General features: G+C 44.8%; 2 protein-coding genes, 2 non-coding genes and 2 pseudogenes across 15 annotated transcripts in view; 4 read left to right on the forward strand and 2 right to left on the reverse strand.

Annotated features, from left to right (window-relative positions):
- The first annotated feature begins 25,461 nt into the window (after positions 1-25,461).
- On the forward strand, positions 25,462-45,327 carry RABL2B (RAB, member of RAS oncogene family like 2B). 12 transcript variants are annotated; one of them, XM_031463590.2, is made up of 9 exons: positions 25,462-25,573; positions 28,536-28,698; positions 38,679-38,720; positions 39,856-39,935; positions 40,602-40,681; positions 41,919-42,030; positions 42,345-42,472; positions 42,867-42,950; positions 43,122-45,327. In XM_031463590.2, the coding sequence occupies exons 2-9, from the start codon at positions 28,592-28,594 to the stop codon at positions 43,200-43,202; spliced, it is 714 nt and encodes a 237-aa protein (XP_031319450.1). In that variant the 5' UTR covers positions 25,462-25,573; positions 28,536-28,591; the 3' UTR covers positions 43,203-45,327. The 12 variants fall into 12 exon arrangements, with proteins under 12 accessions (XP_031319450.1, XP_031319454.1, XP_031319456.1 ...); XM_031463594.2 differs by having other exon boundaries at positions 42,375-42,472; XM_031463596.2 differs by having other exon boundaries at positions 42,378-42,472.
- TRNAA-UGC (transfer RNA alanine (anticodon UGC)) lies at positions 36,541-36,613 on the forward strand. The gene has a single exon. It is a non-coding gene; the product is annotated as a tRNA-Ala (tRNA).
- Positions 45,328-46,823: 1,496 nt separating the features above from the next.
- Positions 46,824-46,898, forward strand: TRNAP-AGG (transfer RNA proline (anticodon AGG)). Its single transcript has one exon. It is a non-coding gene; the product is annotated as a tRNA-Pro (tRNA).
- Positions 46,899-51,637: 4,739 nt separating this feature from the next.
- On the reverse strand, positions 51,638-52,083 carry LOC116156274 (riboflavin kinase-like; annotated as a pseudogene).
- A 4,100-nt stretch (positions 52,084-56,183) lies between these two features.
- LOC105106162 (glucose 1,6-bisphosphate synthase-like) lies at positions 56,184-58,600 on the forward strand (annotated as a pseudogene).
- A 6,203-nt stretch (positions 58,601-64,803) lies between these two features.
- Positions 64,804-66,745, reverse strand: part of ACR (acrosin) — a 3,816-nt gene continuing 1,874 nt past the window's right edge. The window contains exons 3-5 of the mRNA XM_010999980.3: positions 66,528-66,745; positions 65,889-66,034; positions 64,804-65,371 (exon numbers count right to left, since the gene is read on the reverse strand). The exon at positions 66,528-66,745 is cut by the window's right edge and continues 66 nt beyond it. Coding sequence (XP_010998282.3) covers positions 64,856-65,371; positions 65,889-66,034; positions 66,528-66,745 — 880 coding nt within the window. The 3' untranslated portion in view covers positions 64,804-64,855. The remainder of the gene's footprint in view (positions 65,372-65,888; positions 66,035-66,527) is intronic.

Here is a 66,745-nt window from a genome sequence, read left to right on the forward strand (position 1 = left end):
TCAATCTACAAAAATAAATTTTATTTGTATACACCAGCAATATATAATCAGAAAAGGTTTTTAAGACAACAATTCCCTTTTAAATAATGTCAGCATTAATAAAACAATCTGTAACAACTTTAATGAGGATGCCAGACTCGTACACTAGGAATTATAAAGCATTACTGAAAGAAATGCTTAGTAAATATGGAGATGTCCCATGGTAAGAGAAAAACTTAATCTTGTTAAGATGGCAACAGTACATAATGCAACCTACAGAGCCAATGTGATTCCTGTGAAAAGTCCCAAGGCCTTTGGGAAGAAATACACAAGCCTATCCTAACATGCATATGAAATTACAAGGGACTTCAAACAGCCAAAACAACCTTGAAAAAGAAAATCAAAGCTGAAGGCTTACATTTCCCAATTTCAAATCTTAGTACAAAGCAACAGTAAATAAAACAATGTGATACTGGCATAAATATAAACTTATAAACCCATGGAAATGAATGATCAGAAATAAACCCATCCATCTAGGATCAAATGATTTTTTGACAAGAGTGAGTAATATTGAATTGGGGGGAAAGTGGTGTTTTCCACAAATGATGCCTGGCATTTGGCTACTCAAGTGCAGAGAAATGAAATTGGGTCCTTACTGCACACCAGACACAAAATTTTAGCTCAAGATAGATAAAAAGATTAAATTTAAAAAGAAATAAAACTACAGTTAGCCCTCTCTATCTGCAGGTTGCACATCCACAGAATCAACCAGCTTCAAAAAGGAAAAAAAAATTTTTTTTGAGAAAGTACCATACAGAAAAACTTGAATTTGCTGCATGCCAGCAACTATTTCACGTTACAATTTTCAGAACTATTTACGTATTATTTACATTGTATTAAATATTATAAGTGACCTAGAAGTGATTTAAAGTATACAGGAAGATGTGCTTAGATTGTTTGCAAATACTACACTACTTTATATAAAGGGCTTGAGCACCCACAGATTTCAATATCCACAGGGTGTGTCCTAGGACCAACACCTTACAGAGAGAGACAGCTGTATAAACTATCAAAAAAAGGGGGGTGGGGATAAGTCATCATGACCTTGGATTTAACCATTTTCTTAGCTCTGACACCAAAACACAAGCAATGAAAGAAAAAGGATAAATTACATTTCCTCAAAATTAAAAACCTTTGTGCATCAAAGATGCTATCCAGAAAGTAAAAAGACAGCCCACAAAATCAAAGAAAATACTTGCACATTCTATTCCTGAAAAGAATCTTTATCAAGACTATATGAAGAAATTTACAACTCGTAAACAAAAAGACAAATAAGCCAATTTTTAATACAGTAAAAGAACTTGAATAGACCCTTCTCCAGACAAGACAAATAGTCAACAAGCACAGGAAAATATCATTAGTCATGATGGAAATATAAATTAGTACCCCAATGCCGTACCCTTTCAAACACACTAGAATGCCCACAATCAAAAATAAAAATAACAATAACAAATATTGGCAAAACTGTAGAGAAACTGAAACCCTTAAACATTACTTGTGGAATTGGAAAATGGTAAAGATTGTATGTACAGCACTTTGTCATTTCCTCAAAAAGATTAAAATACAATTTATGGTCCAACAACCCCACTCCTAGATATATACCCCAAAACAACAACGACGGGTGTTCAAAAAAATGTACATGAATATACATAGCAGTAATATTCACAATGGCCAAAAAGGTAGAACAACTGAAATATTCATCACAGGCTGAATAGATAAACAGATGAGGTATGTCCATAAACGGCCATAGGATTCTACCAGATAAATGAATAAAGTAAAATGGTGCAGCCACTGTGGAGAACAACATGGCAGTTCCTCAAAATCTTACACATGGGGTTAACATGGGATCCATCAATTCCACTTGAGGATATATGTTCAAAATACTTCAAAGCAGGGGCAGGAACAAATATGGGTACACCCATGGTCATACTAGTTTTACTCGCAATAGCCAAAGATGGAAGTATCCCAAGTTTTCATCAACAGATGAATGGATAAACCAAATGTGGTGCACACACAATGGGACAGGCACAGCCTTAACAACTAAGGGATTATGGCACATGCTGCAACATGAATAAATCTTGAAGTCACTATGCTAAGTGAAATAAGCCAGACACAGAAGTCAAGTGGTATATGATTCCACTTACACAAGGCATCCACGGAAGTCAGACTCAGAGACAGAAACAATGTCACTGACAGGGGCTGAGGGGAGTTAGTGTTTAATGGATAGAGTTTCACTTGGGGAAAATGAGGAAGTTCTGGAAATGGATGGTGAGGATATGTGTACAACAATGTGAATATAGTTCATGCCATATAATTGTGTCTTTAAAATGGTTTAAATAGTAAATGTTATATTATGCATTTTTAATCACAGTGGGGAAAAGATGTTGAAGCACCTAATTATACATGTCACAACTTCGATGAACACTGAAAACATTCTGAGTGAAGGGAGTCAGAAGAGGCTGCCCAGATCGTACTCATCTTGTGTGCTTTAAATCCATTAAGATTTTGAAAATGAGAGAAATAATCATAATGGTTTCAGAAAAATAAAATGGGATCAGAATGGAAAAAGACATTTCCATAAGTTGGGGCAATGGTGAAGGCTGAAGGGGGCCTGTGGACGGGATTACAAGATGAAACTGTAAAATTCCCTCATTAGGGGTTTATGTGCTGGTTCCCTGGGGGAATATCCCAGTTTTAGTAAAACCCACTGGAGTGTTTTATGTGAGGTGGCAAATGTGAGTACTTTGTACTGCTATTTGAAGTTTTTTTAAACATTTGAATTTACTAGAAACTAAATTACTTTTGAAAACAACCATGTCAATACCACGCCAAAAAAGCAGAGAAGACATCAGATTTCCTTACAGAGGCCCACACTTAACCAGATCCAGTTCACCCAAAGTGCTGATGCTAATGCCCTTGCAGGAGTCCACATGCAACTTAGAGGCACTGTGGGAAGATTAGGAGCCACTGTGTCTTAGGTGCTGTGGATGACCTGGATGGAGTCCAAACAGGGCGATTTCTGATTTCTAGTTTTCCACATCAAACCATCAAAAAACACTTAGAACCAATGAATCATGGCAGTAAAGCTACAAGGTACAAAATCAATACACAAAAATCAGTTGTCTTTCTATACATTAATAATGCAACATCAGAAAAAGACGTTTTTGAAAAATCCCATTTACAATTGCATCCAAAAAAAAAAAAAACCTAGGAATAAATTTAATCAAGGATGTGAAAGACCTGCACACTGAAAATTCTAAGACACTAGGGAAAGAAACAGAACTGACATAAATAAATGGAAAGATAGCCTCTGCTCATGGACAGAAAGAATTAATATTGTTAAAATGTCCATTCTGCCCAAAGTAATGTTCAAATTCAAAGCAACCCTGGTCAAATCACTGTGCCCTACACCAGAAAGTAACTGATCATTGTAAATTGACTATGCTTCAATAAAATAAACCTCAGTGGCATTTTTCACAGAAACAGAACAAACATTCCTAACACATATGTGGAAACACAAAGGCCCCTGAACAGCCAAAGAGATTCTACAAAAGGAGAACAGGCTGGAGGCATCTCCTTCCCTGACTTCACACTGCAGTAGGAAACTACAGTCACCAAAAAAGTGTGGAATTAGCCAGAAAACCGGGACACGGACCAGAGGAACAGATAGAGCGCCCACAAATAAAACTAGGGGTATGAGGTCAGTTAATTCACAAGAAAGAAGCCAGGAACATACACCGGGGAAAGGACAGTCTCCTCAATGAATGGTGCTGGGAAAACAGGACGCCACGTGCCAAAGAAGGACATGGCACACTGTCTGCCCTACACGCAAAACCTGACTAAAACCCCCAGCTTCCCACACCCACCCCTTCCTCTCCCAGGGCCTCTGAGGACGGACTCACCTCAACAGTCAGCCCCTCACAGGAAGCTTCTCCCTACTTTTCCCCACTTTTCCTTTCTCCTCATCTTTCCTTCAGTGCAGCATCTCCTGTTGGGTCCTGAGGAGACTGGGCTCCTGTCAGCATGGACATAACCCCTGTTGTCCCCAAACCCTGGCAGGTCCAGAGGAGACCTGGCTGCAGGCAGAATATGCATTCCTACTGCAGGTGGGGGAGGAGGGCTCCGGGCCTGGCCAGCCAGTGGGAAAGCGAGGACCCAGCTGCTGCCAGTGGAGGGCCTGCCCCAGGAGGGTAGTTCTGTTGAATCCTTTAAACTGGGAATTCAGACTGAAATAGAGACAAATATCCATAAGTTCTCCAAATAGCTAAGAAACAATTAATTGGAAGCTGTATGGAATGAAGTGAATGGAGACACAAACTTTAACACTTATAACAAATTCACTCGTTTATTTATACACGTTTAAAATCCAAAAGTATGAGAAACAGAAGAAAATCGACATGACCTTCCTTGGGTTTGGTCACGTAAATTATGACCTTTGAGTTTTAACACACAACACAAAAAGCCAATCCACAAGAAAGTAATATTACAGACTTTATAAAAGATGTCTACTCTGAAAGACCTAATTCAGAAAGCCAAAAGATAAGCCACAAATGTGAGAAAAATACTTAGAAAACATGCATTTGATAAGTGATTTGGATTCATAATATACAAAGAACTCTAAAATAACCCCATAAAAAAGGGTAAAGATCTTGTGAATGAAGAATACTGCAAACTATATCAGTAAGCAAAGCATGCTGATGCCATCAAGTAATCAGCTGCAGCCACCACCCGCCAGTGAAGACCAGCCTCTGCAGCCATTCACAATGGTGCACTCTGAGGGGACTCAGAACAAGAAAGGACAGGAGACTGACCGTGGATGGCTAGGTGAATTCATTGAGCCCAAATGTTTTCTCCCTCCCATACATAGAAAAGCACTGAATTCTTTAACTTGAGATGCCTGTTTTTCTTTAGATAACAAGTAATCTTTTATTCTTCCAACTACCTGGTCTTTGTTGTAAAGCTCCTATATATCCTAGCTTCCTCCCCTACCTCTTCAGAGCAGTCCCTCAGAGCCATCTGAGAGGCTGTCATCCCAGCTCAAGTCCTCCCACCAGATAAAACATAACTCTCAACTTGTAGGCTGCACATTCATTTCAGTCAACAGTTTGAACAGACACCAGCCCAGGAAGACATACAGAGAGCAAATAAGCACACAAAAATATGCTCAACATCAGGGAATTACAACTTAAAATCACAAGGTTTCATGGCACACCTGTTAGAACTGCTAAACTCCAAAACTATGACAACCCCATTGCTGGTGGGGAGAAACAACAGGGCTCTCCCTCGCTGCTGCTGGAACGCATGCACAGCCACTTCGTAAGACAGGTTGGCAGGTTTTCCCAAAGCTAAGCAAGTCTCACCTTGGGATCCACAGTCCTGCTTCCACTGTTTAGGCTACTGCTTTGAAGAACTATATCCACACACAAACTGGGATGCAGCTACACACAGCAGCTCTGCTCACAATGCCTAACACCTTGACATCAGGATGTCCTTCAGCAGATGAAGCACAAGCAAACTGGGGTACGTCCATGTCGGGAGGAGCAGACTAAGCCGCCCTCTTTGGCATAAGGATTAGTCTGGTCTGACTAATTTGTTTTTTAATCATAGAAAATTGAGTAGAGGTTCCCCTTTGTGAGCGACATTTACATTTATTAGGGAAATCTACTCTTGTAAGGATGTGTCCCTCTTGGTACCAGAAACAGAAGCATGATTAAACCTCAAGTAACTCTATCAGTGGAGAAGGCCTGACTTCAATCTTCAATAAACAAACACACCCTCCTTTACTGAGATTTCATGATAAACTGCCATAAATGACTCCCTCCCTCCACAAGGCCTTGCTTATGTTTTTCGCTAAAGATCATATTTAAGGTGATGCCCCCACCTGGCCTTTTCCTCTTCCGCCCTGGACCCCTCTCCCAAGCCAGATGCATCTGCCCAACCACTGTGTCCCCATCTCACCTTGGGGCTGACAGGCTCCTCACAGGACTGTGACCCTGTGGCTCCCCACAACCCAGGAGGCAGCTTCACCTTCAATGGCTGCTGAGCCCAGATGCCTGGGGCCTCCCAGTCCCCCACTTTCCTTGTGCCCCAGTGACTGTCAGCTCCTCCTCCAGAGTGTATGGCCAGTCCCCACACTAATGCCACTCTACAGCCACAGGCTTGACTGTGGTCCAACCCAGTCTTGTGCCCAGCTCCCTCCATCAGGCCCTGACAAAGCTCCTGCCCCCACGGTGCATCTCACATCCTGCCCCAACTTGGACTTCACAAACCAGAAACAAGATGATGACTCTCTCCCACCCATAATCCCCCAGTATTTTCCCACTCTGGCTGGGCTGTCTGCTGGAAGGGACATTTCCTGAGTCCCCGAGGGCCCCCAGCACCCCGACTAGGCTGCTGGCTCCTGAGTTCCCTGACACTGAGCACCTCAGCAGGCCAGGTGACACAGCTGCTCTGGGCTTGTCCCCACAGCCCAGAGCTCACAGGTGTGCAGCACAAGTCCTCCTCCCTCCCCCAGGGAGCATCTGCTGGAGGAAGGAGAGCTGTTACACGGAGCCAGTGGTCAGCTCCTGAAGGAGATAAATCCAAAGGCGTGCATGTAAGAACAGGGCCCCTGAATGCTCAGAGCAGAGGCAAGGAGGAAGCAGAGAGAAATCACAGTCATGGTGGGAGCCTCAACATTGCACTGAATGTGCCCCTGGACCGCAGGTGATCAGGGGCAGGACAGCACTTGATCAGGGGCTTGGGGGCGTGGACACGTAATTAAGGGCCTGAGGACACATGATCAGCCGGGGGTGGGCACATGATCAGGGGACAGGATGCAAGTGATCAGCGGCTGGGACACATGTGAGCAGCAGCTGGGAGGCACGTGATCAGCTGCCTGGGGGCACATGATCTGAAGAGGGGGGCTCCTGATGTGGCTGTGGGCCCTGGAGGGCTTGACCATGCAGCCGCCTGCCTGTGAGCATGATGGGGAGGCTGGAGGAGGCCCAAGTCCAGATCATCCTGGAGCGGGAGTCGCTGTCAGGGGAACTGGGCCAGAGTCACTTCGCTCCCTTCCACCCCAGAGGGATTTGGAGGGTGAGGAACAAACAGAAAATATACCCCGTATTTCAGAGCGTTTTGTCGACCATTTGTTCTTAAGTCACTTTGCTTATATAGAAAACCACACTTCACTTTTTGTATTCCAAGAGCAAAATATTAAAAACAAATGTATCTGAAGCTATGAATCTAAGACTAACCACTTAGCTTATTGTGAAAATCCAACCAAGATTCCCCAGCAGTCTGCTCCGTGCTGACCTATCTACACAGCACCCCAGGTCTTCCCTCTGAGGACGAGTGGACGGAGCAGGACTTCCCAGCAGTTCCCCACCAGCAGGCTGGGAGCAGGTGGGTGGGAGCTTGGGGCCCGAGCTTGGCCTCAGCTGCCCCTGAGGAAAATAAGCCACTTTATATCAGAGCCTTAGAGCAAACAGTGAACCTAGAAACCATGGCCCAGGATTTTAAAATGAACAAGCTACCATTATCACAGAGGTTTTGTAAATGCGATGTGTTGCTATTATTACATTAATTTACGTGAAATGTTCATCTTCAAATATCAAGTGACAATTTTGTTTAATTCCATAAGTGTAGACTAATTTTTTTAAGGTGAAAAATCACCTGAAACTAGAATTTCTTGCATCCAAGGATATAGGACTTATGTACCCATGTTACCATATGGCCTTTTTAGCACTTTTTAGATTAGAATTCTACTTGTATAATTGTTTCTGTATAATTGAATGCTACTTATTTGAACAAGCTATGGATAAAATTTAAATGATCCTGAGGCTTAAAATAAAATTAAATCTGTTTTTTTAAAACAGGTGACAAATGACTGGTTTTCATAAAGTGCTTCAAACTTTAATATTCTAGTCTGTAAAATGAATAAAGCATCTTTAACAATTCTTTAATTTAATTTTTAAAAGTAAAACAAAACTGTTTATCTCATTTAGTTTTTATCTGAAGAGTTGTTGGGAAGTAATTCTTTAATGCTAACAAGTTGTAGCCACTGCAACCAGACTCTGGGAAACTTGCAGGCTGGTTACTTTCTGGAGAATTTGTAAGTTCTCCCTCATTAAGGGGATCCGAGGGCAGCCTGTGAGCCCTGCCTCAGACCAGGCTGCACAAGGCTACACCGTGCGGCAAACCCACTCACATCCCATTAGTCCCACTGCGACTTCTCAACCAGAGACGTGGGCAGAAGTGCTCCTCCTCCAAACAGCTTCTGAGAACATGAAATTGAAAGTTTACTTATTTTGGCTATAAAGCTTCATGTATTCAAAACATAAAGAATCTTTAAAGGTAAATTTTCTTGTTTTTAAGACGATAGCAGAAAGTAAGATTTTATTGAAAGACAGAAATCTTTGCAGAAAAGTATAAACCAAGATTTTGAAACACTGAATTGGAAACACTTGGTTTTTCCAGTATTCGTGTTAGGATTTCTTTTGAAGTCAGAGTCCACAAATATTTACTAAGCTGTGAGATGAATTATCGAGAGGTGGTCTACAAGCCCAGGTGTGGCTGAGAGATGTCAGACACAGCAAAATCCTCCTCAGACGCATGGGTGATCCTTCTGGAAGTTTCCACGAGTTCAGCACTTCCATGAGTGCTAATGACAAGGTGAGAGCCAAGTGTAAATGCTCCCAAATCCCAAGGAGGACAAAGATTTCTGCTAAGAAATTGAGACGACCCAGGAAAATGGTCACAGCTGAGAGTCAATGAGCTTCATGGAGTTTAGGAATTTCAGAGCTGGCCTTCTCTGATTTATGAAGAGGGATGGAGACATCTCCCCAACATCCTGGGGCCTAGTGGGGGGTCTCCTGTGTTGGCTTCAGCCCTGGGTTGTGAGCACCAGTCTCTCCTCCAACCTGGCCAGAGAAGGTTCCAGCGGGTCCCCTCCCCATCTATTTATAGGGGCAGCTTCATCTGACTTCCCTCAGGGACCCCGCCCCACCCCTTCTCACCTGTTAGTCCTGCTAGAGAAATGGAAAGAGGCCTCCAGCCGCTAATGTCCCTGGGACCCCTGTGGCCTGTCCTCCTCCCCTTTATCTAAAGTGAATCCCACCAGGAAACAGACTCCTGGGTCCTGGGAAAGCTGCATCTCTCTCCAGAAAGTGCCAGGAGAGAGGAACAGGAGAAGAGTGGATTTTGCTACCTGGCCACATGCATTCTCCTTCTTCTTTAGAAGTGGTTGTGATGTCTGGTGCCCTGGCAGCCATCTTTTCATCACAATGACCATACTCTGAGGGATAAAGTCCTGGCCCTCGGGATGCCTGGGAGGCCAGATACACTATCTGCAGACTTCTGGGTATCGCGGGCAGACATTCATCTGTTTTAATGGGAGCTGGCTGGGTTTGGGGCTGTTCATAGCTCAGAGAATGCCTGGCCCACTCGGTGCTCACTGACCCTCATGATTACGGTGTGATGCTGATGTGATGGCACAGGAAGACCAGCAGCAGCAGCCACTTTGCCAAACGCCTGTCGGTTCCTCAGAGGGTTAAACAGAGAGTCACCGAGGATCCAGGATTTCCAGTCCTAGGCCCACACCCAATACAAAGGAAGCCGTGTCTGCACAAGGGCTGGTGTCCAGTGTTCATAGCAGCCAATCCACAAGAGCCAGGAGGCAGAAACAACCCAAATGGCCATTGTTAAGGAAATGACAGGCCAACCAAGAAACAAGCACCACTCGGAGGGTTGGAGAGCTCAGATTTATGACACCGGCGGGCTCAGAGGGGCTTTTGCTCCGAAGCTCTGAGCACCTCCAAGATGTGTGCATGAGGTTTTATAGGGTTAATTACAAGCACGGGGCTATTAGCCAATAAGGCGTGAACAGCAAAAGTAGGGAATCAGTACAATGGAACTTATCTATTAGGAGCAGATCATGTTACTGACACTTGTTGAGCTTGGATTTGCAAGTTAGCTTATTAGCCCAGTAAACCGACACTTACTAAACTTCAGATTTACAAGTTAGCCCAGCAGAACTGAGATCATTAAACCGACACTTATTACGATTTACGAGTTATTTTGCTAGCCCAGCCTGTCTTTTCCTTCTCATTATCAGAGGGTGAGAGGGTGCAGGTGATGTCTGCCCCCACAGTGGAACATTGCTCAACCTCAAGAAGGGACCAGGCACTGAAGAAGCTTCTGGGTGGACGAACGCTGACACCCCGACACTCGGTGAGAGAAGCGGGCGCAGAAGGCCACGTGCGTGTGATTCACTCACACCAAGTCAGGGAATCTGAAGAGCTGGAAAGCTGGTTATTGCTTGCCTGGGGCTGAGGGGAAGGGAGGACATGAGGTCACAGCTAAAGGCCTTGGGGTTTCTTCTTGAGGTGGTGAAAATGTTCTAAAATTGACCTGTGGGGCCAGTGTACTAAAACCCATTGAATTAAATGGGCAGATTGTATGGTTTATAAATTATATCTCAATAAAGCTGTTAAGAACATGTAAAAAGACCCAACCTGGAAAAGTGGAGGTGGGTCCTGGGGAGTCAGTGAGAGTAGTTAAGTGCTCTGCAGAGGACTGGGGTGGGGGTGCTCATACTCAGTGCAGACTCACCGGGGCCAGAAAACCACTGAGCCTTTACCTGCATTAACCCTCTCATTCTGCAGGGGGGCCTCTGAGCAGAGGTGTCGGAGCACCTGCCCAGGGACGTGGGTTGAGTGGTGTCTACCAGTGCGTCATGTTCTGCAGTATAAGCCATTGATGTTATTTGATTTTTTAAAATTTACTTAAATATATTATTTTAACAACAAAAAAAAAAGTAGATCTCAATTTTGGCAGAGAAATTTGCCTCCCTGAAACTCATCTGGAGGAAAAGAAGTCTGCAACACAATATCACTCAATTATTTAGTTGAAACTTTTTATCACTAGAGACTTAGTACAAAGTATGATGTGAAGATAAACTTTTATTTAGGAAGCAGCACATCCTTCTGGAATGGCCAATCCAGGGGTTGTTCCTCTAAATAGCACTGCGGCAGAGCGCTGAGCACATCTGTACTTAAAACACTATTTGTCTAATCGCTCTTTTATTGAACGCTACATGTTCCAACATTCTGTGAATTGATTTTAAATTAAAGTAAGATCTGGTAAAACAAAGAACAATGCAAAATAGATTAACTGGCTCCACACTCTTCTCCCCACCAAACAGAAGAGCCGGTGTTATTTCCCTCTGAGGGAGTTTCGTGTTAATTTCTTCAAAGAAAATCAGGAAAACACACACTTAATGGAAAGCTTGATTTGTATTTTTTTTTTTTAGAAATGCTGACAAAGATGTATATTTATTCACTTGGAGGTGTCGAGTAAACAATATAATTATGAAATAAGTTAGAAAAGAAAATATATTCTAAAATATCACAAGGGATCACCTCTGGGCAGAGTATTGGTATTAATGAAGTGAATACTAATCTGAGTAGCTCGCTAGTTATAATTCCGGAGCCCCCACACTCAGAGATTCTCTTTCACTCTTCCCTGCAACCCCAAGCACACACATCTACCCAAGTTCATTGTTACACATAGCCTGGTTCCTACCATTCTGGGGGGTCTTGATTTGTATCTTGAGAGCCCAGACCTGTTGCTGACCCAGATCTTGGGGACCTGAGTCCCTGCAGCCCCGCACTGGGCATCACCTCGGGACGCAGCCCCCTGCCATCCGCTGCCCTGGGGAACCCTGAGGCTCCACTCTTCTCCACTTCCCAGGGCCTAAAAGGATTGTAATAAACTAAAAATGGGGTAAAAGGCATCCTCTGTTTTTTATACATTGGAGAAAGAGCAACATTTTTGTTGCTGATTTGAAATGAAGATTGGAGTGGTGGAGGCATTAATGCTGATGTAAGAGAAGAACTTTTAGTAGGAAAAGTACAGGTGATACTTCTAATGACCATGTTCCCCTGCACGTATTTGTGTGTGTGTGTGTGTTTCAGGGCATAGAATTTCACTGTCAACTGTAGTCTCATGGGATTACATTTTTTAAAAAATAATAATAATAACCTTGTCTTATTTTTCATTTCCATGTGGAGTTTTATTTACCAATTTTTAAAATATTGTCTCCTGTTTATAGGGATTTTTAGAGGTGAGCTAACAGTACTCGGTGTGTGAAATTTGTGAAGTAGTGACTTAAATGTTTCATGGTTTACCACCTACATATCTCATTTGGACATTATAACATCTTATGGTTCAAAATAAGCAAAATCCCACAGTTTTAGCATAAGGCAGTCATTCATACTCCAGGAGAGGTATCGGACTGGTGCTGAGGTTGTTTCCATGGTTACGGGGTGTCAGAAGGTGCTCAAACCTGCGCCTTTGAGATAAGTTGGGCATAAGCTTCTACAGGACAGTGGTCTCAAGATTATGGTCAAGACACCAAACACTCTTACCTGTAGGTCAGGGCACAGATCCTCTGCACACACTTGCATCCATGTTTTGTGTGAGTTAACTTTAAACCTGTGAGTTAATGCGATGTGAGCCCCCAACCCACACCCTCAGGTGGAGCCCCAAGAACAGCTACTCCTGAGTCGGGATAAGAACGCGGTCGGAACCAGAGCCCAGGGTCCAAGGTCACGTGCCCAGGACCCCTGTCAGGAAAGTCAGATGTGAATGTCTCCTGATGGGAATGTTCTGTTGCGTGAGAAACCACCTGTCTGCAGATAGAGAGACTGCCACTTGGAAGGTGATTAAGACGTGTGCGAGATTTGCAGATACTAACTAATATATATAAAATAGATAACCAACAAGTTTCTTCTGTACAGCACAGGGAACTGCATTCAATACCTTGTGGTAACCTATAATGAAAAAGTATGGAAACGAATATATGCACGTGTAAGTATATACACTTGCACTGAAAGACTATGCTGTACCCCAGAAATTGACACCACATTGTAAACTGACTATACTTCAATTATAGGGAAAAAAAAAAAAAAAACAGTGTGCTCTCAGCAGTCCCGGCTCTGGTTATAGATTCAAATGAGGGACCCGTGGTTCTCTGTCATGGCCAGTCACTAGAAATGCACACGTGTTCCTCACACACTCTCACGTGTGTGCAGCCTGGGGCCATGGAGCTGCAGAAAAGACCATGCTTGTTTAAGACCAAAGTCAGCATTTCTGGGAAATTGTGATGGTTTGATCTTTTGGTTACGGGTTTGTGAGCGTCCACTTGGGGGTAAAGTCAGGATGTGGCCTCCGTCCTGTTTTTCTGTAATACTGCTGAAATCAGACGTTAAGTTTAGCACCAGGAAAGAGGAGGGAGGAAGGGAGGAGGCAGGCAGCACAGCTCTGTCCACAGGGATGCTGACAATGCAATCTTTCCCTTTATATGGAGGAGGCAGGGCAGAAAGTGGAGAGGGAGGACAAGAGTAAAACTCAGGGTTTCTTTCCCTTAAACTAAGAAAGATAGATGTATCTGTTGAAAGGAAGTTGTGTAAATGTCACATGTATCTGTGCATGAGTGTGTGCGTACATTCATGTGTCTGCCAGCTGAGTCTGTAACTCCGCCTCTGAGTCTGTCTATGTCTACCCATCCGCCCGTCTGTCCCTCCATCTCATCCCTAGCACCCCCAGAGTCCTCCACCTTCAAATCAGGGACGTGTGCTTCCCGATTACGCCTCTTCCACTCTGTTCAAATCTCTGAGTATAGTGTTGCTACCACACAGCACTCAGGGGTGCAGAGAGAATAAAACCACCGGAGGTGACGTGACCTTCCACTCCTCTGCCCTCATGTCTGCTGCCCCGCTAAGTCCCTGGGCCCCCCGAGGCCAGTGTGTCTTCCTCTGGGTGGTGCCGCCTGCTTCCTCCCGGTGACCCGACGCTGCCCCGGGTCTGTGCTGGCTAAATGAAGGTTCCTCTCCTCTTGGGGGCACCTGGTGAGAATCCGCAGTGAAGCTCCCCGGCCCCCCTCTTACCCTGGAGGGAAGGCAGGAGCAGCTTGAGGCTCTGGGACCAGCCCTCCCTGACGCAGTCACTGGGGACCCCTGACTTGGGTTGCTCTGTTGCTGGCGGACGGTCCGGGCTGATCTAACCCTCTGAGAGTGAGCAGGACATGTGTTTAGAGTGGACACCCAGGCTTTTCCACACAGCCGCCAAGGAGGAAGGCGGATCCTGACCTTTGGTGGAACTCCCACGTTGACCTTTGTAAAAATACCACTAACGAGACCAGAGTCCATGGAGCCCACGTCACAGTCCTGCCGATTTTGAAGATGTCAGATCTCAGTAGACAGCTGGCCGTTTCCTGGACGGGTGTGGGGTGGGTCTCGTCACCCACCTCGGGGGACTCATCCTTCCCAAGGTCTGCACCTCACTCACTTATCTAAGCTCAGTTCCCCCCGATCTCCCTGCAGGCGCGTTTCTCTGGAAGACAGCTGAGGGTGAATTAGTAAGTAAGACTCCCAGCGTCAGGACTCAGGATGTCCTGCCTGCGAAAGGGCTGTGAGGACGAGGGTGCCATTTTCCTCACACTGACTCTTCCAGTCTTGCTGTGGGGCTTGAGGGACGGGCTCAACAGTTTTAAATGAATGAACTTGGATGACGTAGTTGGATGAAGTTAATGGGGCCAGTGTGGGCCCAGGACATCACGTACTTGTAACCAGAGGCTGGGATTAACCCAGTTCCATGTCCCCAAGACCCTCAAAGCCAAGAGGAGCCCAGGCTGAGGGAGGTGCACCTTCGCCTGCCAGGCCTGAGGCTCACCGTGCAGCACAGGGCGGGGCCGAGCCACGTCCCCATCCACCAGACACGTCCCCAGCCCCCCCCCGGTTCACATGCACTTCAGCTACAGCAGGTGGCCCTGTGGTCTCTGCTGACCCACAATCTCCCCGTTCACTGAACCACGTGCCACCCAGCGGGGAGGGGCTCCGAGACCCCTCAGCCTCCTCAGCCCTCAGGCAGCCCAGAGTCTTGCTGGGAGTTGGCCTTATTTGCCTTAATTTAAACTAATAGATTTTTTAAATTCAGCTTTAGATTTATAGAAAAACTGAGTGAAAACAGAGTTCCCACATACCCCTGACCCTTCCCCAACTTCCCTGATTACTAACATCTTTGTGCTGGATGTTTGTTGTAGCCAAAGCCTCAGGGTTCAGTCCTGGGGTTGTACGTCCTGTGGGTTTGGACAAATGTAGGATGACATGTGTCCAGCATGACAGTGTCTCACAGAGTAGTTTCGCTGCCCTGAAATCCTCTGAGCTCCCCTCCTCACCCGTCCCCCAACCCCGGGCCACCCCTGATCGTCTACTGTCTCCGTCGTTCTGCCTTTTCCAGAATGTCGTGGAGCTGGAGTCATACAGTGTGTAGCTTTTTAAGATCGGCTTCTTCCACTTAGTGTCATGCAGTTAAGGTTCCCCAGGTCTTTTCATGGCTGGATGGCTCACTTTTTCTGGCACTGAGTAACGTTCCACTGGATGCACCACAGTTAATTTATCCACCACCTACTGAAGGACATCTTGGTTGCTTCCAAGTTCTGACAATTATGAATGAGGCTGCTGTAAACATCCGTGTGCAGCTTTTGTGTGGACATGAGTTTTCGGCTCCTTTGGGTAGCTACTAAGGAGCACAGCTGCTGGGCCGTGTGGCAGGAGCACGTCTAGTTTTGTGGAAAACCATCAAGCTGTCTCCAAAGCGGCCAGGCCCTCCTGCAATCCCACCAGCAGCAATGAGGGCTCCTGCTGCTCACATCCTCACCAGAATCCGGTGTTGTCCGTGTTCTGGGTTTTGGCCCTCCTTGTTGTCCTGATTCGCATTTCCCTGACGACCTAGGTGTGGAACGGCTTTTCCTGTGCTCAGTTACCAGATAAATATCTTCTCTGCTGAGGTGTCTGCTCAGACCTTTTGCCCACTTTTAATCAGGCTGTTCTCTCGGTGTTGAACTGAGAGCACTCCCCTCTTAGTGTTCAGTTTCTTGTGTATTTTGGACTCCATCCCTTTGCCAGGTGCGTGTTTTGCACAGATTTTCTCCTAGTCTGTGGTTGTCTCTTTCTTCTCCTTCTGTTTAGTACCATTTTGAAAGCTGAGTAAATTTAAAGGTCAGATAGGAAAGGTTCCAAGTCCAGATTCCACAGTAAGGATGGCGAGCCCAGGGGAGGCGTCCCTCGTGTCCTGCAGACAGAGGGGAAGGAATGAAAGAGCTTTGTCCTGTGCCCTGCTTTGGGGGAGGTCCCCTGTATCTGAAGGATGTTTTGTGCTGAAGTCCTGATGATACAGCCAACTTCGGAGCTAATCGTGGTGGTGGCCAGAGAAATGTCTGGGGCTGGAGCCACCTTCTCCCTGTTCAACCCAGAAGTGAGTGAGCTTTGGGCTTGACCTCCAGCTCCGGGGCCAAGACACACAAGGCTCTCCATCTCTGTCACTCCCCGAGCCCCCGTGCCATCTGCACCATTGTGCTGTGATGCTCGCCTGCTCCTCCCCATGTGGCCTCATGGTTGTGACACCTTCCAGACCCCAGGGTCCCTCACCACAGACCATCCCACCACCTTCTTCTACTTCACCTGTGAGGGTTTCACACATGTTCAACAGCGCCCCCAATAGGGCATGCCGCAGGGTTTACAGGTCCATCCCCTGGTTTCCCGCCACCTGGTCCGCAGTAGCAGGGTCTGGGGAGGAACTCTGGATGGATGTTGGAGGCGGTGCTGCTCAGAGAGAGGCCGCAGATGCGCGCTTCCCATGCTGCGTTGAACAGCTCCCAGAAGCTTCCTCTAATTGCCAATCTTTAATTTGTGGACAACTCGGGTAGCACTTGGAGAATGAACTGATGGGAACCTTGGGCCAACAGTCCCTCCTGGGTCACCTCTGCTCACCCACAGATGCACTTGAGGGGCAGCTTCGTGTCCCTTTCAGGGGCTGTCCCCAGAACGCTCCCTGCTTCATGGATGGAGCAAACCAAGCAGGTTGGAGTGGGGGGTGGGCACGTTAATTATGCACCACTGTCTTACTAAACACTTGCCCATTTTTTTTAATGTAAATGACCCTAAACAGAGCTGAGAGCAATGAAGGAAGTAGCTGAGGCTGGAGGGCGCCATGGATGCTGTGGGCTCAGCTCCCCGTGGGTCACACCTCCTGTGGTGCCCAGTCCTGCAGCCTCGTGGAAGGACCCTGACGAGGAAGCAGGGCTGCAGAGAAAAGAATTCTAAGGCTGGGAGTGAGCAGCATTGAGAACGTTCCTGGCGTTAAGGAAACCCACAGAAAAACTCCAGAGAAATTACAAAGGGCACTGGATGCCACATCAGTGAGAGGCCAGTTCCTCAGGCAAGGGCTGCAGGACCTGGAGTTCAGGAGACTCCAGGCCTCGAGAGGGCAGGGCTCCCCCTGCCAGGTTTACAAGGCAAGTGGTCAGAGGGCTCCTGGGTTAGCAGCGCTTCTCAGAGTTTGCTCTTCTGGGTGGAGAGACTACTTACTAGTGCCGTTTACACACGAGATCCAACAAAAAATGAGGAGACGCAGGAGTGTGAATGAGAGGGGAAGGCGGGAAAGTCAGGAAAGTTTCTAAAATGAGTTGTGGGTGGAAGGGCACGTACCCCAGCATGGGCTGGGGGCTGAGACCCTCCCCTTCCCCCACAGAACTAGGGTGGGTGGAGGCCGGAGAGGCTCAGGGCTGTGGTCCTGGCGTGTTCTCAAGTTGCTGTCCACTTGTTATCACAGGCATTCTCCTCCTTTGCAACTCAAATTCACCTCAAAAAGTATTTTTTAAAATGCTTCTCCACAAACACCAGAAGTTGCTTTTAAACATTGTACATATCTCACCCACTCAGGAAATAATTCACTGGCATTTATATAAAAATGATAAACTAAAATTTAAAATATTTGCTGTTATGATCCTGTTCCTTTAGTAACTATCTGAATTATGTAACAAGTAGCCAAAATAAAATAAAAATATTGCTTGTTTCTGTTAACTAGGTAAGCAAAAACTTTCAGAGTTTTTGACAGTTTTAAGTGAAAAGAAGGAAAAAGTAAAATTACAACAGACAACTATTTTTATCTGTTGTAATTATTATCTTTTCAGCGAACACAGATGTTCAGACACAGAAGCCGCCTACAATGTGTACTCAGTTTTGTGAGTTAGATCAAAGTTGTATAATAGTTTGGGCTGATAAAACACTAATGATGTGCATTTCTGGAACTTTAAATTCCAAAAGTCTGATCATTTCAGAGCCTGCTATTAGCGAAGTAACCAACTTTGCTAGCTTAGATTAAAGCATTTGCAGCTTAGATTAAAACAACTTGCAGCAATCATAACACACCATTCACGTGCAGGCTTTCACTCATTTTAAAGGGTGTTGAGTTCCTCAACCAGAAGGTGGAACTAAACACTCAGTACACAAATTTCAAAGGCAGCAACTCTGCCCCTTAACCTTGGTTTCCAGGGCGCCGCGAGGCCCGCAGTGGGCGGAGCCAGGAGGGTCCTCCCCTCTCTGGGCAGATGCCGCACTGAATCTCCCGGACTCTGCTCACAGCGCTGCTGGGAAAATGTGCCTGAGAGTAGATCTCACAAGTGCTTACTTTCAACTCAATTTTCTATGATAAAAAAAATGTCCCCTGAAATGACCTCTATTTTAATTGTTTGATGAGATAAAAATGTAAATATCACAAATGTCTACCGGAGACTCTTCGTAGCTCTGCAGCATTAAGCCTAACAATTTCAACAGCAAAGTTCCTGATTTTAACAACGCCTTCTAGTGCCTGACTGCACTTGACATAATCCCAGATTTTCTTTTGCACAATAGCCTAAATTTAAAAGCTCCCCGTGGTCTGTGTCACCCCCTTTCAGGCGGCTAGGGCACCAGGAGGAACCCCTTTTTCTTCCCGCACAAAGTGAGCGCCGAGCCGATTGCTGCTCCGCACTGTATTTAGTGGGGCGATGAGGATTTCAGTTAAGTCCACTAAAATCCACTTTATATTGGCATTATATTTTAAATTATTTGTGATAAGAAAAGATGGGTTATACAAACCCATCTTCCCTCCCCCCAAAGAGATGAGGTAACTTCTCTTTGAGATGTCCTTCATTATATCAGGAAAACATCTTTTTTGAAAACTCCTGTGGTTGATTCAAATGGACTTGTGCATCTCTGATTTGCACTGGAAATAGAAGAAAACAGCTTCTTCTTCCTTCTCCCTGAGCACGCTGTAAGCACTTGATAAATGTCAGCAGGTGTCCATGGCTGGGCGTCTGGAGCGCTGGTCCCCGGGATGCTTTTGTGCAGACTCCTTATCAGACTGGTTGACTCCAGGACCCACATCACTGTCCAGAGAGTATGAGTCTATTCAAGGCAGAAGGTCAGCAAAGTTCAGGGCTGAGTGTACACCTGGGAGACGCCTTCTCACACCTGAGGAGCCGGAGGGCTCACGCCCACATCCTGCCTTCCTGTCTTGACATGACGTGTGTCCCAGTCCTGTTGGTAACAGTGGGTGGTGTTTCACAAAATGCATTCAGGAGGTGGGTTACTTCCCTCTTGGGTGTGAAAATCCAGCTCGGCAGCCCAAGGGCTCGCTGGACAGATGGTCCTGCCTGGACTTTCCTCCGTAACTGTTCCCAAGGGTTTCCCACCTGGGGGCTCAGGGGAGAAAGTGAATCCTTCTACAGCTGTTCAAGCCAGATTATCTCCCTCATTAGAGGACCCAGCAACAGAACCATTGTGGTTTGGAAGCAAGAATTGGTGCATTCCAAATTTTAAATAGGAAATGCTGAAATAAAAATTGAGAGGGACAAACTGCTGAGTAGAAATCTAAGCAGTTGGGTCCTGATGTCAGGGGGACATCCAGTCACATGATTTTCACCAGAGCATACACAGGGCAGGCGCTTCTGGGCAGACTACCTCCTGTATATTACACCTGCCTGTCTGGGTGTGTATGAATTTCTCACATTGAGAATAGTAATTTGTGGCATCCAGGACAGCAGAACATGCACTGTTCATATTGTCAGAATTTCCAGCTCTTCACCAGGCCCCTCACTAGTCAGGGCCTCTGAGGCCTCAGCCCTCACCCGTTTGTTGGCTGTGGGAACCTCAGCACCTTGGACCCTGGGACGGCCTCCTGGTGGGTCCTGCCGGGGAGGCAGGACCCTCTGTCTCCCAGCGGTGCCCTAGGACCAGGGTCCTTCCCTCTGTGTCTCAGGTGAGAACCATGAACCGCCGTGGATACCCCACAGCATCCACATGGCCCCCCAGCCGCTGGCCCTGCCACTGCACGTGGCAGCCAGTGCGGTGGATGGAAATGCTTTGGTCCCCAGAGGACTGACCCTGACCCTGACCCTGATGCTTAACCCTTACCCTAACCCTAACCCTGATGGGATCCGTTCTCTGTGCGGACGTGGGCGGGGCCTGCAGTGGTTCTGTTTTCCACTTGAGCGCCTTGGATGAAGCCAGGGCAGAACTGGGCTCAGGGTCTCCTGGTGGTGTTTCAAACTCTGACACAGCAGCTTTACCAAGGAATAGAATTAAGTTGACTACCTGCCGGCCACTCCTCTCCAGCTCTGAGTTGCTTCCATCAGGCCTGCAGTCCCTTGCATGGAGTCTGCTGTAACCCACCTGCCCCCACCCAGTCTCTCCCCTTCCTCTCTGGACCCCTCTCCCAGGCCAGATGCATCTCTCCAACCTCTGCATCCCTGCGTCCCCTTTCACCTTGGCTAACAGGCCCCTCACAGGACTGTGATCCTGCCGCTCCCCACACCCCAGGAGGCAGCCCCACCTTCCCTAGTTGCTGAGCTCAAATACCTGGGGCCTCCCAGTGCCCACCCACGTGAACCCCGTGGGCTGCTGGGTTCCTGGCCAGGTGAGCACCATATCCTGGGAGGGGCCTGAGAACACACATCCTCACTTTGCTGCTGGCAGAGTTGTTTAGCTACTCACCCCTGGGCAGTGCTGGAATGAAATGAGAACCAAGAGATGTTCCAGGTTTCTGAGCCCCACCCAGGCCTATCCAGACTGACCAGGTCAGTAGGTGGGTGCTGGCTGCTGTGCTGTGTGAGGATGGCCCCACAGGTACCTCCTGTTTCTTCTACCTGACACAGCAGAGGCCTCCCCAGGGCAGAGCAGGCAGCCTGCCTTGAGCAGGTGGGAGCTCCTGGTGACTCTGCAGGGGACACGGGAGGGAGGGACCAGGCAGGAGGGGAGCAGGGACACAGGCAGAGCCATGAGGCTCGGGGCTCGGGGGGGGGCTTTCTGGGCCTGAGTTGGGAGTTCACAAGCAGGTGGTGAGTGTGACTCCAGAAAGCTGCCCTCGTAAACAAGGCTGAACCCACTTCAGGGTGACAAGCCTCCTGGGTGACCCTAAAAACAGGATTGTAAGATGAATCTTGTTAAAGGAAGGTTTTGTAATGAGTTCCACTGAAGAGAAGGTTTTGCAAGGCGAGTCCTCCTAAGAGGAGGCTCTGTGAGCTGGTCCCTCAGAGGGGGGATGTGGAACCTGCTGTGGGCCACCATGGGCAGGTGGTGAGCACAGACTCCACTCTGTGGCTCCACGTCTGTGCTTCTGGGCAGTCACTTGGCTCCTCGGAGCCTCAGCTTCCCGGTCTGCTCATGAGGGGACGGCAGTGTGGATTGACTAGCACTTTGCTCAGAACAGGGTAGAAAGGGATCTGGTGGAAACTTTGCAGAACAAGCTTTAGGGGAATCACAGGCTCTGTTTTCCGCAGGTCTTAGTTTAGGGTCAGGAGGGCAAATCCAAGTGGACTTGATCCTCGGGACGGGCTCATTTTAGTGGGTCCTCCTTTTTCCTGGATCTCAGAGGGGGAGGCTCCAATGAGCAGTGGCAGGTTTATCCCACACCTGGAAGCATCCAGACCTCAAGGCTCAGTGGCCCCCAGGAGGTGGGCAGGACAGACCAGCCTCTTCCTCGGTTTCCTCCTTCTCAGGACATGCAGGGTCCAGGTTGTCGTCAGGGAGAATGACAGCTGGAGGGAGGTGGATATCCTCTGTGGGAAGCAGCTTGTGTACATGGACATTCACACCAGGAATGTGGGTCAGTGGGACATGGATACTGGGGGGTGCAGACGGTGGGCCTGAGTAAGCAGGATGGGGCCGGAGGGGTCCCTGTGGTGGGGTGGGGTGAGCTTCACCTATGTTGGGCCTTGGGCTCCTCTAGCCTTCCCTCTCCTGATCACTGAGAGGAGGAGCTGAGTGATGCTGCAGTGACCACTCTCATCCCCAGTCTCTACCATTGCTGGCATGGAAAGTGTCATGTCCTGGGACCTGCAGGGGTCCTCAGGACAGACCACTTAGTGACGGTTCTTTGCTTCGCACAGGAAAGAATTCAAGAGCGAGCCTTAGTAGAGGGAAAGCAAGCTTATTTAGAGAGTCAGGCATAAGCAGAAAGTAGACCACTCAGGAAGTGAGAGCAGCCCCAGGGCACGGGGTTCATAAGTTTTTATGGGTTAAGTAATTTCCCAGGCTAACAAGTGGGAGGAATAGTCTTGTTATTTGGGGGATGGGTGGGGATCTCCCAGGAATTGGGCCACTGCCCACTTTCTGGCCTTTTATGGTCCGCCTCGGAACTGTCACGGTGTAAGTGGAGCGATTTTTAGCATTACAATGAAGGTGTAATGAGATAAATGTCACCGTGACACCCCCAATTCCTGTCAGGAACCAAGGACGGAAGGGACAAAGTTTATGTCCAAAGTCAAGAGGCAGGGATGGGGCTGACCCAGGTGAGCCATTCCAGAGTTTGTACCAACACTTCTGGGACCCACAGGCAGGCTGATCAGAGACAAGAGAAGGAGGAGGAGAATAAGGCTGGGGGCTGCCACAGGGCTGCAGGAACCATGTGGGAGGGATGTCCACCATGAGGTCAGGGCTCAGATGCAGGGACGTCCGCTGTGGGGTCAGGGCTCAGATGGAGGGGGTCAGGGCTTAGATGTGGGGACGTCCACAGTAGGGTAGGGGCCCAGATAGGGTCAGTGGGTCAGCGAGGAGTGATGCAGGTTTCCCTGAGTCTCCACCTCTGGGGCCTCTGCCTCACGTGTACCCCCTACCTTTACCTGGGTCCCCTGTGCTCAGCGTGATGGTTTGTTAGGAGGGGGACAGGTTGTGTGTTTGTCCAGATCCCCAAAAAGAACATCTAATGTAATGAGGTTACACTGTTCCCCTGGGGTTGCTCTGTCAGAATGGGGTGTACAGGTTGTCACTTCTGTTTGAAGTGACAGTTACTCTCATTCCCTAGTGGAAAATGGCTCGGCCTAGAGGAACAAAGCCCTGACACCTGCTGCAATGTGGATGAACCCTGAAGACATGATGCTCAGGAGAGAAGACAGACACCAATGTCACATTTCCTTGGCTCCATTTACATGAAATGTCCACAGCAGGCAAATCTATGGGGTCAAAAGTAATCTGGTGTTTTCAGGGGAAAGGGAGGGGATATGGGGAGTGAGTGGTTAGTGGGATGGGGTCTCCTTTGGGGGATGAGGATGTGCTGGAACCAGAGAGAGGTGGTGCTTGCAGGCACTGTGAGTGTGATAAACACTACTGAATTGTTCCCTTGAAAACAAAACAATATTTAACAATAAAAAAAATCTACGCCAAGATTTTTTAGAAAAGCCTCCCACTCTCCAGGCTTAGGAAATTGATGTGGTTGTCGCATTGGATGATGTCGGGGTCTTTATCTCTGAGACAGATCAGCTGCTCTGTAGGAGGTATTGCTCCAACTGTCTGGGCCACAAGCATATGTGGGACCTGGTCCCTGTGCCCTTATAGCAGGAATGACACAGAGGTAGCTTTCATCCCCATGTGTGAGGGTGTGAGGGGCAGCAGGACAAGGGCCTGGATGCTGGGAACAGGGAGAGAAAGAACTTCTGGCCTCGGTACAGCTGGGAGGGCTGCATGGAGGAGGCAGCCTCTGAGCTGGACTGGAGGAAGGAGGTGGAGGGCAGAATCAGGCAGGGGAAGCAGCTGCAGGAAAGAGACACTGCATTAGTCCCCTGCAGCTGCTGTTACAGCTTCCGCAAAAGTCTGGTAGGTCACAAGTCCTACGTAGTCTCTCTGGACTGGTGCAGGTGTGGGCAGGGTGGTTCCTTCCGGGGGCTCCAGGGGAGGGTCTTTCCAGTTACTGGAGCCCTGCATCCTTGGCTCGGGACTCTTCCTCCCAGTGCAAAGCCAGCAATGGTGAGGGAGTCCTTCCCACAGAGTCACTGACACCCATCCTGCCCCTCATCCACATTTACAGCCCTGTGATTGCACCAACCGCCTGTGTGATGAGGAAACTCCCCCTGCTCCACACTCAGCTGTTCTGCAACCTAATTCCCCTCTTTCAGGGAGCCTGATGAAGTCCCAGGCTCCAGGATTTGACAACTTTGGGCCATGATTCTGCCCCCTGAAGGCAGGAGGGTGAAGGGCAGGAGGAAACCTCACCTGGGGGAAGGTGAGCATTGGCCAGGAGTGAGGGTTTAGTCTTCAGGCAGTGTGGGGAGCAGGGGAGGAGGAAGCCAAGGCCCCCTTTTACAGGCTCCACCTGGGGCCCTGGGCTGTGGAGGGTGCAGAGAGGAGAGCTTGGGGCCAGGGGAGGGAGAGCAGGGGCGGGGCAGGAAATATGAAGGGTAGGAGGTGGAGGGAGGGAGGGAAAGAGGAGTCAGATGGATGCTGTTGGGCAGCTGAGTGGACATCCCCATAAGAGGACAGCAGCCCCAAGTCCATGTGCAGCAGTGACTGAGGGACAAGGGTACAGTCAAGAGTGAGAGAGAGGCCCCCCAGAGAATTCACCCCAGTCAGCCTTCTGAGCCACCCCAGCGTTTGTCCACTCTGTTCCATTGGCCTCCAGCCAGCATGAGGGGTGCAGATGTGCAAGACACTCCCTGAAAGGATGACACATGTGAGGAACCCACCCTCCTGGGCTGTGGTCACCTCAGGGCCCAGGTATGGATGTGCCCTGGGGATCCACTTGTAGCCCCTGAGACCACACACTCTGGTTGGGGCCTGGCAAGGGCCACTCAGGGTAGAAGGGCCAGCACTTCAGTGGAGGACCTGGTCGTTTGTTGACCAACATGCTCAGAAATCACAGGCATAGACATCTCAGGGATGATGCTCTGGCACTGGGGTCCAGTGACTGCAGTGATGGACAGTGACCAGAGCCCAGTCAGGCAGTCAGGTCATCCTCACACCCCTGTCCTCCGATCCTTGGCCCTGTGGTCACATCCAGGATGTCCTCATCCTCTGACCCCTGGGCCCCGTGGTGACACCCAGGACAACCTGTGTCCTCACCTCTGACCACTAGATGCCATGGTCACAGTCTGGATACTCTCACGTTCTCTGTGAGGGTCAGGTCCCTTCAGACTGTTGGCTGTGAGGCTGCGTGGCCCCCAACGGGGCAGTGCTGTCCCCACAGTAGGGTCCCCTCTGGAGCTGGAGGGTTGCAGCCATTTCTGGGGTTGGGGCAGGTCAGTTCTGGGAGGCGCTCCTCCCACTCCCTTCCCCTCCCCCGCCCCCTCAGGAGTGGGCGTGGCCTCCGATCCCGGAGAAGCGCCGGCCCCTCCCGCGGGAGAGGCGGGAGAGGCCGCGGGAGCTGCTGCTGGAAACTCTGCCGAAGTCCGCGGTCCGCGGTGAGTGCGCGTCTGTGTGAACTCACAGTCGCGTGGGCAGACGCGGCAGGCGTGTTCCCGAGGTGGGGTGGGGGGGTCGAGCTAACCCTCTTCCCTCAGGCGCCGGCCCCTCCTTCCTCCCCGGGACCCCGGGGCTGGGGGGCCGGCGAGAGGGCCCGGGGCTGCCCCGGAGAAGCGTCCGCTCACAGGCTCCGGTGTCCCCGCGCAGAGGTAGGAGCCCTGCCGGGTCAGCTTACGGGGCAGTGACACGTCCGCTGTCGCCTGTGCCCCTTCCCACGAAGCCTGTGGGAGTCGGGGAGGAAGGTGCTGCCCGAGGTCTCCTGTCCTGTCCTTACGCTGCGGCCGGGTCTTTGGGGCGGGTTTGGGCGGGGTGGAGCCTGGCTGTCCTCTGGCCCCCGCTGCGCGCTCGGGGAGCCGCGGGAGCGTTAGGAGGCTCTCGCGAAGCGGGGCGCGGGAGTGCCGCGGCGTTCCCTTGGTTAGCGCCGCTCACGGGAGCTCAGCCCTCTTCCCCTGTCACACGCTCTCCCTGCTCCTTGCGCGTTTTCTTCGGAGGACATGCTTGTAATTGTGTTGGTACAACTATTTGATTTACACGTGTCTGTCCCACCGGAAGGTCAGCTCCAAGAAGGCAGCTCTGTTTTGTTCTCCACAGCCCACGGCTGCCCTCTCAAGTCCTTCCTGAATAAGTCAGTGAATGCCCCGGAGCCAGCGTTCCCCTGCTGGCCTGCGTGGAAGGGAGACTAAGTTCCCTGACAAATCTGGCCCACTCCCGGCTGGCTCCATTCTTGGATAACAACAAACGAGTTATTAAAAAAAAAAAATGTTCAAATCGCCCACTGCAGAATTACAAACTTTAGAAGTCGCTTGGTCATATGCCTCCCACACACGAGGCCCCGCCCCTCCATCACCCCAAAGAACCCCCGCACGTGGGCACCGACACGTGCGGACTCCTCACTCCTGAGGCTCGGCCCCACGCCTGCCCCCCAGCACCCGCGCACGGGAGGCCCCAGGCCGCTTCCCCAGACCCCCGCTGCCCAGCCACGCCCGGGGCCGACGGCCGCTTGAACCCCGGCTGAGTCCCCGGGCCCAAGGCCGCCGCAGACTCCCGGCTGTTGGCAGCCCCAGGCCAGCCGGATCCCGATGCTCACCCGCAGGCGCCACTCTCGCCCGGCACCGCGCTAGCCAGGCAGCGCCCGGCGGGGTCCTTCAGGCCTTGGGCCGGGCAGCCCTCCCGGGGTCCTTGCGCGGTTGCGTAGCAGCTGCGAGAACGCTGGCAGAGCTGGAACCGAGTGAGGCGCGGCGGTACCCCGCTTGATTCGCGGGGTCCTCGCGGGGCGCGGGATCCGGGGTTGGCTGGCCGTGGGCAGGCCGACCTGCGGCTCCCGTGGTCTCCAGCCTCCTTCCCGGGAGCGCCCGAGAAGGCGTGTGGGAGACGTCAGTCTCGCATGTGGGACCCGCCCTCCAAAGCCTCGGGGGGCGGAGAACGGGACGGTAGGCTCGCGCGGCGGTGCGGGGGCGATGGCAGCCTAGGCTGGCCGCGGAGGTGAGGTGTTCCCAGACCTGTTCGGTGCCCGAAACTACTTAAGTGGAAAAGAGCTTGCCCACTGAGTCGCGAGGACCTCGACAGCCATTGGAAGTTTTCGAGAATGGATTTGGCTGCGTTTGGCTTTCGAACGGTCGCTCCAGCTGCAGGGTGGAGGTGGAAGGGGCAGCCCCTCACTATGCTAACCAAGCATCTGCCACTTCCCAGTCACTGCTCCGCAGTCACTGGTTTTGAGGCTGAGGGTATCTCGGTAAACGAGGCTGAGTCCCTACCTGAGCAGAGGCAGCAGCATTGCAGTCAGGGAAATTCGGGGGTCCTGTTGGTATTTTCCACCCTTGTGGACACATCAGTCATAGCTCTTGCCACAGTAGACTCTGCCGTCGTGTCTGGGATCCTATGAGCCGGGTGCAAGCTCTGCCTGTGGTGGGTGCTCAGTAAGTGCGGTACTGCTGCTGCCTTGTCATTGCATCGGTTCTGTGCCTAGTTAGCTTGGAGTGTGGACTGTGGCATATTCTCAGTAGTGTTTGTAAAGTTACATTTGTGCCTGAGGATAGTGGAATAGAGCTAGAGATTATGTTACGCCTAGATGTTGGCATTGGGTGGCTAATGATGTCTTGTACAGACGAGGAATGTGAGGAGTGACTTTGGGGTGGGCAGGGCTTCAGTTTTGTGTTTTCACATGTTGTTTAGGCCTGTGTAGAATAGTGTGCTAGTCAGAATCTGCTAGGCAGTTGCATACCTGAGTCTGGCACTGAGGAAGGCGATCTAGGTGGAGATACAGATTTGGCATCATCAGCATTTAGGAGATTCTTGAAACTAGTAGAGGTTGAAATAACCCCAGAGAAGAGGGTCTGGGGAATGCCTGGGTTTAGAGAGAAAAAGGCAGCTACTGATTGAAGTAGGATGGAAAATGAAGTGGAGATTAGAGGCATGAGGTAGAAGATCAGGAACACAGGTTAGGCATCTTTGGCTGTGTGATCTGTCATTCAGTAATGAGAATTCAGGCTTACAGAGCCCTGTCTCTTTGTCAGACAATGTCTCACATCAGTCATGTGTTGGGCACTGGTTTTTGTCCCTGTTTCACAAATGAGAAAACGTATGTGTATAAAACTTGTAAAGCTTCAACATGGCTTTAGAATACTGTGTCTCCAGGTGGGGCTGTGAGTTGTGGTCCTGAGCATAGCTGCAGTAAAGAGATGACATGGCGTAAAGCATCCTATGAAGATCTTGGTGGAGACAAGATCACAGCCCCATGGTTCAGCAAGTGCTAGCCAGCTTGGTGGTGAATAGTGAAGGGTATAAGTGTGTCCTTGGGCCCCTCTCATCAGCTCATTGTCTCCTCTGTCCAGGAAAAGGAAGTAGATTCAGTTGAGGAGACTTCTCATCTCTTTAACAACAGCCTCTTCTTGATCTTCCCAGACAGTGACAAGACCCCCCCTCCCGTGAGCTGATCCCCTTTCTACAGCCAGGACCCAATGGCCGGGGACAAAGCCAAACCCTATGAGCTGGACCAGGAGAAATACGATGCTGATGACAATGTGAAAATCATCTGCCTGGGGGACAGCGCTGTGGGCAAGTCCAAGTATGTTGGGAGATCAGGAAGAAAAGCCAGGCTCAGAGTGGGTCTGGATTATTAGAAAAATCCTCCAGAGGCACAGAGGAGCATGGCTTCTATGGGAGTGGTGAAAGAGTAGTCTTGGCTGGAGCCCAGGTCTGCATGGGGGAAACAAGGGGGCATCACACAGCAGCTCTGTGTGTGTGAGTGGCAGGGGTGGGGGTAGGGGGAGACAAGTGATAGGACTGAGGAAATTGAGCTTTTTCCATGAGTCCTGGCAGAAGGTGTGGGACAGGTCACTTTAGAGACTACTGAAGCAGTCCTGGTGAGGAGGTGAGAGCTGGGGTATTCCTGTGTGTGGTGTGTGGGCTAAGAGATTGCAAAGTGGGGACAGTGGGAATGCAGAGAAACAAGTGAGAAGTATGACCAGCACAGGCAGTAACAGGTTGAAGAAAGTGCTGAAGATGCTTTGTTGACAGAACTCACTGAACTGGGAAGACTGGATAGAAATGACGGCTAATTAGCTTAAAGCATGGCTCATTCTTTTAATTGACATCAGTGCTTATGTGCACAGGTGTGGAACTCCCCCCTAGAGACTTGAAGGGAGGTTCTGCAGTGCTGGCTGCTGGTCTCCACAAGGTGTGATCCTGTTTCTCACTGTGTTGGACTACTGGGGGCACACATCCATTTCTGCCTTTTCAGGATGGGGTTATGCTGACCTGATGCCTGGTTTAGTCTTATCTCCCAGGTGCCCCAGTTCCACCTTGTTTTCTACTTTTTTCTTTTATTAACATATCCTTAGACTCAGGTAGCTGTGAAAATTCTCTAGGGGCTTTGTTGGTTTTTAGGCCATCTTCATGAACTCACCTTCACTCTCTCTGCCCCACCCTGTGTGCGCACACTGCAGCTCTAGTTGAGTATTTTATAGTTGCTTTGACCATCCTCAACAACATGCCTACAGAGTACACGTGAGGTCGAGTGTTTTCATCTGGGGAGATTATACAGTAAATAACACTCTTTGTCCCCACCCAAGTTTAGAACCAACAGAGAAGGGAATGGCAGGCAGGCGGAGAGCAATAAAGGTGCTGCAGAATGTGGCTGGCCTGCTGCCCCAGAGCCACCCAGCCCCCAAATTCAACGCCAGTCTCTTATAAGCCTCACTTAAAACAGCAACAAAAAATAAGAATCCAAGCAGTCAACAGGACCTCAGAAGTTACCACAGCATTGGCCTCTACAACCACAACATTTAGAAAAGAAGCCAGTCCCCGGCACCTAACAGTATCTCAGGCAAGGACCTGTCCCAGAAGCAAAGACCATAATGAAAACACAGTGTATCTGAGGGAAGGTGGGCAAGTGAGAAAATCTTGGTTCAGTTTCACTGGAACTTAAGAATCCTGTGCCAGTTTTCAGTATCTCCAACTTGTGAATCCAAACTCATTTGGGAGAAAACTATTGAGAAGTTACCAGCACCTGTATTCATCACACCTGGAGGGCATCTGCCCAGCCTCAGCTCTGGATAGTGGTTTGGAGGCAATGCTGCTGCCTTGCACAATTTAGAAATTTGTAGTAGTGGCAGCCCCAATCACCAGGCCTTCTTGGAATAGGTGGGGGGTGCCTTTCATTCTCAAGCAGCACATTCATGCTTCCTGTGTCCATTTCTTCTTTGGGCCTGTGTTTCTGGCTCCTCAAGCCTCCATCGACTATGGGTTTTAGTGATGCAGCCGCTCCATGCTTGCGAGCAGTGCCCTCAGACCTCCTGAGGGGGCTTTTCCTCCATTCCTGCATGTGCCGCCTCTACAGCTGCCAGATGTCCTCCCCCCCCCCCCAACATGTGACCTGGTGAGCTTATGATCCGGTCGTCCTGCCTGGATCCCTTTAATAGACGTTCACTCAACAAGCACGAGCGCTCCCAGGGTCAGACCCTGTTCTAGGTGATAGTTGAGAGCCCCTCACTCTGTTCCCACGTACAGCCAGGCCACCTGGAGACGTAGCCAGTATGCCATGCTGCTTCTTCCCGTTTTCTGCACCACTGAGTATTGCTGGCCCAGTTCTGAGAGGTAACCGTGCTCTTACTGTGGCTTCTCTCTCTGCAGCTCCAGAAGCCATCTTCCCCCTGGGGAGCCGCTCCGGGCTCTTCCAGGCTTTACCTTCCTCCTCCTTACAGATTTCTTTGGACCCCAGGTGTTCTTTCTGCTTGATAACAAGATAAGGCCTTCTCTAGTCCCTTTTAAGGGTAATTGGATTCAAATGCTTTGCCCTTTTTCTTTGATAGCTGTCTATCTTGGCCTTTACGATCTCATTTTCCCCTTCATAACTGTCCATCATTGTGCAAAGAGGGCAAAGGCACACACCCTGCTAAGGCCATGTAGTGTAAGTAAAAACAAGTCAACTAGGGGAAGTTTTATGAGCAGAAAATACACAGCACTCCCCGTGTCCCAGGTTCTTGCTGTCCCCTAGGGCAGGAGCAGGTGCTCTGGACGCCTCACAGGAGGGGCCTCCAGAGAGGGATGTGGTGCCGTAATCCTCTAAATACTTGGGGAAGGAAGGGTAGGGACCCTTCTTTGTGACCCTGTAGCAGCTGGAGCTTTCTGGGGCTTCCAGGGGGTACACCTACTCTGCTTTTGAATTCAGGCCTGCAAAGCTGGCTTTCTGCTCACCTCCTGAAAGTTGAGAAAGAATGAGCCTCCGGGGTTCGTTTGTCTCTCTTCAGTCCTGTCTTCCAGAGGCCAGCCTTTCCTAAAGAAAACCCCTCTCTGCCTTTGTTTTCACTCGTTTGCTGCTCCTGCTCTGATGAGACATGTTTCTCAATCTCTGCTCTTCCTTTTTCTGAGCATATGATTTCTTAAGACAGTGTTGCAAGCACAGGTCTTTTTCATTGCCCTCTTAACCTCTGTGGCTATAGCAGTTTCATTGTGTGATTTTCTACTTCCATCTAAAAAGGTGGTGTATTTTCTTTTTATAATATGGATGGTATTTCTTTTCAGTTTTTAGTTATGAATGAATTCTACCGCCCTTTACAATAGAAGCTACAGTTTAAATCTCAGACATGTAAAATCATGGCTAGAGTGTATTAAGTTGTCAGACAGACAGATAAGACGTGACCCTTAAACATATATGGGGAAAAAGTGCAGTTATACTGTAGAGTGGTTAGCGCAGGCCTATTTGTAAAGGTGATATTTAAGCAAAGACTTGAAGAAGGCAAGGGAGGAGGCCTTGCAGTTATCCTGGGAAGGAGCATTTCAAGAAGAGTAAATGGCTAGTGGCCGAGACGGAGCAACAGAAGGAGAATAGAATGGGAGAGAAGAGAAGAGGGGAAGCAGTAGAGTCAGTGGTAGGGCTAGAGGGCTCAGAAGGCTTTGATCTGAAGGATATGGGAAACCATTGGATGGTTCGAAGGAGTGACCAAGTCTGACTAATATCTTTTTTTTTCCCTAAGCATTTTATTTGTTTGTTTTTTCGCTGGGGAGGGGTGATAATTAGGTTTACTTATTTAGTTAGTTTTTAGAGGAGGTACTGGTGATTGAACCTAGGACCTTGTGCATGCTAAGCATGCCACTCTACCACTTGAGGTATATCCTCCCCCCTGACTAATAGCTTAACTGAATCAGAATAGACACTCCTCTCAGTAATCAATGGATCAAGCAGGGAAGAAAGTAGTAAAGTAATAAAACATTGAACCAACACAATCATCAATTTAATCATTCATCTATATAGATAAATATTATGTTTAAGGGTTTCTGTAGTGACTTTTAATTTTACATTTCACTGGTGGCTAATTATGTTGAGTACGTTTTCACTTATTGGTGCTTGTTGGCTATTTGGATTCCCTCTTGTAAAATGCCTGTTTAGGTCTGTTGCCCATTTTTATTGGATTGTTTGTCTTTTTATTATTGACTCGAGGGAGTATCTTCATACATTCTGGACCTTTATTTGGCTTTTCACTCTATTGATGTATTCTGATGAACAGAAGCACTTAATGTTAATCAAATCAATGTTTCAAATTTTTTTAAATAAAAAGTTGTGTCAAGCTTTCTTGAGATGTAATATATAACATTGTTAAGGTGCACAACATGGTGATGTGATACATGTATATATTGTGAAATGATTACCACTATAAGTTTAGTTAACACATTTATCACTTCACACAGTTACCCTTTTAGGTGTGTGGTGAGAACACTGAAAATTTAATGGTTTAGCAACTTTCAAGTATATAATATAATATTGTTAACTATAGTCACCATGCTGTACATTGCATTTTCAGAACTTACTCATAACTGGAAGTTTGTACCTTTTGACTCCCTTCTTTATTGGGTTTTTGTTCTTGTGTTATAGGAGTTCTTTATATTTAATGCGTATTAAACTTTTGTCAGATATATGATTTGTAAATATTTTATTCTATTTTGTGGGTTATCTTTGTGCTCTCTTGGTAGTGTCCTTTCTTGTACAAGTTGTTGATTTGGGTGAAGTCCAGTTTATCTGTTTTTCCCCTTTATTGCCTATGCTTTTGGTGTTATTTAAGAAAACACTGCCAAATCTAAGGCCGTGAACATTTGCTCGTATGTTTTCTTCTAACAGTTTTATAGTTTTAGCTCAAAGTTTAGGCCTTGGATCCATTTTGAGTTAACTTTTCTCTATGATGTGAGGTAGGGTTCATCTTTATTCTTTGGCATATGGATATCCAGTTTTCCCAGCAACATTTGTTTAAGAGACTGTTCTTTTCCCACTGAATGGTCTTGGCACCAATTCAAAGATCAATTGACCATATACGTGAGAGTTTATTTATGGGTTCTCAGTTCGTCTATACGTCCATATTTATGCCAGTACTGCACAGTTTTCATTATTGTAGCTTTGTATTAAGTTTTGTACTTGAGGAATTATGAGTCTCTCAACTTTGTTATTCCTTCACAGTATTGTTTTGGCTACTTGTGATACCTTTAGATTCCACATGAATTTGGGGGTGTACTTTTTTAGTTCTGCAAATACTGTCATTGGGATTTTGATAGGGAGTGCATTGAATCAGTAGTTTGCTTTGGGTAGTGTTATCTACTGAACAACATTAAGTCTTCAAATCCGTGAACACTGATGTCTTTCCATTTATTTATGTCTTCCTTTAATTTCTTTCAGCAGTGTTTTGTGGTTTTAGTATGTAAGTCTTACGTCTCCTTGACTAGATTTCCTTTTCATATTGTTCACTGCTAGTGTATAGAAATACAATTGATTTGTTTGTGTATCTTTTATATCCCGCAACTCTGCTGAATTTGTTTATTGCACTAATAGTTTTTTGTGGATTCTTTAGAGTCTTCTACATATAAGACCCTGCTATCTTGGAACAGGTATAAGTTTACTTTCACCTTTCCAATTTGGATGCCTTTTATTTCCTTTTCTTGTCTAGGTGCTTGTGTTGGGAGCCTCCAATAGGTGGTGTATTCAGTTAAGAATATGCAGATTATGACTACTGAATGAGGAGGCACAAGCCACCCACACAGGGATAACAGGTAGCTCCCTCAGCATCTGAGCTCCCACCTTGGGAAAACCCTGGGATTGTTTCAATTGAAGGCACAGTTTCAGTACACCCATGCAAAGGAAGTAAAGTCACAAGATTTATTACTTACAGATCCCATAAACAGGTGGGCAGTGAGTCAGGAGAAGGGCAGTCTTCTGTCCCAGGTCTCGAATGAGCAAGAGATTTGAGAGCAGGGTAGTAAGCACCTGTTACTTACAAGGTAGTTGGGGCAGAGGTCGCTAACTTTTCTTGGCCTCAACTCTACATGTTTATTTTTAAAGGTGCCCTGGGAAAAGCAAGGCAGGAACTTGTGGGAATCCTAAACTTAGTCTGGACCTTATCTAAAGGTCCAGACTCCAGGTGTGAGCAGGGTTGTCAAACTGTAAAATGCCTAGGCAGCAACTCAGAATAACTATGTCATCATCACAGTGCTCTGGCTAGAACTTCCAGTACAGTGTTGAGTGGAAGTGGTGAAAGCAGGCAGCCTTCTTGTATTTCTGTGAAAGCGTTCATTCTTTCACAATTGAGTATGATGTTAACTGGGTTTTTCATATATGGCCTTTATCTTATTGAAGTAATTACCTTCTGTTCCTAATTTATTGAGTGTTTTTGTCATGCAGTGGTGTTGGTTTTTGTGAAATGCTTTTTCTGCCTTTACTGAGACGAATATGTAGGATTTTTCCTTCATTCTGTTCATATGATATGTTTGATTAGTGTTCTGAAGTTGAACCACTCATATTCTGAGAATAGATCTCCCTTGGTCATGATGTATAATAATCCTCTTAATATGATTTAGTTTGCTAGTGGGTATTTTGAGGATTTTTACAACTAAATCCATAAGGGTTAAGGGATATTGGCCTGTAGTTTTCTTTTCTAGTACTGTCATTGTCTGGCTTTGGAATCAGGGTAATGCTGCCCTCATAAAAAGAATTATGAAGTGTTCCCTCCTCTTCAGTTTTTGGGAAGAGTTTAAGAAGGATTGGTGTTCATTAAATGGTTGATAGAATTCACCAGTGAAAATATCCAGTCCCAGGCTTTTCCTTATTGGAGGTTTTTGAATACTGATATAATCTCCTTACTTGGTATAGGTCTACTCAGATTTTCTGTTTTGTCTTAAATTTGCTTGGTCGTTTTATGTTTCTAGGAATTTGTGCATTTCATCTAAAATTTATAGCAACGTATTTGGATACAGATACAGTTATTGTAGTATACAAACGCTCTGCTCCCGTGTCCCTGTGTCCCTCCCCTTTATATTATCTTGTCACAAGTTACATCTTTATACATTCAGTGCTCATTAACATAGATTTATCATTGTAGTTTTACATATTTGTCTTTTAAGTCATATAGCAAAAAAGAGGAGTTACAAACCAAAAGTACAAGAATACTGGTTTTTTGTGTTTACCTGTGTACCTACCTTTGCTGAAGATCTTTATGTCTTCATCCGGCTTCAAGTTACTGTCTCGTGTCCCTTCATTTCAACCTAAAGGACTCGCGTTACCATTTCTTACAGGAAAGATCTTCTGGTAGGTCTACATCAGCTCGTGCGTATCTGGGAATGTCTTACTTTCTCCTTCATTCTTGAAGGATAGTTTGCTGAACATAGAATTCTTTGTTGACAGGTTTTATTTCCAGGTCTTTAAATATGTCATTCTACTGCCCTCTGATCTCAGTGCTATGTCTGATGAGATTTATGTTGTCTCACAGGCTCCTTAGGCACTGGTCGTTCTTACTCATTTTTCTCTCCTTCTCAGACCGGATAATTTCTGCTGCCTTATCTTCAAGTTTACTGATCTTTTCCTCTTCCTGCTCAAATATTTTGTTGACTCTCTAGTGAGTTTTTTATTTAAAGTATTGTACTTTTCAGCTCTAGAATATCTGTTTGGTTTCTTTTCATAATTTCTATCTTTTATTAACACTCTCATTCTGTTTACATATTGTTTCTGAATTCCTTTAGGTCTTTGTCCATGATTTCCTTTAGCTTTTTGAGCATATTTAAGATAATTAATTTGATGTCTGTGACTAGTAATTCCAAGATATGGGTTTCTTCATTGATTGTTTCTGTCAGCTGCTTTTTATCATGTGAATGGGCTATACCTTCCTGTTTCTTCGTATGCTATGTAATTTTCTGGTTGAGAATTAGAATTCTGAGTATTTTAACGTGATCACTTTGGAATTCAGACATTCCCACTCCTCCGGGGTGGCTAATTTCAGCTTGTCCAGTGCTGGAGTGTCCATTTGTAACTCTTTCTAACTATTTTTGCAAAGTGTGTATTCCTTGTTGTGTGTGGTCACTGACATTTCTGTTCCATTATCTGTGGTCAGACAGTGATCTGACAAAGATTTCCTTTAATGTTCAGCTCCAGGGGGGAGGGTATAGCTCAGTGGTAGAGCACGTGCTTTGCATGCACAAGGTCCTGGGTTCAACCCCCAGTACCTCTATTATAAATAAATAAATAAAAATCTAATCCCCCCTCCAATTTTTTTAAGTGTTCGGCTCCAAAAAAGGGAAAGAAAAAAAAGAGGTATTCCTATCCCTATAAATTCCCAATAGATGCCATCAGGGGAAGCCTCTGAAGCCTGAGAGAGCTGAGGCCTGTTCCTCGGGGATCTACCCAACTGATCAAAACATGCAGGCCTGACTTTTCAAGGACAGTATCTCTGCTGCTCAGCCAGACGCCTGGAAACAGGGCACCATACAGCTGCCGTGGGCTGAGGAGCAGGCGGTGGTGCTGGTGCGCGCGCACGTTGTTCTGCACTGGGTCAGCCCTCCCCTTTCATCCAGCACTCTCCTGGTTGTGTGCGGTCAGGCTCTAGAGGCCTGAAATAGTTGATTCTGATAGTTTTATCTAGTTTACTCATTGTTTCAGTTAAGGGAGTGATCCTTAGAACTTCCTACTCCACCGTTTTGTGTAATGTCCTCAAGGTTCATTTTTCCCTACACAGATATCCAGTTGTTTCCACAACATTAATTTATAAAACAATCCTTTACCTCGCTGAATTGCAGTAATGCTTTTGTTCCAAATCCAGTGACCATACATGTGGCAGTGTATATTTTAAGAGCATGTTTGTCTATCTTCACTCACTAGAGTGGAAACTGAATGAAGACACGGATTTTCATCTGTTTTGTTCAGTGTTATCTCATGGTGCTTAGCGCAGTATCTGGCAAATGACAATCACTCAGTAAATTAAAAAAAAATTTGTACTAAATGTATTTGTCCATTCTTCTATTGAAGAACATTTATGAAATTATCATTTTTATATTAGACACAATACTGCGGTGAATATTTTTGTTCTTCTTATCCTGGGCACACATCCTGTTAGATTTGGGGTGAAATTGCCAAGTTTTAGGATTAACTCAAAGTCTGAGATAATCCAATTACTCTTCAAAATAGTTATATCACATTTGCACTCCTACCAGGACAGTACAAGAGTTTCTGTTGCTCCACAAAATCTCCAACATCTGGTGTCATATGACTTTTTCAATTTTGCTAATCTGAAGGATGTGTGTGCTACTTCATTTTATTTTAATTTGCATTAAAATAATTAATTTACATTAAAATCATTAAATGAACATATTAAGCATCTTTTCATATGTTTGTTAGCCATTCATCCATGAATTGCCTGTTCATATTCTTAGTACACAGGTTGTTATTCATGTATCAGAGCTGTTCATAATTTCTGTGTGTTAACTCTTTGTCCATAACTGGTATTGCACATATCTTCTCCTAGTATGTGTTTTTTTTTTCTTCTCATTTTGAAATAACGTATTTACAGGAAGTTGAAAAGAGAGCACAGAGAGTACCTGTGTGCCCTTCACCCAGTTTCCCCAAAGGTTACACCTCACATAACTGCAGTACAATGTCAAAGTCAGGAAACTGGCATTAGTTCAATGCATGTGTATGATGCTGTGTCATTTTGTCATGCGTGTAGGTTGTATAAGCATCACTGGAAGCAAGATACACAACTGTTCCGTCACTGCAGAGGTCTTGGTCATGCCACCCATTTAGAGTCACACCCGCTCCACTTCACCCCTACCATGCCTGACCCCTGCACCGCTCATACGCTCCATCTCCATAATTGGGTCATCTTGGTGGTGTTCTACAGCATGTGACCTTTTTCACTGAGCGTTAACACCCTTAAGATCCATGCAAATTGTTGGGTATATCATAGTTTGTTCCTTTTGATTGCTGAGTGGTTCATGGTATAGAGGTACCATAGTTTGTTTACTCCCTAAAAGGAGTAAGCTGAGGTCCCTACCTGCAGGGAAAGTGTCTGTAGGTGCTGGGTCAGTGTTGCAGCTGAAGGGAGTCAGGAACCTAAGGAGAGTCAGGAAGAGGGTGGGTGGTGGTCCTTGGGCATTGTCCTTGAAAGGGAGCTGTGTAGCTGTGAAAGGAGTGGGAGGGACGAAGCCACAGCTGGCTTTCAAGTTTCATCTGTTGGGTGGTGCAGAGGGACAAGGAGCGTTGGGGGATGCACCTGACCACCTTGCACGTTCTCCTTACAGACTTATGGAGAGATTTCTCATGGATGGATTGTATCCTTCAAGGTTTGAAATGCTCCTTGTTCCTGTGGCCCTTCCCACCCTCATGTCAGCTCACCCCCACTGCTCACCTCTTTGCTCCAGGGGACCAGGGAGGAGGGATAAGTGAGTGAATGCCTTCATTCATACTGGTTTCTCACCAGCTGACCCACATGGCATCACACGTAATTGATGCTGAATATTTTGAAACTTACATTTGGATTTGCTTTACATTAGGAAGGCAGGAGAGTGGCTGATAGCACCTAGTCAAATGCCTCAACTCAAACCCCACCACTTCCTTCTTAGCAGCTCTGGCTTTGGACAAGTCCCTAACCCTAACTTCTCTGATTTCAAAGCTTGGGCTCTCTAATACTTAGAAAGTCTCTGGTGTGAATCAACTTTGTAAAATAGGAACTGCCAGCCCCACCCTCTTTCCATGAATTGTCATGTGTGCAGGTTTGGAATGAGACCTTCCCTGGCAACTGGGGTGGTTTTTAAAAGCTTCCCAAGTGAACCCACTGAGAACCATGGGTGAGAAGAGCCCTGGAGCCTCCTGCTCCCTGCCCTGAGCCCCAAACCCCCAAAGCAGAGTCTAAATATATCTTCCTTCACCTTCTGCCAGGCTCTCCTTTGCACCCACCCACCTGCGTCATCCCAGCTCTGATGATTAAACCATGCAGCATCTTGCAGCTTCAGAAAGTGTTATTGTTAGCGTTTCATACGCAGGCAAACTCCAGTGTGTAAACGCTTGTCAGCTGTCTGGCTTATGGAGGCTTTTCTCCCTGGAACTGTCATGTTGCTTCCTGCGGCTGGGTTTCCTCTCTGGCCTGCACGGGCCCCATCATAAGGAGCTGGGGCATCCACAGTTGCGTTTGCCAACTACGTGATGCCTGTAAAATTCCATCCCATGTTTTCCCTTGGACTTGAATGGCCAGGACGCAATCCCAGCCTCTCCCGCCCCTCACCTTTCCATGGTGCTTGTATTGGGTGTGTTTGAAGCTGATCCTTTGTCTGCCATATTTATTCAGTTTTAAGTGTAAATAACCCTTCATAAAAAAGAAGAAAGAGGGCCTGTTCCATCACACCAACAACTCGCTCCCCCCAACTCAGCACCTTTCTTACCTCTCTTTTTATTCATCTTTGCTTCTTAACCTAAGTGCAGTCAGCCACAGCAGCTGTCCACATACGCTCTAACCCTGTACAAGCACACGGCCACAGTAGACGGCAAGACTATCCTTGTGGGTGAGCAGCCCAATGCTGAGCCGCACCGACGCTCAAGAGGGAGGAGAAGGGGGTGGGGAGAGAGTCAAGCAGGGGGAAATGAGGCCTCAGACGTGGACGAGGGGTGGTAGGTGCAGCGTGGAAAGCCAGGGGAGGGTGGGGAACAGCACGCAGGGGCTCAGCTTCTGCACTCTGACCTGGCGCTCTAATTCAGCCAGCGTGAAAGCATAACAGATGCAGTCTGAATATTGTCTTCCACAAAGGGTTTGACCTTCAGTTGGGTCACAACCTTCTCCTTGGCCAGGCCACACATCCAGCCTGACTGCATCCACCATCTGTGATCATCACACATGGGAATTTGGCCTGGTTTTGACTTTGGAGGGTCCTGCATCTTGTGGGTGGGGGGAAGGAGGGCACTTACCTTCTCCCTCTTAGGACTTTCTGTCTGTATTCCTCTTCCTCCCAGCCCAGGCCCTGTGCCTCCTTCTCACCCATCTCCATGGACACAGTCATACACACACCTCTCGTGGCATGACACGTATGCGAGCTCTGTGGTCTCCATTCCTCCCTGTGCTCCCCACGTGGGCCTGTATTTCTGAACACAGGGCTACACAGAGATGTTCAGAGTGTTGGGGCTCTCTGCCCTCCTGGCCCCATCATGCAGTCAGAGCTGTGTTCATATTGCAGACTTCTGGGACACAGCAGGCCAAGAGCGGTTCCAGAGCATGCACGCTTCCTACTACCACAAGGCCCACGCCTGCATCATGGTATGAAACCACCTGAGAGGCAGAGGCTCTGGGCAAGTCTGGCCTGAGGGTCAAAGGGACAGAGGGCCAAGCAGGACTGAGCCCTTCTCACTGGGGTGGGTGCTGAAGGGAAGGGTTGGGGTAGGCTTTGGGCTGCATGAACTCCCCAGAGGTTCCGAGTGAGAACATGCCAGGGTGAGCTGCTCTTCTGGGGGAGGTGGGGAGGTGGGGAGTTGTATGGAGCCACCATTCCAGTGGGGAGGAGCAAGTTCAGGGCTTCAACATTGGGCATAACATCTGAGAACCCAGTGGAGCCTGCCTGCTCAGATAAGCTCCTAAGGCCTCCCTTAGCCACTGTTCTCTAGAGCAGATGCTGGGGCTGAATGGCCCTGTGGTTCCCAGGGAACAGCTGCTGCCCGGGGCCCACCGACATGCAGGGCAAACCCCTGGCTCTGGGTGTGGCTGCTCCCAGGAAAGACTGGGTTGTTCAGAAGTAAGATCTGCCACTCCAGCAGGTTACAAGGTTGTCTGTCTCAGTCCACTGTTGTACTGGGGCAGTTTGGGCCTGTGAGTCTATTCTGGAGGATGGCTTGGAAGCAGGAAGCTGGCCTGTGAGGAGCTCCTGTGAGGGGCTTCTGTGAGGGGCTTGAGGATCCCTGGAGCAGCTTGAAGCATCTTAGTTAGGCTTTCTGGCTTCCCTGCCCTTAGAGCTGGTTGTAGGGCTCCTGCCTCTTACTGGTATTTTTAAATAGGTAAAAACTATAAATTATAAAAAGTTAATAAAACTGTGATAAGCTACAAAATAGTAAAATACAAAAGTTACTTTTAAAAAGTTTAAAATATGAAATTAAAGATTAAAACTAAAAGTAAACCAAAATAAGAGGAAATTCTAGAAACATTTAAAATTATTATGAAGGAGTTTTTAAACAAAGTTTAAGCAATAATAAGATTAGAGTAAGAGAAAAACAAAAAGCTTACAATTTGTTACAGACTTACTGGTGAATAAAATGATACAATTTGGTTAAAATAGGTAAGTAAGATTAGGTGATAATGTAAACATCCTAGAGCAGTTCCCTGAGAAGGGTGGGCAAGGCACAGCCTTTGTGGTCAGAGGGGCTGCAGCCCAGAGCAGGTGCGCGTTCCGAGTTCCCAAGCCTGTGGCACACACGCACGCTCACAGCTTGTGTGTCTGTCACATGGGGGTGGTATGCAGAGACCTTGATGCACCTGAGCTGTCTTCTTCCTCTGCTCATTGCAGGTGTTTGATGTGCAGAGGAAAATCACCTACAAGAACCTGAGCACCTGGTATACAGAGCTTCGAGAGTTCAGGCCAGAGATCCCGTGCATTGTGGTGGCCAATAAAATCGATGGTGAGGCCATCCCTGCATCTGGGTGCCAGCAATTCATGAGGGGACCCACCATCACTTGTTTCCTCTTCATTTCCTGGGGCAATGAACCTTCAGTGATCCATTCTCTTTCCCAAGATAAAGCCCTTGGTTGCTTGCCATCACTCCCTTCCCAGGAAAGATCCAACTGAGCTAACCTGCCCTTTGATCGAGACACAGATCCCTGCTGAATGACCTCTTTCTAAGACATGTCCCTTGATTGTCCCTGCTCATCCCACTTCCTAGATGGGGACCTCCAGTGACCCACCCTGCAAAATTCTCTCCCTTTCCCTTGGTAGACAGGCCAATGTGCTACCTTCTCTCTGCAGCAGACATAAAGGTGACCCAAAAAAGCTTCAATTTTGCCAAGAAGTTCTCCCTGCCCCTGTACTTCGTCTCAGCTGCTGATGGTACCAACGTTGTAAAGGTAATGGTAGACTGTGAGGACAGGCTGGTAAGGCTGGGGAAGTCCTGGTGCTGAAGTTTCAGGGAAGGAATAAAAAGGTCTGGCCACAGGGATGGTGACAGGCCGGGCATGTTGCGCGGGTCACGGTGACCATGTGGCAGCAGGAAGGGGCATTGTGAGTATTGCCAGTAGAGGAGGTGGTGGGTTGGGCTTGGTGAAGAAATTGTGCATTGACCGTGCATGCAGTAGGGGTGATGGGGGAAGGTGAGTTGAGGGGTGACCTTGCTGATTTTAGGGCGGACTATCCTGTGGACTTAATGATGGGGATAGGGGCAGTGGGTACAGGGCAGGCAGAGTCCAGGCACTGGGATCCACACCCCTATTTTCCTTCCCACCACCTCCACCTTACCTCCAGCTCTTCAATGATGCAATTCGACTAGCTGTGTCTTACAAACAGAACTCGCGGGACTTCATGGACGAGGTCTTGCAGGAACTTGAGGTATGTCAGGCCCAAGTAGAGAAAACGGCTCCTCTTCAGAGGGGTGCAGAACATAACCCAACAGAGTGGCTTTGCAGACAACACATGCTCATGTGGGTGCTGCCCCTAGAGGTGTCAGAGCTGCAGATGGGCAGATGCAAGGCCAGGCCTCACCTGCAGCCTTGTTCACAGAACTTTGACTTGGAGCAGAAGGAGGAAGATGTGCCGGACCAAGAGCAGCATGGCAGCAATGAGAGCCCGTCTCCCTCCTGAGTCACAGGAGGAGGGCTCTCTCCATGGCTGGGGGGTGTTTGTTCAGAATACCCCTCCCTTCAGCAGTCTTTCAGCTCTCAACTGAGAAACTCCTCCAGGCCATCCCCTGTTACACCCCCTACAAACCACCCATCCCATTTGCCTCCCCAGCTTCCATGGCCCCTGATACCTGACCCTTCCACAGTTGAACCCCACCATTGCCAAGCACAGGGATGGGGTCAGCTCAGGTAAGAGACCCACAGCACAGCATGAGGCAGAATTAGGACGGACCAGTATCATAACCTCCCCCCAGGTTCTGTTGGGACAGTGCAGAGAGTCAGGAACGTTCTGTGCGTGTATCTTAAATGAAGGGAGACCGTCGGTAGTGCTTTTCCTCCCAGAACTGACCCCGGCCTGTTCATTGCATTTCCCCCAAGGGAACGGTTTCTGATTCCTGACTACTATTTTCCTCTTCAATCTTCCAAATAAACCAACCAGTGTAAGGAAATAGTTTTGTTCAGAAACCTGTTCATTCCACACGTTTTTCAGGAGCTCTTCTAGGTATGGCTGGGACATTGGTGAACAGCAAGGCCAAGATCACAGGCCCAAGTTTGCTGTGAAAATCAGGTGACAGCAGGTGACAGGTCTGGCGACACTTAGTGACACACCAGTGTCACTATTGTAAACCTCAAGGGTCAATGCAGCCACACCTCAGGGCACACCCATTTGCATCGTAAGAGATTGACTTTAAGACAGCTTCCTTTAATACCCCAATTTCAGCATATGAGGCTTTTTTTTTTTTTTTGAGGACTAGTGTGACACTGTACTCCTTGGGTGGCAGAGGCTGCCAGGAACTGCCTGCTGCCTTTTCCGTTTTCTACAGGACTTGTGGTTCACTAGGGTGTTTTTATGATCATCTTGTGTATCATTTTCCTTACCTTTATTTATTTTTTATTTTTACTTTTTATTTACAGTAAAGGTTGAATTACATAAACATTGAGTAGTGTGCATGCTCTGTGGGTGTGGAATTTTTAGCACAAAGTCACAAGAGGACTTTGCAGATCATCAGCCACATTCATGAAGGGAGACTGCCTTGATCTGTCATGCGAGGGTGACCAGACTGACTCTCGACTGACTGTGACAGAGACCATTTCAGTGGAATATAGTGTTTTTAAAAGAATGGGTATTTGTTTAGGAGTCAAGAAGACATATTTTTACCCTTGAAATTACTGATGCTTACAATTTTAAGTTCAGAGGTTTAACCTGACACGGAAATTTCAGGAATGCGTTGCCCTGATTAGGTGGGCTTTTAAATACAACAGCCACAACAGCTACAAAAACCTTTAGTTATTATAAATGCCTAATGAGCATTTTTTAAATATAATGACTGTATTGAGATACAATTCAAATACCATAAAATTCACCATCAGTATTGCTTTTATGTAATCATTTTGCATCAGGTTCCCTAGAAGCAGACCCTGAGAAGGCAGTTCTTACTCACATGACTTATTGGGGCAGTTCTGTCACTGCTGGGCGCCAGCGTCACTCTCTCTTCCCACTTCCTGGGGAAGCTCGGGAAGACAGACTGCCCCACAGAATTGGTCCCACTTTTAGACCAAGGAGGCTTTCGTGCCAGTTAGCCAGGTGTGAGGAGGAGGAGGTGGAAGGGATGGGCAAAGTGGCTCCCGTTTTCGCAAGGGCAATTCTCTGAGGAAAGGGCACCTATGAGTTTTATCCATCGACACTTGAAGCAGCTGGGGGGTGAGTTCTCCGGCAGGGTGCCAGCAACAGCCACGGCCTCCACCTTTTCATGCTCAGATCCACCTGCTTCTTAAAGTTCATTTCATCCTGACATACAGGAACACCACCCAAATCTTGTTTAATAATGTACTGAGGTGAAATTTACATAACATAAAATTAACCGTTTTACAGTTCACAATGCAGTGCCATTTAGTACAGTTACGCGGTTGTGCAGCAGTCACCTCTGAAACATGTCCGTCACTCCTAAGTAAAACCCCTCATGAAGCAGTTTCTCTCCAACACCCACTCCCCTTGCCCCTTGTAAACAGTAATCTATAATCCGTCTCTATGGATTTATCTATTCTGGACGCTTCATATCAATGGAATAAAACAATATGCGACCTTTTGTGTCTGCCTTTCATTTAGCACATTTTCAAGATTCATCCCTATGTCACGCACTTCATTCTTTCTGTGCTGAGTAGCGTTCCATTGTGCATGTACACTGTGTTTGTTTATCCCTGCATCCACGGATGAATATTTGTCTCCACCGTTTGGCTGCTGGGAATAGTGGTGCTGTGACGTGCTTGTAGATGTGCTTTTATGAGCACCAGTTTTCAGCTATTTGGGGTGTCTTGTTCTGCTCAGCCTGCTGTAACGAAATACCACTGACTGGGTAGCTTACAACAGATACTGATTTCTCACAGTCTTGGAGGCTGGGAAATCTCAGATCAAGGTGCTGGCAAGGTAGGTTTCATTCTGAAGCCTCTTCTCTTTGCCTGTAGGCAGCTGCCCTTCCTGTGCTCATATAACCTCTTCTTTGTATTGGAGCAGAGAGACCAAGATTGCTTTCTCTTTGTCTTAAAAGATCACACGTCTTATGACCCCCATCTTGACATCATAATTAGAGCCTGACCCTGATGACCTCTTTTAACCTGTTTAATTACTTCCTAAAACCCTGTCTCCAAATGCAATCACATGAGGGTTAGGGCTTCAACAGGAGTTTGGGGGCAACATAGGTAAGTCTATAGCACAGTGTGTCTCTAGAAGTGGGATTACAAGATCATTTTATGTTTAAACTTTTGAGGAATTGCCAATCGGTTTTCCAAAGTGGAACCACCATTCTACAGTCCTGCAAGTAATGTACAAATGTTCTAATTTCCCCACATCCTTGCTTTAACTTGTTATTTTCCATTTTTACAGACAAATTTAGCCACCCTAGTGGTTATAAAGCGCTACCTCACTGTGGTTTTGAGATACATTTCCCTGATGATTAATGCTGAGCACCTCTTCTTGTATATTTATTTGGAGAAATAACTATGCAAGTACTTTGCATATTTTTTAATTGAGTTATCTTTTTGTTGTTGAGTTATGAGTTATATATTCTGAATATTAAATCCTCATTTATGATTTACAAATATTTTTCCCATTCTAGGTTGTATTTGCACTTACTTGATGTCTTTAATGCAAATTTTGATAAAATCCAGTTTATCTTTTTTTCTTTTGTTACTTGTGCTCTTGTGTCATATCTAAGAATCCATTGCCAAATCCAAGATCATGAAGATTTATCCTTACGACTTTTCTAAGACTTTTGTGGTTTTAGCTTTTATACGTAAGTCACTGATCCATTTTGAGTTAATTTTTGTATATGGTGTAAGGTTGGGGTCCAGCTTCCTACATTTGCATATAGATATCCAGTCGTCCCAGCACTATTTGTCAAAGAGACTATTCTTTTTTTTTTTTTTTCTTTAACAGAGGTACTGTGGATTGAACCTAGGAACTCATGGATGCGAAGCATGTGCTCTACCACTGAGCTGTACCCTTCCCCACCCCCACCACCCCAAAGAGACTATTTTCTCTTTGAATAGTCTTGCTGCTCTTGTCAAAAATCAGTTGATCATGAGTGGAGGGTATATAGCTCAGTGGCAGAACATGTGCTTAGGATGCATGAGGTCCTGGGTTCAATCCCCAGTATCTCCATTAAAATAAATAAATAACCTAATCCCCCCCTCAAAAAAAATTTTTTTTTAATTTATAATCAGTTGGTCAAAAATTCTATGAGTTTATTTCTGGACACTTAACTCTACTCCATTGGTCTAGATGTCCATCCTTATGCCAGTACCACACTGTTTTAATTATTGTAGCTTGGTAATACAGTTTTAAACTTGGGCAGTGTGAGTCCTTCAACTTCGTTCTTTTTAAAGACTGTTTTGACATCTTAATATTGTTTTCCAGTACATGAACACTAGATGTCTTTTCATTCATTTATATCTTTATCTTCTTTTTCTATCTTATGTTTGTAATTTTCATGTACAAATCTTTCACTTCTTGGTTAAGTTTATTTCTAAATATTTTTGGACGCTATTCACTTTTTTATTTGTCCATTGCTGATTATAGAAACTGCTGATTTTTGTCTGTTGATCTTGCACTCTGAAACTTTCCTGAATTCATTTATTAACTCTAGCAGTTTTTCTGTGGATACTTTGGGGTTTTCTGTAAATAGAATCATGTCCCGTGCATATTGAAAAAGTTTTACTTCTTCCTTTCCAATTTGGATGCCTTTTATTTCCTTTTCTTGCCTAATTGCCTTGACTAGAAATCCTAGTACTATGTTGAATTAAGTAGTAAAAGCAGGCAGCATTGTCTTTTTCCTGATCTTAGTGAGAAAGTTTTCAGTTTTTCACCATTGATTATGACGTTAACTATGGATATTTCGTGTGGCCTTTACCATGCTGTAGAAGTTCCCTTCTATCCCTAACTTTCTGAGTGCTTTCATTATGAAAGCCTGCTGGGTTTTACCAAATGCTTTTGCTGCATTGATTGAGATGACTGTGTGGTTTTTCCTCTTCATTCTATCAATGTAGTGAGTTGGACTGATGGATTTTTATATTGATCCACCCTTGCATTCTTGTGATAAATCCCAGTTGTTTATGGTGTATAATCTTTTTTAACATGCTGTGATTTTGTTAAGGGTTTTTGTATCTGTAGCCATAAGGGGTATTGTGTGTATTTGTGGTAATTTTCTTTATTTGTGATGTATCAAGGTAATGCTGCCCTCATAATGACTTAAGAAGTATTCTCTCCTCTTCCATTTTTCAGAATAGTTTGGGAAGGAGTGTTAATTCTTATTTAAATGTTTGGTAGAATTTACCAGTGAAATCATCTGGCACCACACTTTTCTTTCTTTTTTTGGTGGGGGGAGGTAATTAGGTTTATTATTTTATTTGTAGAGGAGGTACTGGGGATTGAACCCACGACCTCAGGCATGCTAAGCATGCGCTCTACCCCTTGAGCTATACCCTCCCCCTACACTTTTCTTTCTTAGAGGACTTTTTTTTTTTTTTTTTTTACCTGATTTGATCTCTTTGCTTTTTATAGATCTGTTCAAACTCTCAGTTTCTTCTATTTCTTCTTGAATCCATTTTGGTAATTTGTGCTTTTCTAGGGATTTGTCCATTTTATCTAGGTTATATAATCTAAGGGGGCATGTGTTTGTTTATAGTGTTTTCTTATTTGTATATAATCAGTAGTAACGTCCCAACTCTCATTTTTTATTTTGGCTATTTGCATCTTCTCCCTTTTTCCTTTCCCATTATAGCTAAAGTTTGTCAATTTTGTTGACGTATTCAAAGAACCAATCTTTGGTTTTATTAATTCTCTCTATTGTGTTTCTATTCTCTATTTCATTTATCTCTAATTTTCATTATTTTCCCTTTTTCTGCTAGCTTTGGTTTACTTTGCTCTTTTTATAATTTCTTAAAGTGTAAAGTTAGATTACTGGTTTGAGATCTTTTTTTCTTTTTTAATGTAGACATCTATTGCTATAAATTTCCCTCCAAGCACTGCCTTTGGTGCATCCTGTAAGTTTTGATATGTTGGGTTCTCACTTTCATTCATCTCTTAGTATTTTCTATTTCCCTTGTGATTTATCCTTTGATTAATTTATTTAACAGCATTTGTTTAATTTCCACATATTTGCAGATTTTCCAGTTTTCTTTTTGTTATTGATTTCTGGCTTTACCCATTGTGGTCAGAGAAGATATGTTGTATGATTTCAGTGTTTTTAAATTTATTGAGAATTGTTTGTAGTTTAACATATGGTCTGTCCTAGACAGTGTTCTCTGTGTGTCTGAGAGGAATGTGTATTCTGTTGTTGGGTAGAGTGTTGTGTGTATGTCTGTTACATCTAGTTGACTAACTATATTGTTGAAGTCCTGTATGTCCTTATTGATCTTCTGTCTAGATGTGATCGCCATTATTGAAAGTGCAATATTGACATCTCCAAATAATACTGTTGCACTGTTTCTCCCTTCAATTGTGTTAATGTTTGCTTCAAATATCTTGGGATTTCATTGTCTGGTGTATATACATGTTTTGGGAGCATATATGTTTATAACTACGTTTATATTTATTATTTATGGTTATAACTTTATCCTGATGAATTGACTCTTTTTTCCAGTGTCTAATGTCCTTGTCTCTAATAACAGTTTTTGATTTACAGTCTATTTTGTCTGATATTAGTATAGTCACACTGCCTCTCTGTTGGTTACTATTTATATGGAATATCTTTTTCCATCCTTTCACTTTAAACCTATTTGTGTCATGAATCTAAATTGAATCTCTTGTAGGTAGCATATAGTTGGATCATGTCTTTTAATCCATTCAGCCAATCTCTGCCTTTTAATTCGTGATATTAATCCATTTACATATATAAAGTAATTACTAATAAGGAAAGCCTTACTTCAGCCATTTAGTATTTGTTTTCTGTATGTCAGTTTTTTTCACTAAGCCAAGATTTATTTCAAACACTAAAAATATTTAGGCTAATCAAAATGGTCCTACTATAACTAACTTCTTATAATAGTTTAACACTTAACATTTTTAAAAATATAAACATAATTACCAAACCCCTAACTGCACGCTATAAGATTTACAAAAGCATTGGCTATTTCAGAAAGTAAGGTGACAATAAAATATCAAAGAACTTTCTTATACTTACTGAGAACATAATCAGCAGCAAGCTATTCAAACAAAACAAAACACAAATTTGTTTTTACACTTTGCATGTGTATTTTAAACTTTGCTTCATAAAGTCACTGATAATTGAGGCATCTTTCAAGTATAGGGATTTCTAAATATTTTTATAAAGAAGAAGTGAAAACCACAAACTGGTTTGTTTGCTACAAATTCATACAGCAAAAAGCAAAACACAGTCCAAATGAGTTTATGTTCCCCCGCTTCTCCAACGTCAGCTTTAGATTTTTTCCTATATACTTCGTAAATACTTTTTTATAATCATCCCATTATGTAAATTAGGGAAAGTGGTTTATAATGTTGTCATCTTTAAAATTATCTTTTATATACTTCTCTCCCCCAAGACCCCCACCAAATAGTTTGCTAAGGCACACAGTGATGCAAAGTACTATTTCAACAGCCCAAAGCAAAAAGATGCAAGTAGTCAAAAATCATATGGCTAGTTAGAGGAAAACTGTATATGTATGAATATTATTTAACTAAAACTTTATGCCTTTCCCCCAAGGTACAAGCATTCTGTAAGCTATTATTACATTACAGTGCATACACAACTACAACAGTTTATATTTGCTCTGGAACATAAAATTACATTAAAATAAATAGCTTTCTAAATATTTTATAGTTTAATTGGCTCTGAAATACTTTCTTAGGGGAAACTATTTTGTGTTCTTTAAGAAACTGGATAGATAAATGAACTGCTATGTGTCCATTTAAATCTTGAGGGAACCAAAAGATGAAGATTTTCTTTGAAAAAATGCAATACAGATATGCATGCTAATCACTGTTCATATAGTGAAAGGATGGAATGATATAAACAGATTCAATCTGTTGTAAGGTATCCTAAGTGGAAAAAAACTGACACAGTTTAAAGAAAACATAAGCAAAGTCAAGAAAAGTGTTGAAGAACAAGAATATCTACTCTTAAAAAAGGAGTGAGAAGTGTTACCCAACACGAAAATGAGACCTATAGATATGAAAAACATTCATTTTACTTTGTCTCAAAGTCAAACCAAAAATGGTTGGAGGGGGAGAATCTAGACTATTTAGAATTGAGGCAAATCTATCCAGAAATGGAACATGATGCAATAATTTGACCTCATGAAGGAAATGACTAATTAAAATGAAAATTTCACAAGTCTTTATGTCAATAATAAAATATGTTTAAGGCAAAATGTATCAAAAAAATACAAAGTCTGGATTTTTCCCCTTGGGTTTATAATAAACTTCAAACCTTTATTCAATGCTTTTACTTTTATAAGCCTTTTCTGTCTGGCAGCACAGTCTGTATAAGTACATACATACTGGCTTCTTTACCATGAGAATTATAATTCTCATCTCAAATTAGTGCCTTGCCTTTTCACCCATACTTATATACATTTTATTTCTCTCATAAGACCCATTTAAGACCTTTCTAGTGGTATATTTTAGAAAGCTTTGAAAGAGATATTAATTAACATAATACCTAAACAATTTGGATTTTTCACGATGGAGTCTTTTTAGTACTGTCACATGATGTATTTAGCTTAACAGTTGAAGGATGATATATGGTAACTACATTATACTGTTTAAACTAAGTCACAGCTTTAGGAAAATGTTTGCTTTTAAAAATATAACCAAGGTGAGATTGCATAGTTTTGAGCAGTAAAATACTAGAAAACAATGAATGAATAAGGTGATTTTTTTCATCAGGTGCCATTCATTAGTTTGCTTTAAGGAGCCTGGAAGACATTATCTTCATTGAGTTTCAAATCTAGTTGTCTCTTAACTTACTCAGTATCTCCCTGAATTGCTGAAATAAGTGAATCTAAAGAAGAAAATTTCTTTTCCCATCTGAGATAGCCAAAGCTGGACACGTTGAGGATTTCTCCACATAAGTCTACTCTGAAGGTATGCCTAATGTCAGTTTCTGTGGGCGTTTTCACGTTCTTGTAGTATGGGTTCTATCCCACGCTCACCACCATCTAATGGACATCTGCACTTCCAACACTGGTCTAATCATAAATGTCAGAAGACACATAAACTGGAAGTTTACTGCTTCTGCAGAGTTAACTGTGGAGATGCCTATCTACTTGGAGCTGCCACCAAAGCCCCACACAACTTGAACACAGCAGAAATGTGCCAAGCACCTCATGACGCCTCCCACTCAAGTCTTGGGCTGTGGTCCAGTCCCAATTCAGAATAACTTGGGGGTGACCAGCCACATGTGTGGGCACACAACTGAGCCAGCAGTGCCAATAACAAGCCAGTCTTATACTTTTCTGTCCCTCTTTTTCACCATTCCTGCATTCTTTTGGATTTAGTTGATTTTTTAATAGAGTAACTTTTTTCACTTTTGTTTAAGCATAAACAACATAGCTTATCATTTTAACCACTTTTTAAGTGTACAATTCAGTGGCATTAAGAGCACGCATATGTAACCATCGCCACTATCAATTCCAGAACATCTTCGTGATCCAAAACAGAAACTCCAACCATGAAGCAGTAGCTCCCCATTCTGCCCTCCCCTGGGCACTATTAACCTTTATTCTACATTTGATCTCTATGAAGTTCCTATTCCAGATAACTCTTATAAGTGGAATCATATAGTATTTGTAACTAACAATATGTTTCTAAATAATCCATGGGTCAAATATGATATCAAAAGGGAAATTAGGATTTTGAACCAAATAAAAATGAAAACGCAACATATAAAAATGTGTGGGATGTCACTAAAGAAATATTTAGGGAGAAATTTAGAGTGTTAAATATCTATAATAGAACAGAAGAAAGATTTCAAATCAATGACCTCAGCTTCCACCTTAAGAAACTAGAAAAAGAAAAATAAATTAAACCCAAGTAAGTAGAAGAAAGGAACAAATAAAGATCAGAGAAGAAATCAATGAAATTTAAAAAAAAAAAAAATGACTGAAATCAAAAGCTTCTTTGAGAAGATAAATAAAGCCGGGTTATTCTCTAAACAGACTAATCAAGGATTAAAAAAAAGATTAAAATTACCAATATCAGGAATTAGGAAAATGTTAGAAGTATTTGCTGTGCTTGTGATAACATCATTACAAACTCAGCAGATAGGCAATCATTAGGATAACAAAGGAATACTATGAACAACTTTATGCCTGTAAATTTGACTAATTAGATGAAATGGATAAATTCTTTGAAAGGTAAAGCTTCCCAAAGCTCATTCAAGAAGACAGATGACCTAAACTGCCCTATAGCTATTAAAGACATTGAATTCTCAATTACCTACCTCTCACAAAATGAACTCCAGGCCCAGTTAGCTTCACTGGTAAATTCTACCAAACATTCAAGGAAAAAAATAATACCAATTTTACACAAACTCTTCTAGAAAACTGGAGCACAGGACATACTCCACAAATCATTTTATGTGGCCAGAATTCTCTTGATAGCAAGATTAACACAAAGATATTACATGGAAAGGAAACTATGTATCAATATGCTTCATGAACACAAATGCACTTCTTAAAGATGTTAGCAAAATAAATCCAGCATATGTGAAAAATATAAAACTTTATAATCATAGTGGAATTTATTCCATGAAAGCAATGTCAGTTAAACATTCAAAAATTATTCTTGTTCAATATAAACAAAAAGGGGAAGAATCAAATGAACTCTGATACCAAATTAAAGTTGGAGGGAGTGGGGGATAGTTCAGTTGTTAGACTGCATGCTGAGCATGCACGAAGTACTTGGTTCAATTCCCAGCACCTCCATTTGTGAAAAAAGGGAAGGGAAGGGAATGGAAGGGAAGGAAGGAAGAAAGAAAGAAATGCAAATGGATAGGTACAGAAACAATAATAGATATGCATGTATACATGGGTTAAGACACATACCTGGCTTCATCTGACCTCACTTAGAGGGCCTAAAGACAGTGACATCCCAGTAGCAATGAGCAAGCCCAGGGTCCAGATCTTGGCTTCTAAATACCCTATTCTCCAATAAAAGGAATTAGGTCACCTTGAAGAAATGGCCAATTCCAGGACTGAGGCAAGGAAAATACAAATGAGCCTGGAGCACCTTGTAGTATTAGAAAGTAAGATGTATTCAAAACATTAACTGATGGGGCTGTACGAAAGGGTGCGAACATTAAAGGGCTCCCGATGACTAAAGAGAGAATAATATGAGCAACAAATTAAATAATGTGATATTGGATTGTAATCCAAATTATGAACTAAATAAATGTGGGACTACACTACTAGAATAAGTAAAGAAGGGAGAAGAGACGAATCTTCCCTACAGAAGAATTCCTGATAATATAGTTAGGTACTGCACCCTGTGGGAGCTGACACTTCACCACCACAACCACAGAGGGTGGGCTAGACTGAGCATTTCACTTCCAAAGAATAGAGTATGAAAAGGAAATAGTGAAGAAACCAGGAACATAATACCAAGTGATCAAGGTTCACATCACTGTTGTCCTGTAATGTCGTGGACCCCCTAATAGGATGTGATGAGGACACTTCATCTCTGTGTGATTCTTTCCAAAAACTCATAATCCCAACAAAATCATGAGAAAAATAACAGGCAATTCAAATCGAAGGACATTCTACAAAATATCTGACCCACATTCCTCAAAACTGTCAAGGTCAGAAAAAAGCAAAAAAACATTAAGTAACTGTCACCAAACAGAAGAGACAAAAATCTGACAAATAGAAGCAATGGGGTTCCCTGGATTAGATTTTGCAACAGAAAAAGAAAAGTAATGGGAAACTGGTGAAATCCAAATAAAGTCTGGAGTTTGGCTAATAGCAATGTGCCAATGTTGACACCTTGATTTTGATATGTGTACCATAGTAATGCACGATGCTAACAATGCAGGAAACTGAAACTGGGTGAGGGGCATGTGGGTCCCTTATACTACTCTGCAACTTTTCTGTAAATCTAAAATTACTCTGAAATAAAAGGGGTTTTTTTTTAAGAGAAAGGAGTATAATTCACCAGATTAACGAAGACAGAAAAACTATAGGACCATCTCAATAGACACAGAAAAAGCTTCTGCCAAAATACGACATTTTCTCTTTATATTAAAAATAAATAAGTAAAAACCTCTTAACAAAGTAGATATAAAAGGGAACATCTTCAACCTAATAAAGAATATCTGTGAAAAACATTATACTTAACAGTTAACTTCACTGTTCACATCATGCTTAATGGTGAAAGGCTTAATTGTTTGATTATATGCCCCTAAGATCAGGGCCAAGACAAGAAAGTCCACTCTCACTACCTGCATTCACTGTGCTGAAGGTTCTGGCCAGTGAAGTAAGACAAAGAAATAAAGGCATTTGGACTGGAAAAATAAATAAAACTTTTTATTCACAGATGACTTGCTTTTCTGTGTAGAAACCCAATAGAAGCTACAACAAGACTGCTAGAATTAATAAGTGAGTTAAGCAAGGTTTCAGGATACATAATTAACACAGAGAAAATTATATTTCTATATGCTAACAATGAACAATTGAAATTTTATTTTTTTTTGAAATTTTAAATAAAAGTACCATTTACAATAGTATCAAAACATGCAAAAGACCTACACACTCAAACTATAAAACGTTGTTGGAAATTAAAGAAGTTCCAAGTTTTATTGGAGAGGTATACTGTGTTTATAGTTCAGAGGACTCAGTATTGTTAGGATGTCATATCTCCTCAGAGTAATCTACAGATTCAACATAGTCACAATAAAAACTCTAGCAGGAATTTTTTTAAAAGAAATTAACAAGCTGATTCTAAAATTCATATGGAAATGCTAAGAACCTAGAAAAGCCAAAACAGCTTTGAAAAAGAAAAATGAAGTTGGAAGATGTACATTACCTAGTTTCAAGACTTATTGTAAAGCTACATATAGTAAGACAATGTGGTATCTATGCCAATATAAACAAATAGATCAAAAGAACAACACAGAGCTCAAAGGTAGAGCCATACGTATATGAACAACTGATTTGCTTCAGCAGCACAAAGACAATTTAGTGGAGAAGGAAGAGTCTTTTCAACATACGGTGCTAAAACAATTGACTATCCATATACAAAAAATGAACTTCAATCCATAGCTCATTACCATATACAAAAATGAGCTCAAGATTGATCATAGACCTAAATGTAAAACTTAAAACTCTAAAACTTCTCCAGGAAAACATACAAGAAAACACTTGCGGCCTTGGGTTAAGTGATTTCTTAATTGGTGTCATTTCTTAGCTATGACACTAAAAGCATGATGTATAATAGAACACACTGATTAACTTTACTTCATCAAAATTGAAAGCTTCTGTACTTCAAAAGACACTACAGAATTAAAAGACAAGTCTCTGACTGGTAGAAAATGTTTACAGAGCATATACCTGATGAAGGACTTATGTTTAGCAAACAAAAAGAACTCTCAAAACTCTATAAAAGAAACAAACAAAAATTTAAGAGGCAAAAGATTTGAACAGACCACCAAAGAAGATGTATGGATGATAGTCAGCACATGGCAGGGTGATTAACATCATAGCCACTAGGGAAATGTAAACTAAAACCACTCCATTTCCAGCTGGTGAACTCCTAAAAGTGTCCTGGAGAGTGATGGGCCCAGAGAGGGCAGGGAAGCTCCATGACCCACTCCCCAGCACACCTTGCCCTGTTCATCCACTCCCTTTGGCTGTTCTTTAGTTGCATCCTTTATAATAAACCGGTAAGCAACCCCAAAATGAAAGAGCAATGTGAAAATCTGTTACTGAATGGGACGATGGAAGAGTTTCTTCGTTGCTGAATGACTTTTAGAACTGCAGGACTTGGTTCTGCCCTGGTGGAGGGGTTTTGCTATATTACCTTGCTTATTACACAATCAACACAGAGGACCCACAGATACCTAGAGAGATGTTTCTCAGACTTCACACAGAGAAACTTCATCTTGAGTGCGACAGCTCAGGTCAAGTAACTAGCAGCTGCAGCAGCCAGAGACTTGTTGGCTAAAGATGTTCTTGTGTACATTTTTTCAAGATAAGTTCCTACACCTTTTCTATCGTATGCAGTCCAGGAACTCAAAATAGTTGCAGGTGTGATAATTACTGCCTCTCACAACTGCAAGGAAGACACCAGACACGGTGTGGGAAACTGGTGTTTAGGCCACATCTCCTCATGATAAAGAAAGTCTGAAACGTATAGAAGACTGTGTGGAACCCTGGCATGGTTCCTGGAATGATAATTTGGTGGATGCTGACCTACTGGAGGAGAAACGTGGAAGAACTGGGAAAGATCTGTTTTCACGGGGAATCAAACTCAAAGACCACCTTGAAATTTGTGTATATTTCTTTTCACGGGGTCATGACTGTGTGAGATTGGCTTTTCAGGTGTTTGGGTTTTAAGCCTCCAATTCCATTACCAGAACAGAAAGATCCTGATCCAGACTTTTCTGCCAATACATGCCCAAATATGAAGAAGGACTTTCTTCTTCTGAAAAGTGCTGGAACTTTCTCTGAGACTGGCCGAGAAAGAAAATGTTCAGGTTGTGCAAGTCACAGATCCTGATGCAGACCAATGGCAATGGCAGGACTGCAGGAGGATGGTCAATGCAAAGTTTCCACTGGGAATGAACTGGCAGCTTTGTTTGGTGGATATTTAATTGTTGGAAGAAAAAATAAATCAAGAAATGCTGATGTGAGTAATGTTTATATGTTAGCCCTCACAGTCTCTTCCAAAATGTTGAGTCCAACTGCATGTAAAGAAGGATTTTGTTTTGAAGAAACGTTACCAGATTTTAAATGGATTGGAGTAGAATAAAAGACCTGGAAAATGGGGAAGAAGTCATTTTTTTTATTTAAAGAGTCTCTTGGTTTTCTGTGTGGAACTTCACCTTTGAATAAAGATGGGGTGAGCACAGCCACTGTTGTTGCTGAGATGATGTCTTAACTAGAAACCATGGACAGAGCACTGGGCCAGCAACTGAATGAGGTTGGATTTTCATCTTTCAAAAGCTTCATATTTCTTGTGTTATGATCCAGCTACCAACAAAAATATATTTGAAAGGCTTCACAACTTTGATTCTCCCAAAGAATACCCAAATTTTTGTGTGAGACCGCTGTTACATTGCATACATGGGACATTATCTCTGAAGAGGACAGCAGACAATCGAATGAGGCATCAGTGCGGCCTGTGAGCTAAAGATAACCCAAAGATTATATTTACTTTTTAAAACTGGCTGTGTTGCTGCTCCTCAGACAAGTGGGACAGAACCAAAGGTAGAGCTCTGTACAGAGATGTGCACATCACCTGACCAGAGCGACACTGCCTTACAGGAAGAATCGAAAGGCACTCACCAAAGCACTTGCTGATGAAAAAGTCATCATAGTTGACCCAAGAAAGAAATGGGAAACTCTGTTCAAGCCAACCTAAGGATTATAGCCTGGGAGATAGACCTTCAGAAAGCTCTGAGGACTGTTGCACCTGTAGAGTTCAAAGAACAGTTATATACATTTTTGAGACAAAGGGTGATATATCAAATGATATACTGACAGCTTACACAGCCCAGATCTGTGTATATAAAGCCAGTAGTGGGCTGTCAAGACTCCTTACAAGGTTAAGAAGGAAGGTTCTCTCCTAAGGAGGTCTGGTTAACACAGATGCACGGTGCACACGAAAGGAGAAGGACGGGGCCCAAACAGGCAGAGAAAAATTGTATGTTTAATTTTTTCCTGTCTTGCCATGAAATATGAATTTTATGTCATCACTCTGATTAAAAATTTTCTTAAGCCAAGTAGGAGTGGACTGACCCGGTGCCTATGAAGGTGTTCACCTGACCTCCTTGCTCTCACGGGCACAGGGAACAGAGCCACCAAGAAAGCGACCAGTGGACTTGTGGTGGCGCTGTCTCCACCTCATCTGCCAAGTGTCTTTAGTCCCTTCGTTGTCTTGTATTTTGGTTAGCTGACTAAGCAAACTGTATAAATTTGAAATGAAATGGTCTGGGGGGAAATTACTCAAAATTTTCGTAATCTCAAACAAAAGTCATTACACTCAAAGTATCATAGCAACATGTTATTCTTCCTTTAACAAAAACATAGCAATACAAAAGTGAGTTTTCTAATTAAAATATAATTAAGCTTAGTTCCAGAGTCTTGTAGTTGTGTATAGCACATTTTTTAAAGGCATGTGTTATGTATTTAATTGTAGAGTTAGTTAAGGGAATTAACCCGTTAAATTAGCAAGAACACGACACTATTCCCAGATCACGGTGGAAGCATGTTGTTATGTCACCAGTATTTATTTACAAATTAGAAAATTTGAAATAGGGCATTTAGCATTTCAATGTGTGGTTTCAGCACCTCTCTTAAAGATGCACTTAGTGCAGTATACATTTATGGTATGCATGAAGAATCCTAACATTCACTGAACATTAAACAGTAGGCAACACTCCCAGTGGCTTTGTTCTTGTCGAATTTCTGGATACCTTCTCAGTGTCTGGTGCTCCTGCACTGGGTGGGATTTAATCAGCTGATGTTTAGACTGGAGAAGATTTTCCTGCTGTGTAGGTACTTCCCTCTACATCAAATGGGTTTGCTGGTTTACAGGGAAAAAAATCTGAACTGAAAAAGGTGCTCTGAATTTATTTAGAAGTCTAACTTTTGAATTATATTTTTGTAAGTAGATTTATTATGCTGTTATTAAGATATAAAACAAACAGATTTGGGGTGTTATGAAACACTAAAATTCCAGTTTATTCTAACATCTTGCTGACCTCTACAGAATTTCTGATCGTATGAGAACCGTATATTAGTTTTAATGTGGAAAAAAATCTTGGAAGGTCATTTTTGCTAGATTCTGTGGTCTTCCGAATAATAACTTAGTAGAGAAGTGCTGTTTAATCTTTTTAAAGTGTGTTCTGCCCTGTGTTTCACAAAGCACTGAAACGCACGTGGTGTAGTGAAGAGGCAGCGATCTCAAGGCCTTGAATGTGACCACCCCAAGCAGACTGCCTCTGGGGGAGGGCAGCGGCACTAGAGAGCTTATTTTCTACAATAATAATGATAATAACACAAAGTTTGAACTGATTAGAATGCTCATAAATCATGGTTCTATTTGTTGCAGGTAACATTTGGCTGAATGCATATAATCTACATATAACTTTCTAGCCATTGTGTCTCCACTATCGCCAATTTGTTCCTCCCTTACTTTCCGACAGCTGGGTCTTGTGTGACTTAGACAGCGGACAGCCAGCTAAATGCAGAGCACCACTGTTTGGAATGCATTTGTTTTCAAAGGCTTTGCACTGAAGAAATATGTAGGGGTTTTTTTGTTTGTTTGATTTACTTGTTTTTAAGGATGTAGATCGTTATTTAGGAAATAGCCTTTATTTTACCAAATGGTATGATCAATACTCTACATATGAAAAGTATGTGTATTTGGCTTGAGTATCTGTGTTCTGGTGCCTGAAGAACAAGGGGGAGCTGAATGGTGTGACAGCCCATTCATGGTCACTAAGCCATGTCCTCAGTGTCATTCTACATGAAAAGAACAGTTTTATTTGAGTGCTTTAATATAATGCAATATTTACTATTTAACATCTTAATGAAGGTAAAAAGTTATTGAAGCTTGGATTCTTATCTCAAAAATTTAAAAATCAAAAAATCAAAAACAGAATCTTACAAACATTCCCGAAGTACGTAGACTGAGGAATCACTTGGTTCCAGCCAAGCTCTGAGCCTGAGTGATGCTTATCAAGAGCTTGGCGGAGCCCCACACGTGGCTGACAAGAAAGCGCGGCCATCACCCGAGCCAGCCAGGAGAGACTCCAGTGCTAGCCAGTAAGCTTCAGCCTTGGACTCCATGTTGTTTATCTTTTCCACGAGGAATGATATCATGGAAATGAATGAATTCTCCTTGAGCATGCAGATCAAAACTCAAATTTTCTAGAGTTTGGGGAAAAGGGAAAAACAAGTGGGGCAAGGCCAAAGCACACACTGGAAACTAAAAGTACAGACAAGCAACAGAAAGTCAGTGAGGCCTCACAGGAAACGCTTCCTGCGAAGGACAAACCTACCTGCCCTCCAAAAGTAGGGAGTAAACTGACTGTGGCCAAGTTGCTGACTTGTGTTTATTTGTTATTATGATGAGCAGGAAGTGAGTCAGCTGTTTTTCTTTATTAGCAATAATTTAACAGAAGCCTAGTTCTGTGAGAACTAGGAGGTGGGAAAAAGCATCCCTTTTACTAACTCAGCTCCTGCTAGTGTGCTGTCTTCGGGCCCCGTGGGCACGCAGAAGGAGCTGCAGCAGCAGAAATAAAAAGGAATAAAGTATAGATTGTAAAATAAGACCTCTGAGAAAAAGTTTAAAAAATTGAGATCCTTTTGCTCTGAGGAGGAAAAAGCTGTTGACGTGGTTTATTAAGTTTTAAGTTATTGGGACTTTGATTAAAGGATTCAAAGTAAGAAGTAATGTGATTAGTTGTTCTCCATCTCCTGTGAGGACAGAACAAGAGGGAATAAGGGTCTGTTTAGTCATTGTTTTAAAAGGCAGTGTGAAATGTTTGAGATTAAGAACTTCTTAGGCAGGAATTGCCATGAAGTCTTCTATTTGAAATCTTTTTTCTTAAGAAAATAAAGAATTTAAATATTAAGGGAAACACTAAATGGCTTTTTAAGGTTCCATGCAACACTTTCAAGACTCATGTTAAGAAAGATATCATAAAGAGTACTGAGTGTAACATTTGAGTTTTGCTCCGTATCTAGAAGAATTTAGTTCACAAAATAGCTTTTGTCTATTTTGTGTAATAGATGCATGAGTGTGATGAACAAAGACCTGCTTGGATGTTATTTTTAATTTAACCTTCAAATTAATTGAGACCTGAACACAATTTTGTTCACCTTGAAGAATGTATAGCATTATAAAACATCTGAGAATTCTGTTTTAAAGTACTGTTATTTGGATGTAGTGACATTGTTATGGAAATGACAGGCCAGCCAAGAAACAAGCACCACTCAGAGGGTTGGAGTACTCAGATTTATTACGGCGGGTTCAGAGGGGCTTCTGCTCCGAGGCTCTGAGCACCTCCAAGATGTGTGCATGAGGTTTTATAGGGTTAATTACAAGCTTGGGGTATTCAGCCGATAGGCACAGAACAGCTTTAGCAGCATCATTATCACAAAAGCAGAGGCAGGGAGGTAGCAAACTGACATTCCAAGCCCAGATATGTCTCTCTGAAAATCCAGCTGGCTAACAAGAAAAAAAAAAAAAAAAATGAGCAGGGAATCAGTAAACCAACACTTACTAACTTAGATTCACGAGTTAGCCCAGCAGAACTCAGATCAGTAATCCGACGCTTGTTAAACTTGGATTTACAAGTAGGCCCAGCCTGGCTTTTCCTTCACAACATCAGCAAACAGGTTCCAAGAGACTGAAAATTGTGGAGTATTTTACATAGGAAATAGCCCTCCTCTTTCTTAAGCAGGTTGCTTCTGGAATTAGTGCAACAGAGGCATGAGCTGCAGTTCAGTGGAGAAGTTGTTCTATGAACTGCTGTTGGTATTTCTTTCTGCTTTCCACTGATGTCTGTGATGCTTGAAAAATCCAAAGTCTGCTCAGATACATTTATTTCATGCTTCTTTCTTTCTGTCTACCTCTTTTCCCCTAGGTGTCCTTCCGCATTTTGTTACTATCAAGTTATTGCCCTGTTACACCACTGATAAGAAATCTGAACTGTATTCTTTCAGAATGCTTTTAACTTAGTCATAACTACATTTGTTTATGGAAAAAACTCCACAAGTGAAATATTACCACACACCTACCAGAATGACTAAAAGTAGACTGACCATGCCAGGTGCTGGTGAGGGACTAGAGGCCTGGAACTCTCATACACTGTGGGTGGGAGTGTGAAAAGTTTCAACCATTTTGAAAATCACTTTGGCAGTTTTTAAAAATACTAAACATACACCTATCATATGACCCAGCCATTCCACAATAGTTATTCAGCTAAGAGATATGAATGCATATGTCCATACAAAGCCTTGTAAATGAATGCTCATAGCTGCTTTATTTGTAACATAACCAAAAATCAACAGTGAATAGAAAAATAGTGGTATAGCCGTATGATGAAATACTCAGCAATAAAAATTAACTGCTGAACACACTACCGTATAGATGAATCTCAAAATGATTATGCTGAGTGATGGAAGCTAGACTTAAAAAAAAAAAAAGTACTTGATGTGTGATTCCTTTAATTTAAAATTTTTAAAAATGCAAACTTTATAGTGAGAGAAAGCAGATCAGAGGTTGCCTTGGGCGGAGGGGCGGGGACTACAAACTGCCACAAGGAGCTTTTGGGAGTGGTGGGTATGTTCACCATGTTGATTGCACTGAGGGTTTTGGGATGTACCCTCCTATACAAGCCAGCCATTCCGCTTCTGCAGTCCAATGCTCTACCACTGAGCTATACCCCTCTTCCACTTCTGAATACTTACCCCATGAGAACATGTCCCTACAAAGGCTCATCTGTAGTGACCAGAGCAGGTTACTGATGATTCTTTGCCAAGAATGCAGTTTCTGCAGAAAACCCCAACAAGCTAAATTCTATTTCTTGATGAGTTTTCTACACAGTGAAAATTAACTACCTGTATCTTGTTCCACTTCCATTTAAAATTTACAGCGATATTCATTGGAATCAGTTTTTCCTTGCAAATATGATAAGATTTCGCACAATTAAACCTCCATCCCGTAAGTCTCATTATTGTGTATCTGATATTCTTGACACCATGCTCTTGTCAGAGTTTTACCATGTGCAGGTTTAGCCTCTGTTAAATCATTTTCTGTTATCTTTCCTAGCAATATGATTCATATGAATTCTTTTCTTGAATACTTAACATTTGCCTACTGATTGCACAAGGAAAGAGTGAGCCTGTCCCTCAGATGCCTGGAGGCACTCTGGCCTTAGTCCCACCTACAGCTTTTCCCTTCCCGCCCTGTGCCTCCTGCCCCAGTGTGCCAGGACCTGTGAGCCATCTTCAGGGTTAGAGCGTCCACGCAACAAGAAGGCAGACCAGAGCATCCCGCTTCACTTGTAAACTGCTGCATGCATAATTTTTCAGTGAAAACTAGAAGACTTGTGAGATTGGTAAGGACCGATGAGTCTGATTAGAACCAGCTGGCTTAGACTTGGGGACATGGACACATCCAGGGAAAGCAGCTTTGGGAAACTAGGCATCCCCTCCTGGGAAGGAAATGGGACCCACGGCTCATAACTGTCCCTGCTGTCTGTGTGTGCTAATACGGAGACATCTGTGTGCTAAAAGAAGAAATGCCATCACAGAGCAACACGAGCCGTGAAGAAATGAGGGGCTAGATTTTGAACCTGCTCATGTGCATGGGAAGCTTGCAGAAGGCGCACAAGAGCCCACCGCCGCCTCTGCAGGCCCCACAGTCTATGGCCTCCCAGCAGACCAGTCCTTGAGCAGAGGCCCTGTCTCTCCAGAAAGGAGACCCAAGTGTTAGCCCCAGATTACAGGCCCAGAGCAAAATGTTCCACCTCAAGGAGAAAAGAAACACACTAAGGACAGATCCCGCTCATGGGCCTGTCTCTACCAGGAGAACGTGGCCTCCAGGAGACTTGGACATATGCCCCTTCATTTCCAGGCAGCTCCCCTCACAGAAGCTGTGAGGCCCATTGATTTAGTGCAGAGACACTAATTATGACACAGCCCCAGATCACCTTAAAATCAAGATTTACAAAAACGACAACTGACATTAATTCCAACTTGTTGGAGGGTGCGTGGAGGGAGGGTAGACTGTGGGGGAAGGTTTGGATTGAGTTGGGGAGGGTAGACAGGGAGAAGTCAGAAAGCATCTCTTTATGTGTATATATTCATTTATTTCATCTTTTTTTCCTCAGGCTTGAGGGGTTCGCTAGGTCCATTGGGAATGGTGTCAGATCAGGAGGAGGCAGGTAGTTCTGGGAGGTCTGTGATCTCCATTTCAGAATAACCCTTTTCATTAAGAAAAGTCTTCTCCTTCAAGACTTCTATGAGTTGCTGTAGTCGCTTGGCAAAAGAAAGTGCTTGGGGAGGTTTAGTGGGAGGCTGGGGTGGGGGTGGCGGTGGGGGTGGCCGTGGGGGTCGGTACACGGCTGGAGGCTGGGGCTGGGGTTGCTTGAAGGGAGGTGGTCGAGGAAGCTGTTGGAAGTACCAGGATGGGTGACCAGAAACCTGAGCAGAAGCAGGTCTAGCTGGAGGTGCCTGGGAAGTAGGAGGGGGCGGAGTGCCTGGCTGAACCATGTACAAGGCGCTGGAACCAATCTTGGATGCGATCCAGTTCAGGTAGGCCCAGGTGGACGTGTAGACTCCAGGGCGCTTGGCTCGAGCACAGCCTACCCCCCAGCTTGTGACTCCCACGACCACATAGGCGCTTCCCGTGTTGTCTCTGCACATGAGAGGCCCGCCGCTGTCCCCCTGCCCAGAAGGAAACAGAAGTCACTCTCAGCCCAAGCCACTTCCCTTGCCCAGATGGGCCATAGACTCTAGGAGGACACTTGCTGGAGCCGTGTGGCTTCCTGCTGCCATGAACACAGTGGTGGTGCTGAAGTCTGAGCTGGTACCAGCAGCTTCAGTTGGGATGTGAGGAGTGTGTGGCCTGTCATGAGGAGGAGAGATGAGCAAACCTGTGTGTCCATACGTGTGGCTTTACATGCTTACATGAGTGTGTGTGTGCGGTGGACTTGGCTGTTTTGCTTTCTGGTGAAGAGAGGCAAACATTCTCTTCAGGGGTAGTGTTTGCGGCATGTGATCTCCGTGTTAGGGTAAGATACAGTTCTGAGTGTGGTGCCTGATTCTTTGTCGGGGCAGCTGGTGGGTGTCACTTCCCATCCTCAGTGTGACTGTAGATGCTGGAAGGTGGGACCAGGGAAATTTGCTCAGGGATCCAAAAAAGAGGTGTCCGCAGTGGCCTGGGAACACGAAGGAAAGTTACCTGGCAGGTGTCAATCTTGCCTTCAGGGTACCCCGCGCACACATTGGTCGAATGAACGCGCCCATTGTACCACTGGGTCGAGTTACATAAGTCAAGGTCGATGAGGTTCACACGTGCCTCCTGCAGTATAGGTGATGTCCTGGCGGCTACAGCCAGGTGATTGAGCGGTCAGTGATCACGGAAGACGTGTTCTGGTAAAGCCCTGCCTTCCTCTCTCCACTGAACCCCTACCGTCCACTAATGCTCTACTTAAACATGAGATCCATGAAAGTCAACGCCCCCGGACTCTCCTTAGAATGCTCCTGAAGGGAAGAAAATACATGGCTGGAAGAGCAGACGGGAGATGGGAGTTGGAGTGGAGGAGTGCTATCAGGTGCATGGGGAGAGGAAACAGGAGAAGGAAGAGTGGAAGGATGTGCACGGTGAACAGAGGGCAGACAGAGGATGGATGGGTGCAGCTGAAGAATCACGTTAACGTGGATGGGGGCTTTAGAAGACCAGCTGAGATGTGAGGAAACTCCACTGTCAGCACTATGATGGGGACTGAGAGGGGCTGGGCCAGGAGTGACCCCTTCGCCTCAGAGACCACCAAGTGGAGGATCAGCAGTTCTCCCCCTGGGAGCCCTGGCCCCTACTCACCATTCTCTTTTAGGTATCCCCAGCCAGTCACCCAGCACATCTGGGGAATTCTGGGTGGGCCTGCCCTAAATTGGGGCAGGCAGCCTGGTCCGATGAACTGTCCACATGGAACAGGAGGGGTGATCTTTATGAGAGCGATGTCATTTTCCTCTGAGCCAGGGGAGTATTTCTCATGAATGATGATTTTCTCAACAAATCTCTCCTGCAGGGGCGGCTTC

This window comes from Camelus dromedarius, chromosome 11 (genome assembly GCF_036321535.1).
Source record: "Camelus dromedarius isolate mCamDro1 chromosome 11, mCamDro1.pat, whole genome shotgun sequence".
Lineage (NCBI taxonomy): Eukaryota > Metazoa > Chordata > Mammalia > Artiodactyla > Camelidae > Camelus > Camelus dromedarius.

Excerpts from the sequence above, each read along its gene's own strand:
- RABL2B (XM_031463590.2), top strand. The coding sequence starts at position 28,592 with ATGGCCGGGGACAAAGCCAAACCCTATGAGCTGGACCAGGAGAAATAC. Across the intron at positions 28,699-38,678 it reads AGCGCTGTGGGCAAGTCCAA|ACTTATGGAGAGATTTCTCA; the intron begins GTATGTTGGGAG and ends TTCTCCTTACAG. Across the intron at positions 42,031-42,344 it reads GGTGGCCAATAAAATCGATG|ACAGGCCAATGTGCTACCTT; the intron begins GTGAGGCCATCC and ends TTCCCTTGGTAG.